This window comes from Haliotis rufescens, unplaced genomic scaffold (genome assembly GCF_023055435.1).
Source record: "Haliotis rufescens isolate VD_foot unplaced genomic scaffold, xgHalRufe1.0.p SCAF_63, whole genome shotgun sequence".
NCBI lineage: Eukaryota > Metazoa > Mollusca > Gastropoda > Lepetellida > Haliotidae > Haliotis > Haliotis rufescens.
The window spans coordinates 2,338,681-2,410,769 of NW_025964354.1; the positions used below are offsets into that span (position 1 = coordinate 2,338,681).

At 40.6% G+C, this 72,089-nt stretch overlaps 3 protein-coding genes across 3 annotated transcripts; all 3 read right to left on the minus strand.

Moving 5' to 3' along the window:
• Positions 1-3,108: 3,108 nt before the first annotated feature.
• Positions 3,109-6,906, minus strand: LOC124150164. The gene is made up of 5 exons (XM_048386987.1): positions 6,561-6,906; positions 5,860-6,171; positions 4,842-5,177; positions 4,038-4,085; positions 3,109-3,280 (listed from the first exon to the last, which is right to left on the minus strand). Exons 1-5 carry the CDS (start codon positions 6,904-6,906, stop codon positions 3,165-3,167), a joined length of 1,158 nt encoding a protein of 385 aa, XP_048242944.1. The 3' UTR covers positions 3,109-3,164.
• Positions 6,907-13,287: 6,381 nt separating this feature from the next.
• Positions 13,288-17,201, minus strand: LOC125375955. The gene is made up of 5 exons (XM_048387026.1): positions 16,644-17,201; positions 15,842-15,889; positions 15,655-15,720; positions 14,971-15,031; positions 13,288-14,425 (listed from the first exon to the last, which is right to left on the minus strand). Exons 1-5 carry the CDS (start codon positions 16,972-16,974, stop codon positions 14,137-14,139), a joined length of 795 nt encoding a protein of 264 aa, XP_048242983.1. The 5' UTR covers positions 16,975-17,201; the 3' UTR covers positions 13,288-14,136.
• Positions 17,202-17,683: 482 nt separating this feature from the next.
• LOC125375959 lies at positions 17,684-21,666 on the minus strand. Its single transcript, XM_048387035.1, has 5 exons — positions 21,349-21,666; positions 20,280-20,615; positions 19,467-19,514; positions 18,423-18,749; positions 17,684-18,031 (listed from the first exon to the last, which is right to left on the minus strand). The coding sequence occupies exons 1-5, from the start codon at positions 21,359-21,361 to the stop codon at positions 17,700-17,702; spliced, it is 1,056 nt and encodes a 351-aa protein (XP_048242992.1). The 5' UTR covers positions 21,362-21,666; the 3' UTR covers positions 17,684-17,699.
• Positions 21,667-72,089: the final 50,423 nt, after the last annotated feature.

The window sequence follows — 72,089 nt, forward strand, 5'->3', positions numbered from 1 at the left end:
AGAAGTTATCACCATGGGGCTGTAGTTATCACCATGGGGCAGGCGTTATCACCAAGGAGCTGTAGTTATCACCATGGGGCTGTAGTTATCACCTTGGGGCAGGAGTTATCACCATGGGGCTGAAGTTATCCCCATGGGGCAGGAGTTAACACCATGGGGCTATAGTTATCACCATGGGGCTGTAGTTATCACCTTGGGGCAGAGGTTATCACCATGGGGCAGGAGTTATCACCATGGGCAGGAGTTATCACCATGGGGCAGGAGTTATCACCATGGGGCTGTAGTTAACACCATGGGGCAGGAGTTATCACCATGGGGCTGTAGTTATCACCATGGGGCAGGAGTTCCCATCATAGGGCAGGAAATATCATCTTAGGGCAGGAGTTCTAATCATAGGGCAGGAGTTATCGCCATGGGGCAGGAGTTATCACCTTGGGACAGGAGGTATCACCATGGGGCTGTAGTTATTATCATAGGGCAGGAGTTATCACCATGGGACAGGAATTATCACCATTGAGCGGGTGTTATCACCATGGGGAAGGAGTTATATATGACTCAGTCTACTCCACTTTCCATCCGGTTTCACATGTGATCTCGCACTTCCCCGTGTTCAGTTACTGTTACTATGAAACTATATGTTTCAACAGTGTGTGTATAATGTAGGTTGGCAGTGTGTGTGTTTCTGTCTTGCGAGGACGACCTCTGCTGTAGGTCACATGCCACTCAGACAAGCAATTAGTTTTTATCTGAGAATCCGTTAGACGCTAACTCGCCACCTATTGATTGCTACCCCGACAGCTAACCGCAGCTACGTTCACACTGTTAAATTTGCTAATTTTCAGGATGACATGAAACAGGACATGTCATAAAACATTTGAATGGGTTACGCAGAACATATTCCAGCTGGGGGTCAATGCTCGAAAATACGTTAATCATATCAATGAATATAAGGCTTCTTTGTACGTGACTTCGAGTCACTCATTTTAACGGCGCATCAGCATGACGTAGAAGGAAATCCCGAGGCGATGCAGGTCTCACACGTTCCCCACTGTGGTGAAACCAACGAGCACGGATGTGGTGCAAACCTTAACAAATATTCATGGAGAACCAAGATTTGTACACAGAATGACAGCATTCTGCCAAGGCTAAGAGACACAACTCTGCATAGGACATTTTGGCGTCTTGGACGAAAGGGCCACCCTGCCCCTGCTGCATAATGAACACGAGAAATTGTTTCAAAGCCATAATTTATTTTAAACTAATTACGCAGCTGTAATGTGAAAAGAAAATTATAGAAAGTTCGTGGAATGCATAACAAAAGCGTTCTCATTTGGGATATGTACATCAGGTCACTGACATGATCTTTATAAGAGATACATACTGCTATTGTGAAATCCAAGTCTAGTAATACTGCTATGGTGAAATCCAAGTCTAGTAATACATTATACATACATACTGCTATGGTGAAATCCAAGTCTAGTAATACATTATACATACATACTGCTATGGTGAAATCCAAGTCTAGTAATACTGCTATGGTGAAATCCAAGCCTAGTAATACTGCTATGGTGAAATCCAAGTCTAGTAATACTGCTATGGTGAAATCCAAGTCTAGTAATACTGCTATGGTGAAATCCAAGTCTAGTAATACTGCTATGGTGAAATCCAAGCCTAGTAATACTGCTATGGTGAAATCCAAGTCTAGTAATACTGCTATGGTGAAATCCAAGTCTAGTAATACTGCTATGGTGAAATCCAAGTCTAGTAATACTGCTATGACGAAATCCAAGTCTAGTAATACTGCTATGGTGAAATCCAAGTCTAGTAATACTGCTATGGTGAAATCCAAGTCTAGTAATACTGCTATGGTGAAATCCAAGTCATGCTTACACCTTACCGACAACGTTCTGTTGTTGTTCGGCATCTGTGTATGGGGTACCACTCCCACACTACTTACATAACATAAGCCATTGTTACACCTTATCGACAGTGTTCTGTTGTTGTTCGGCATTTCTGTATTGGGTACCACTCCTATACTACATAATAACATAAGCCATGGTTACACCTTATCGACAACGTTCTGTTGTTGTTCGGCATCTCTGTATGGGGTACCACTCCCATACTACATACATAACATAAGCCATTGTTACACCTTATCGACAGCGTTCTGTTGTTGTTCGGCATTTCTGTATGGGGTACCACTCCCATACTACATAATAACATAAGCCATGGTTACACCTTATCGACAACGTTCTGTTGTTGTTCGGCATCTCTGTATGGGGGACCACTCCCATACTACATAATAACATATAGGAGCCATAACCTCAATACTATCAATGACTGAGACATACTATTGACCACCTTTTGCTTGGCCAACTCATCATAGTATACTAGATGTGTGACATTGCACGACGGTCACAATTCCGTAGATATGTTCCCCCGTGTCACACGTCCGATCACTGTTCTCGTTCCGAGGCAGAGGCATCATACTACAAGGAACAGCCGCCGAATGTATCCTCTGGACAGTCACACCATCCGGCGCACATTGTCCTGCTCCAGCGCTGTCTGGTTGCCATGGTAGCTCATCTTCTTCTCCACGACACACGTCCGTGTTACTTCCTCCGTCGTCTTCATGCCGTGACCTCTTGCACTGAATACAGAAAGAACGCCTTCAACAGAAATAAGCAGTGATGTACAGACTGGCATTCTGGTGCCAGATAGACAAACAAGGGAAACAGTAAAACATACTGTTCGTGTTACAATTTCAAACACAAAATATATGGGAGTGTGTGTGTGTGTGTGTGTGTGTGTGTGTGTGTGTGTGTGTGTGTGTGTGTGTGTGTGTGTGTGTGTGTGTGTGTGTGTGTGTGTGTGTGTGTGTACTAGTCCGGACTGATGCCGATTTATAGTGCTAGCTCACTGAGATACCATGCCGCATTTCAACATGAATACACCACTGAGACACAGTATACGGACTCCGAGCCGACCAGTCCTTGTTTTAGCCCCTTAATGCTGAGCGCCAGACAGGGTAACAACAAATACCATCTTTTAACGTCTTTTGGTATGACGCGACCGGGGATCGAACCCCGGACCTTCCTCTCTCCGGGCGGATGCTCTACCACTGGACCACGGAAGAGGTCTTTCAGTGTAAGAGTTACAGGTACTTATTCCGAATAGATGATCTCCAAAGAATACACGCGATCAAATTTGGTCTTACCGTTTGTTAACAAATACAATATGAGAACCGCTACCAGGATTCCTATAAGAACGGCATATCCATCTGTAAAATAAAAAAAATATCATTAACTTTACATATATAATTAACTGGTCGTTGAGAAGAGTTCCAGTCGAGTGTTCACCACATGTTTGGCAGGCAGAACGTTTTCATGAGGCCTTATAACCATGGCCTAAACATGTGCACTATAATATTGATATCGATATACCATTGCCAGTAGTTATGATTCTGGATATAAAATCCGACAATGCCATATCCATACTCATAAGAAATCATTCGATTGCAACTATATCATAAGCATTTTTTTTTATATGATCAGCGTGTCAGATAGTGATGGTTGCAGGTATTCGCGAAAAGGTAAGCGCTGGTAGCACCGTCGTGAACACATGCAAAGGAAAGTCAGTTTGGCTTTGCTTGTAACTGATGATGCTCGCCTGTCTGCCATACCAGTTGTAGAAAAGTTCACTTAGGTCTTAAATCACTTCATATAACCAAGTACATACTAAGCACTACACAGTGTATATTACACGTTGAAAAACGTATACTGCCCGAGTATACACTGTATACCGAGTAACTATAGACCTGTTTGCACTGTTACTCCTGTATCTGTACTACATATGACATTGTACACTACACACAAGTCGAGTATGTAGACTTACATGAACTTGTGGATTCTACACGGGCCATGCATGGCACAGTCTACACGATACACAATTTACACTAAATACAGGTGACAGTATAAACTGTGTGCCGAACGATGAATTGCAACTTTTTTCACTCTACACCATTCTTATATACTTACACTTATTCGGCGATGTCATAACTGGCTTTGTTGCTGTGGCGTTATGACCTGAAATGTATTGAATGTTATATACTAAACTACACTATGCATCAATATATTACACTCCTTATTTTTATACATTACAAAAACAAAACTCACAAAACACCTATTACTTGTATATAACTATTACATTCAGAATGCATGCATTCAACAACTCGCAAAAGACAAAAAAAAGTACGTACCTTAACAAAATACAGCCTATCTGCTATTTATATCAATTTTTTCTAAGAGAATACATTCTTATATTCAATATTTTGACATACTTACAGTGACACTATATAGTCACTGCCTAATGAAGAAGCCTACATTATTTTCTATTAACATGAACTGTCTTTGCTGAGGGTGATAACTTTATGTTTACACAAACCTGAAACAATATAATATCAAGTTTATGTCCCGAGGGCTAACTGAAAATTATTTCACTTGGGACACATTACATCACTTGGGAGTGCATTTATAGTCCATTTATTACCACATACGGGTATATACTTTGAAGAGGAATCTGCATACGATAGGGTTTCTTCCATATTATGGCTTTTCACTGCCTAATTTGCTTTTTACGTCCTATAGTATCTGTTTCGTCGAAAACTCGACATTTGTTATTTTTTTGTGTTAACTTTTCATCTTTAAATTTGTGAACTGAATTACCTCTCAGAGTGATTAACGAAATACTCACTCACTCATTTTTAATTTGACAGTTAAGTAGCACAGCTGACGCAATACACATAACACCGGATTACAATTGTGAACGTATGAGATACGTACTTGAGACAAATAGGTCGTGTATACACCGAGTCAGGGAGATCTTGGTTGCACCTTTTTCCTCTCTCCTGCAGGTGTACCTTCCAGCATCAGCTAGTGAAACATTGTAGAGACAAAAGACATAGGTGCTGGTGTTACGGGAGGTAACAACCTCCACCATCCTGGTTCTGAGCCAGTACTTAGGAAGTATGTAGACCTTATTGGCATCCACAGCCATAAACTTATCCCCACTAGGTGTCATGATGTAGAATTCATATCGATAACGAGGCATCTTCCAGGCTACCATGGCATGATCACCTTCACGCACTTGTGTGTAGTTCGGGACTTTTTCCATCTTTGCTGTAAAACATCACAATTACACATACATAATTTAACAGTGTGCATGTATGAGTGAAAGCGTACTGGCATGAGCGCGGGTCCTTGTTTTCATGTTTTTTTGTGAAAGCGTAATGTGCTGAATCCGTTGCAATATAAGTTATATTGGGAGACAATAAATACACATTTCAATTTTGTCATTACTATGGATTTGTACAGACCGCTTCAAAACATATAACTACTCAAATGCGCCTAGAACACTCAATTATTTTCATTCTTTACTTCCTGAGGAGCATATAACCTAACCATTAACAGTCACATTGCCATCTCCTCCAACTTGTTAGGGTGCTGTGTGAACAGGAGTACACTAGACTCTCACGAGTCAACCTGCTGAGCACCTGATCTCCAATCATTGTTTGTATATTTCTAAATGTATGTTTTTCAAATAAAGATATTCTGAGGTAGATAGTGTTCTAATGTAAAGAAATGGCATTCATCTAAAACACGGCAGTTGTATGACATTCGACTGGATATCACATCTATGCATTGTTGTTGATATAATCTGAGAGTTATACTGTGGATTCTGCCCTCAATCACATATTTGCAATTAAGTACATTGCTCATAAATGAATTTTACACAACAACTAACGTCTCATTATACAAGTTGCCAGCCTGCCTTTGATGTTGTAGTGTTTTAATCACTTACAGTTTGTAGACAATTCAGATTCTTCACTCCATTCAGACTGAACATCCCATCCCACCAGTTCAGCTTTACACGTGTATCTGCCTCTGGTACCATCACTGACGGTCAGAGAACCCTTGTGGTAGTAATAGTCTCCATGTAACTTAGAAACTGCCAAAGGAAGTCTTTCTATGTTTGCCACTTCGACTTCATTCCGCCTCCAACCCCAAGTAATTGATGTCTGTAAATACCCTTTCACGGCGACGTAACATGTCAGCGTGACAATTTTATCGGCTTCAACTGTCTGAGGGGCGACGATGTAGGGATCCGCAATATCTGTTCATAAATATAATGTATGGCAATTGGTAGAGGTACAATGCAAGAATCGTTACAGGGACCTAAACTCATATTTGAGTAAAACTACATAAACTCATCATGTATTATAAATGAAAATATACACATGTCACAGAACATTTTTCCAACAAGTAATAAGACAAAAGCGCTTGCAAAATGTATGTTCGATTGAGTATGAGGACGAGTATCCCTCTCGTGGCATGGTATTTGATATATTCTGGAAAAGGTACATTTTGATGATTTTGTGAGTGAATATCAAAAGGAGATGGCCAGTAGTTTTGATTTGAGAGAACTTGTTTCAACTACATTTGTCTCATTTATCTGTTATTTGTGCTTGGTTGATTGTACTCATATTATTAAATCATACTCACATTTTACAAATAGCCGTTGACCACAGTCGTACACTCTTGACCCGGGCGAGCCTGGTGACCCTCTGTGACATCTGTACTCTGCACTGTCTGGCCAGTCCACATTATACAGCTCGAAGCTGAACACCCCAGATCCTGAAGAATTCACTCTCCCGGTGAATGCAGCTCTGGACTTGTATCTGTCAGTGACATTCACTTGATTGTAGTCAGTTATGTGGAACAGAGATTTCGAAGATAACCGTCGCACTGTAAATTCTCCGAGTCCAGGTCGGGGTAATTTCCACGACAGAAAGGCAGTACTCCCGAGGCGGGCGTGTGCAGGCACCGCAGCTGAAATAATACAATGCATGGTAAAACACACCCGAAGAAAACCAGGAAGCAGTAGTTCTGCCTGCGTTGTGTAGCAGATACAACTGAATGTCACGGTGCCAGTCATCACTGATCAGTTGGCCGCTCATTGAAATGTGATTATAAAGATGTGTCCAATAGATACTAAGGTCAATTCATAAGTTGCTGTAGACTGTCACTGTAGTCTAAGCACGGATCGAGTCGAAACTACAATAGTTTGGATGTGCATTTGTTCACAAGGATGGGTCGTAGCGAGGATATTCGTGAACAATCATGCAATAAAACTCTCTGACATTTCTCAATGTATGCGTCAATCCTGAGTTCAAGATTAGGGGGCTTAATGATCAGAATATATCAATAAAGCGGCAAAACGTTTTCCATATCCAAAACAATGCCTGTATAAAGCAGAGTCTACGATTCCGATTATATCACGAGCTTGTGTTTATGAATCACTTTCAAGTAGTAATGATACCAGATCGTCGCGACCGGCGGCACCCTCACAAACACATGCAAAGGAAAGTCAGTTGTTCGCCTAAAACAAAACGGAAACATATGGTACAAGTCAAAATAGGGAATTGTATCGGACATACATTTTGTCAATGGTGGGTCAAATTTGGAAAAGTCCTCCACATATCTACCAAAAAACTTTTTGAAAGCTTTACTGAGGCCTTGAATGCTGTAATCTTGATCAAACAACTTCTGAGCAAGAGTCGCATGACGCTCTTTGAAATCGTGGCACAAAGAACATGCTTTGTTGTATCTCAAATGTTGTGAAATGTAATCGCCAAATGCTGGAGCTGCTGGAATATTACTCGACATTGAAGGGAAGTTGACTATTGGGAAGTGGAAGTCATCCCTCTTGTCATACAGTGTTGTGGAGAGTGTATTGTCACCCTGAATCTTTATGCAGAGATCTAAATATGGAACGGATGAGGTGGTCTCACTGGTCTCCTCTATTTCTTGTTCAAGTGGGTAAATCAGTGGAAGGGAATGGGCTATTTGACTGACATTGTGTATTCGTGCTATCCCCCAGGAATGTGAAAAAAAGTCCGTCAGTGTTTACGTCATTTCAAGAAAACAGTCTCGAGAAACACGTATGAACGTCAGTTTCGCGGTCATGTGACCGACCTCTCGCCCAATGGAAATGCCGTATATCTTTTAAACTTCACATTACAAATCATACAGCTTTAAACTGTCATTTAGTAAAATAGAAAAACGGTACCCATGACTTTTGAATTTCTTTTAAATGGATGGTTGTAACTGAAATCAATTTGTTTACACAGTCCATCATATTAGTTAATGTACATTTCATTTATTTTCAAATCAATCAGATAGCATATCTGTTTGCGCTGAATGAACACACGATTTGCCGTGCTGTGTGTAGTCGCGATGGCACATCTAAGTATTTTGTCATTTCAAAGTGAGGCATGTTGTTTCCTCGTAAAAAATATATGTTTTGATAAAAGTTAGATTCGATTTCCCCAATACTTCAGCGCTCGCTATATTTAGTTCATAGGAATGTTATGGTATGCATCGTGAAGTGATGCGGCGGTGTGTTTACATTCTGTCATTATAGGCATGCATATTACGGGCATATTGCGAACTTACATTGAACATTCTTTAAAAATCATTTATAATAAATAATATAATGTACACAGTAATTATCATAAATACGAGATATTTACCATCCCAAAACACACAAATGTCATAACTTCTCTTGTAGTTAGTTATTTCGAACATCCGATTTTGAAGCCACAAAGATATTCATGTTGCGATTTTAGATTGAAATACTTATATATTATTAGTAATTAATTAGCATTGACTTAATATAAGCTTGAAAGAAGTGTGGAAGATGAAAGCAAATGTCATCCGAAGTTTACAGAGAAAAGAAATTTAAGGAAAGGACATTTAGGCAAGACGTTGGCACCCCCATGAGCACCAATGGTGCTTCACAGTCAGTTTTTTTGTGTTGTTTCAATCAAACCATAGCATTTACTTTGATAAAGGATTTCTTGATCGCAACTTTAGTAAACCTACACAGCATTCAAATTCGAGAAATGGACATTAATTGTTAGGAATAAGCCCCCATCTGTAACAGCTATGATAACATACCTACACGAGGAAGCGAGGTAAGTAGTAATGTAACAAAATCACTCACGTGTAGCCCCCGTCCAGCAGTCTGTCACTATACTGCAGACAATACAAAGTACACACCACAACGAGGGTCGCATTGTGTGAGTGTAATATGTCAAAGCACCGTCCAAACTAAGTCATCTTAGTTTGGTGAATGTGTATTCACTCATGCTTATTTCGACACGTTTTTTTCTGCGTTATGATTCAAAGCAGTTTTCCACCAAGGTTGTTTCAATTACCGTAATATGACTATACAAGCGTGAACAGAATGTTCTTCCTCCCTATAAATTATTAACGACCAAAGTTTCATACATCTGACCTCAATTCAATTTATTGTTTGTCTCTTCGGATGCAGCTAAATGGGATCGGGTGTTCAAGATCGTGGATTGCATGACCCAGCGTCATTGTGCACGACGGCGTTGTTGGACGCTGCTCATGATATCAATCACTGGTTCCTCTGACTATATCTGACCATATCTTATCAACATCGGCCTGACCTACACCAATCAAACACATGTAAAACCCACTCATTCACATTACAATTTTAATGATACCAACAGAACACTGTCTGTGATTATTAGAAACCTTTGCTAAAACAGAGGCACTTGTCCGAATCCGACAATAGCGTAAGCACATGTAATGCAGTCTGAATAAATGACTACTTATCCGGGGATGCGGGGCAGCCTTGTGGATAAAGCGTTCGCTCGTCACGAAGACCTGAGTTCCATTCCCGACGTGGGTACATACAATGTGTGAGTACCATTTCTGGTGTCCAGCGTCGTGATGTTGCTGGAAAACTGCTAAAAGCGGCGTATAACATTACTCACTCAATCACTACTTATCCTCTTAAACCTGACCTTATAAGTGTTGAACATATGCCAACTGATGCTATACTAACTACAAATAATATCTTGTTTAGGAACAATCATCTATGCATTTGTGTAATTACTATTTGTGACTCCCTATTAGAGTTATCACCATGGGGCAGGAGTTATCACCATGGAGCAGGAGTTATCATCTTGGGGCAGGAGTTATCACCATGGGGCAGGAGTGATCACCATGGGGCAGGAGTTCTCATCATAGGGCAGGAGTTATCACCATGGAGCAGGAGTTATCATCTTGGGGCAGGAGTTATCACCATGGGGCAGGAGTGATCACCATGGGGCAGGAGTTCTCATCATAGGGCAGGAGTGATCACCATGGGGCAGGAGTTCTCATCAAAGGGCAGGAGTGATCACCATGGAGCAGGAGTTCTCATCATAGGGCAGGAGTTATCATCTTGGGGCAGGAGTTATCACCATGGGACAGGAGTTATCACCTTGGGGCTGTCGTTATCACCATGGGGTAGCAGTTATCGCCATGGGGCAGGAGTGATCACCATGGGGCTGTAGTTATCACCATGGGGCTGTAGTTATCACCATGGGGCTGTATTTATCACCATGGGGCTGTAGTTATCACCATGGGGCAGACGTTATCACCATGGGGCAGGAGTTATCACCATGGGGCTCTAGTTATCACCATGGGGCTCTAGTTATCACCATGGGGCGGGGGTTATCACCTTGGGGCAGAAGTTATCACCATGGGGCTGTAGTTATCACCATGGGGCAGGAGTTATCACCATGGGGCAGGAGTTATCACCATGGGCCAAGAGTTATCACCATGGGGCAGGAGTTCTGACCATAGGGCAGGAGTTATCATCTTTGTGCAGGAGTTATCACCATGGGGCAGGAGTTATCACCTTTGGGCAGGAGTTATCACCATGGGGCTGTAGTTATCATCATAGGGCAGGAGTTATCACCTTGGGGCAGGAGTTATCACCATCGGGCAGGAGTTATCACCTTGGGAGCAGGAGTTATCACCATGGGACAGGAATTATCACCATTGAGCGGGGGTTATCACCATGGGGAAGGTGTTATGTATGACTCAGTCTACTCCACTTTCCATCCGGTTTCACATGTGATCTCGCACTTCCCCGTGTTCAGTTACTGTTACTATAAAACTATATGTTTCAACGGTGTGTGTATAATGTAGGTTGGCGGTGTGTGTGTTTCTGTCTTGCGAGGACGACCTCTGCTGTAGGTCACATGCCACTCAGACAAGCAATCAGTTTTTTTCTGAGAATCCGTTGGACGCTAGCTAACCGCAGCTACGTTCACACTGTTAAATTTGCTAATTTTCAGGATGACATGAAACAGGACATGTTTTAATGTCATAAAACACTTGAATGGGTTACGCAGATCATATTCGAGCTGGGGTCAATGCTCGAAAATACGTTAATCATATCAATGAATATAAGGCTTCTTTGTACGTGACTTCGAGTGACTCAATTTAACGGCGTATCATCTTGTTGTGGAAGGAAATCACGAGGCGATGCAGGTCTCACACTTTCCTCACTGTGGTGAAACCAACGAGCACGGATGTGGTGCAAACCTTAACAAATATTCATGGAGAACCAAGATTTGTACACAGAATGACAGCATTCTGCCAAGGCTAAGGGACACAACTCTGCATAGGACATTTTGGCGTCTTGGACGAAAGGGCCACCCTGCCCCTGCTGCATAATGAACACGAGAAATTGTTTCGAAGCCATAATTTATTTTAAACTAATTACACAGCTGTAATGTGAAAAGAAAATTAAAAAAAGTTCGTGGAATGCATAACAAAAGCGTTTTCGTTTGGGATATGTACATCAGGTCACTGATATGATCTTTATAAGAGATTCATACTTCTATGGTGAAATCCAAGCCATGGTTACACCTTATCGACAACGTTCTGTTGTTGTTCGGCATCTCTGTATGGGGACAACTCCCATACTACACAATAACATAAGCCATGGTTAGACCTTATCGACAACGTTCTGTCGTTGTTTGGCATCTCTGTATGGGGGACAACTCCCATACTACACAATAACATAAGCCATGGTTACACCTTATCGACAACGTTCTGTCGTTGTTTGGCATCTCGGTATGGGGACAACTCCCATACTACACAATAACATAAGCCATGGTTACACCTTATCGACAACGTTCTGTCGTTGTTTGGCATCTCTGTATGGGGACAACTCCCATACTACACAATAACATAAGCCATGGTTACACCTTATCGACAACGTTCTGTCGTTGTTTGGCATCTCTGTATGGGGACAACTCCCATACTACACAATAACATAAGCCATGGTTACACCTTATCGACAACGTTCTGTTGTTGTGTGGCATCTCTGTATGGGGACAACTCCCATACTACACAATAACATAAGCCATGGTTACACCTTATCGACAACGTTCTGTCGTTGTTTGGCATCTCTGTATGGGGACAACTCCCATACTACACAATAACATAAGCCATGGTTACACCTTATCGACAACGTTCTGTTGTTGTGTGGCATCTCTGTATGGGGTACCACTCCCACACTACATAATAACATAAGCCATGGTTACACCTTATCGACAACGTTCTGTTGTTGTTCGGCATCTCTGTATGGGGGACCACTCCCACACTACATAATAACATAAGCCATGCTTACACCTTATCGACAACGTTCTGTTGTTGCTCGGCATCTCTGTACGGGGTACCACTCCCATACTACACAATAACATAAGCCATGGTTACACCTTATCGACAACGTTCTGTTGTTGGTCGGCATCTCTGTTTGTGGGACCACTCCCACACTACATAATAACATATAGGAACCATAACCTCAATACTATCAATTACTGAGACATACTATTGACCACCTTTTGCTTGGCCAACTCATCATAGTATACTAGATGTGTAGGTCACATGCCACTCAGACAAGCAATCAGTTTTTTTCTGAGAATCCGTTGGACGCTAACTCGCAAGCTATTGATTGCTAGCCCGAAAAGCTAACCGCAGCTACGTTCACACTGTTAAATTTGCTAATTTTCAGGATGACATGGAACAGGACATGTTTTAATGTCATAAAACATTTGAATGGGTTACGCAGAACATATTCCAGCTGGGAGTCAATTCTCGAAAATACGTTAATCATATTAATGAATATAAGGCTTCTTTGTACGTGACTTCGAGTGACTCATTTTAACGGCGCATCAGCATGACGTGGAAGGAAACCACGAGGCGATGCAGGTCTCACACTTTCCTCACTGTGGTGAAACCAACGAGCACGGATGTGGTGCAAACCTTAACAAATATTCATGGCGAGCCAAGATTTGTACACAGAATGACAGCATTCTGCCAAGGCTAAGAGACACAACTCTGCATAGGACATCACATAAGCCATGGTTACACCTTATCGACAGCGTTCTGTTGTTGTTCGGCATCTCTGTATGGGGGACCACTCCCACACTACATACATAACATAAGCCATGGTTACACCTTATCGACAACATTCTGTTGTTGTTCGGCATCTCTGTATGGGGCACCACTCAAATGCAACATACATAACATAAGCCATGGTTACACCTAATCGACAACGTTCTGTTGTTGTTCGGCATCTCTGTATGGGGCACCACTCCCATACTACATAATAACATAAGCCATGGTTACACCTTATCGACAAGGTTCTGTCGTTGTTTGGCATCTCTGTATGGGGGACAACTCCCATACTACATAATAACATAAGCCATGGTTCGACCTTATCGACAACGTTCTGTTGTTGTTCGGCCACTCTGTATGGGGTACCACTCCCATACTACATAATAACATAAGCCATGGTTACACCTTATCGACAACGTTCTGTTGTTGTTCGGCATCTCTGTATGGGGCACCACTCCCATACTACATAATAACATAAGCCATGGTTACACCTTATCGACAAGGTTATGTCATTGTTTGGCATCTCTGTATGGGGGACAACTCCCATACTACATAATAACATAAGCCATGGTTGCACCTTATCGACAACATTCTGTTGTTGTTCGGCACCTCTGTATGGGTACCACTCCCATACTACATAATAACATAAGCCATGGTTACACCTTATCGACAACGTTCTGTTGTTGTTTGGCATCTCTGTATGGGGGACCACTCCCATACTACATACAAAACATATAGGAACCATAACCTCAATACTATCAATTACTGAGACATACTATTGACCACCTTTTGCTTGGCCAACTCATCATAGTATACTAGATGTGTGACATTGCACGACGGTAACAGTTCCGTAGATATGTTCCTCCGTGTCACACGTCCGATCACTGTTCTCGTTCCGAGGCAGAGACATCATACTACAAGGAACAGCCGCCGTATGTATCCTCTGGACGGTCACACCATCCGGCGTATTTTGTCCTGCTCCAGCGCTGTCTGGTTGCCATGGTAGCTCATGTTCTTCTCCACTACACACGTCCGTGTTACTTCCTCCGTCGTCTTCATGCCGTGACCTCTTGCATTGAATACAGAAAGAACGCCTTCAACAGAAATGAGCAGTGATGTACAGACTGGTATTCTGGTACCAGATAGACAAACAAGGGAAACAGTAAAACATATTGTTCGTGTTACAATTTCAAATACAAAATATTTCAGCATAGGTGAGGTGAAATTGGGTTTACCGTCGCGTCCAAGATTTTTCACATATATGGCGACGTTCATGCACGTGTTTGTGTGGCTTCTTGTACTAGTCCGGACTGATACCTATTTATAGTGCTAGCTCACTGAGATACCATGCCGCATTTCAACCTGAATACTACCCGACTCAGACACAGTTTACTGACTCCGAACCAACCAGTCCTTGTTTTAGCCCCTTAATGCCGAGCGCCAGACAGGGTAACAACAAATGCCATCATTTAACGTCTTTTGGTATGACGCTGCCGGGGATCAAACCCCGGACCTTCCGCTCTCCGGACGGCTGCTCTACCACTGGACCACGGAAACGGTCTTTCAGTGTAGGAGTTACAGGTACTTATTCCGAATAGATGATCTCCAAAGAATACATGCGATCAAAGTGTGGTCTTACCGTTTGATAACAAATACAATGAGAACCGCTACCAGGATTCCTATAAGAGCGGCATATCCATCTGTGATATAAAAATATCATTTACTTTACATATACAATTAACTGGTCGTTGAGAAAATTCCAGTCGAGTGTTCACCACATGTTTGGCAGGGAGAACGTTTTCATGAGGCATTATAACCATGGCCTAAGCATATGCACTATAATATTGATATCAATATACCATTGCCAGTAGGTATGATTCTGGATAAAAAAGCGACAATGCCATTTCCATAATCATAAGAAATCATTCGAGTCCAATATACGATTGCGACTATATCATAAGCAAATGTTTATATAATCAGCATGTCAAATAGTGATGGTAGCAGATATTCGCGAAAAGGTAAGCGATGGTAGCACCGTCATAAACACATGCAAAGGAAGTCAGTTTGGCTTTGCTTGTCAATGATGAGACATATTTTGAAAAGTCCTCCACCTGTCTGCCATACCAATTGTAGAAAAGTTCACTTAGGTCTTGAATCACTTCATATAACCAAGTACATACTTAGCACTACGTATACTACCCGAAAAACGTATACTACCCGAGTATACACTGTATACAGAGTGACTATAAACTGCTCCTGTTTGCACTGTTTCTCCTGTTTCTGCACTACATATGACTATACACAAAGTCGAGTCTGTACTTACACAAACTAGGGGATGTCACATGGGCCTTTGAGTGTGGTTCTTGTGATGTCATTGATAGATACGTAGCTGAAAATGAATAGTACAGTCAACACAATACATGATTTACACAAAACACAGGTCACAGTATAAACTATTTGCCGAACGATGAATTGCAACCCCACTCTACACCAGTCACTTATATACTTACACTTACTCGGCGATGTCATAACTGGCTTTGTTGCAGTGGCGTCATGACCTGAAATGTATTGAATGCTATATACTAAGCTACACTATGCATCAATATATTACACTTCATATTTGTATACATTACAAAAACAAAACTCACAAAACACATATTACTAGTATATAACTATAACATTCAGAATGCATGCATTCAACAACTTGCATAAGACAAAAAAGTATGTACCTTAACAAAATACATCTTCTATTTATATCAACTTTTTCTAAGGGAATACATTCTTATGTTAAATATTTTGACATACTTCCATTGACACTATTGTGGTCACTGCCTAATGAAGAAGCCTACGTTATTTTCTATTTACATGATTTGTCTTTGCTGAGGGTGATAACTTTATGTTTACACAAACCTGAAACAATTTAATATCAAGTTTATGTGCCAAGGGCTAATTGAAAATTATTTCACTAGGGACACAAATGTCATATCAAATCGAAGTGAGTGCATTAATAGTCCATTTATTACCACATATATACTTTGAAGAGGAATCTGCATACGATAGGGTTTTCCTTCCATATTATGGCTTTTCACTGCCTAAGTTGCCTCTTACGTCCTACAGTATCTGTTTCGTCGAAAACTCGAAACTTGTTATTTTCTTGCATTAACTTTTCATCTTTATATTTGTGAACTGAATTACCTCTCAGAGTGATTAACGAAATACTCACTCACTCATTTTTATTTTGACAGTTAAGTAGCACAGCTGACGCAATACACATAACACCGGATTACAACTGTGAACGTAAGAGACACGTACGTGAGACAAACAGGTCGTGTATACACCGAGTCATGGAAATCTTGGTTGCACCTTTTTCCTCTCTCCTGCAGGTGTACCTTCCAGCATCAGCTAGTGTAACATTGTAGAGACGAAAGACATAGGTGCTGGTGTTACGGGAGGTAACAACCTCCACCATCCTGGTTCTGAGCCAGTACTCAGGAAGTATGTAGACCTTATTGGAATCCACTGCCATAAACTTATCCCCACTAGGTGTCATGATGTAGAATTCATATCGATAACGAGGCATCTTCCAGGCTACCATGGCATGATCACCTTCACGCACTTGTGTGTAGTTCGGGACTTTTTCCATCTTTGCTGTAAAACATCACAATTACACATACATAAGTTAACAGTGTGCATGTATGAGTGAAAGCGTACTGACATGAGCGCGGGTCTGTGTTTCATGTTCATGTGAAAGCGTAATGTGCATAGTGCTGAATCAGTTGCAATATTAGTGATATTGGGAGGCAATAAATACACATTTCAATTTTGTCATTACTATGGATGTGTACAGAGCTCTTTAAAAAATATAGAATACTTGATTATTATCGTTCTTTACTTCCTGGGGTGTATATAACCCAACCATTAACAGTCACACTACCATCTCCTCCAACTGGTTAGGGTGCTGTATGAACAGGATCACACTAGACTCCCAGGAGTCAACCTGCCGGACACCTGATTTGTATATTAATAAAACAAATTCAAATAAAGATAGTGTAATGTAAATGTTGTGTAAAGAAATGACATTCGTCTGTAACAGGGGGCTAAGATAGAAAGTCTCATCAAGTTAACACATGACTAGCTAGATACTGGCATGACTGTATGGATCATAAGTTGTAACAGAAGACATTTGTATGACCTTCGTCTGGAGATTACATCTATGTCTTGTTGTTATTACAATCTTATACTACTAGGTAAACTGTGGATTCTGCCCTCTGCCCCTAGAAGCATTTGTAATTAGGATGAATGAGTTGGTCATATGAACATGCATATTATACAACTTGACTACCTGCCTTTGATGTTGTAGTGGTTTAGTCACTTACAGTCTGTGGACATTGTAAATTCTTCACTCCAGTCAGTTTGAACATTCCATCTCACTAGTTCAGCTTTACACGTGTATCTCCCTCTGTCATCATCCTGTCCTACATCACTGACTATCAGAGCGCTCTTAAGGTAGAAGTAGTCTCCATGTAACTTCGAAACTGCCAAAGGATGTATTCCTATGTTTACATGTTCGACTTCATTCCGCCTCCAACTCCAAGTTACTAATGTATGTATGTACCCTTTCACGGCGACGTAACATGTCAGCGTGACATTTTTATCGGCTTCAACTGTCTGAGGGGCGACGATGTAGGCAACCGCAATATCTGTTCATAAATATAATGTATGGCTATTGGTAAAGGTACAATGCAAGGGTCGTTACAGGGACCTTAACTCATATTTGAGGACAACTATATAGCATACTCATCATTTCTAAATGAAAATATACACATGTCACAGAACATTTTTCAAACAAGTAATAAGACAAATGCGCTGGCAAATTGTATGTTCGATTGAGCATCAGGACATGAGAATACCTCTCGTGGCATGGTATTTGATAGATTATGGAAAAGGTATATTTTGATAATTTTTTGAGTGAATATCAAAAGCAGATGGCCAGTAGTTTTGATTTCAGAGAGCTTGTTTCAGCAACATTTGTCTCATTTATCTGTTATTTGTGCTTGGTTGATTGTACTCATGTTATTAAATAATACGCACATATTACAAATAGCCATTGACCACAGTCGTACACTCTTGACCCGGTAGAGCGTGGTGACCCTCTGTGACATCTGTACTCTTCATTGTCTGGCCAGTCCACATTATACAGCTGGAAGCTGAACACCCCAGATCCTGAGGAATTCATTCTCCCGGTGAATGTTGCTCTGGACTTGTATCTGTCAGTGACATTCACTTGATTATAGTCAGTTATGTGGAACAGAGATTTCGAAGATATCCGTCGCACTGTAAACTCTCTGAGTCCAGGTCGGGGTAATGTCCACGACAGAAAGGCTGTACTCCCGAGGCGAGCATATGCAGGCGACGCAGCTGAAATAATACAATACATGGTGAACACACATCCAGGAACAGGTAGCAGTAGTTACAGCAGTTCGGCAATGTGTAGCAGACCAAGAGAAGTTTACATGCATACATGCAGTGTGAACATTTGAAGTCTGCAGCAGTATGAACATTTGAAGCATTATACAGTGTACATATTCAAGCAGTATGCAGTGGGATCCTCTGAAGCATCACGCAGTGGGAACCTTTGAAGTATGACGCAGTGGGACCCTCTGAAGCATGGAGCAGCGGGAACCTTTGAAGCATGAAGCAGCGGGAACCTTTGAAGCATGACGCAGTGGGAACCTTTGAAGCATGAAGAAGCGGGAACCTTTCAATCATGAAGCAAGGGGAACTTTTGAAGCATGGAGCAGCGGGAACCTTTGAAGCATGAAGCAGCGAGAACCTTTCAAGCATGAAGCAGCGGGAACCTTTCAAGCATGAAGCAGTGGGAACCTTTCAAGCATGAATCAGTGGGAACCCTTCAAGCATGAAGCAGCGGGAACTGTATCTGCACTACATATGACAAGGTACACTATACACAAAGTCGGGTATGTTGACTTACATGAACTTGTGGATGTTACACGGGCCATGAATAGCACAGTCTACACGATACACGACTTACACTGAATACAGGTGACAGTATAATCTGTGTGCCGAACGATGAATTGCAACTTTTTCCACTCTACACCATTCTTATATACTTACACTTATTCGGCGATGTCATAACTGGCTTTGTTCCTGTGGCGTTATGACCTGAAATGTATTGAATGTTATATACTAAACTACACTATGCATCAATATATTACACTCCTTATTTTTATACATTACAAAAACAAAACTCACAAAACACATATTACTAGTATATAACTATAACATTAAGAATGCATGCATTCAACAACTCGCAAAAGCCAAAAAAATACGTACCTTAACAAAATACAGCCTATCTACTATTTATATCAACTTTTTCTAAGAGAATACATTCTTATGTTAAATATTTTGACATACTTCCATTGACACTATTGTAGTCACTGCCTAATGAATAAGCCTACGTTATTTTCTATTAACATGATTTGTCTTTGCTGAGGGTGATAACGTTATGTTTACACAAACCTGAAACAATTTAATATCAAGGTTTATGTGCCAAGGGCTAATTGAAAATTATTTCACTTGGGACACACATTTCATATCAAATCGAAGTGAGTACATTAATAGTCCATTTATTACCACATACGAGTATATACTTTGAAGAGGAATCTGCATACGATAGGGTTTTCCTTCCATATTTTGGCTTTTCACTGCCTAATTTGCTTTTTCGCCCTATAGTATCTGTTTCGTCGAAAACTCGACACTTGTTATTTTCTTGCGTTAACTTTTCATCTTTAAATTTGTGAACTGAATTACCTCTCAGAGTGATTAACGAAATACTCACTCACTCATTTTTAATTTGACAGTTACGTAGCACAGCTGACGCAATACACATAACACCGGATTACAACTGTGAACGTAAGAGACACGTACGTGAGACAAACAGGTCGTGTATACACCGAGTCATGGAGATCTTGGTTGCACCTTTTCCCTCTCTCCTGCAGGTGTACCTTCCAGCATCAGCTAGTGTAACATTGTAGAGACGAAAGACATAGATGCTGGTGTTACGGGAGGTAACAACCCCCACCATCCTGGTTCTGAGCCAGTACTTCGGAAGTATGTAGACCTTATTGGATTTCACAGCCATCAACTTATCCCCACTAGGTGTCATGATGTAGAATTCATATTGATAACGAGGCATCTTACAGGCTACCGTGGCATGATCACCTTCACGCACTTGTGTGTAGTTTGGGACTTTTTCCATCTTTGCTGTAAAACATCACAATTACACATACATAAGTTAACAGTGTGCATGTATGAGTTAAGGCGTACTGGCATGAGCGCGGGTCTGTGTTTTCATGTTCATGTGAAAGCGTAATGTGCATAGTGCTGAATCAGTTGCAATATTAGTGATATTGGGAGGCAATAAATACACATTTCAATTTTGTCATTACTATGGATTTGTACAGAGCTCTTTAAAAAATATAGAATACTTGATTATTATCGTTCTTTACTTCCTGGGGTGTATATAACCCAACCATTAACAGTCACACTACCATCTCCTCCAACTGGTTAGGGTGCTGTATGAACAGGATCACACTAGACTCCCAGGAGTCAACCTGCCGGACACCTGATTTGTATATTAATATTTGTATGTTTTTCAAATAAAGATAGTGTAATGTAAATGTAGTGTAAAGAAATGACATTCGTCTGTAACAGGGGGCTAAGATAGAAAGTCTCATCAAGTTAACACATGACTAGCTAGATACTGGCATGACTGTATGGATCATAAGTTGCAACAGAAGACATTTGTATGACCTTCGTCTGGAGATTACATCTATGTCTTGTTGTTATTACAATCTTATACTACTAGGTAAACTGTGGATTCTGCCCTCTGCCCTTAGAAGCATTTGTAATTAGGATGAACAAATGTGTCATATGAACATGCATATTATACAACTTGACTACCTGCCTTTGATATTGTAGTGGTTTAGTAACTTACAGTATGTGGACATTGTAAATTCTTCACTCCAGTCAGTTTGAACATTCCATCTCACTAGTTCAGCTTTACACGTGTATCTCCCTCTGTCATCATCCTGTCCTACATCACTGACTGTCAGAGCGCTCTTGTGGTAGAAGTAGTCTCCATGTAACTTGGAGACTGCCAAAGGATGTATTCCTATGTTTACCTGTTCGACTTCATTCCGCCTCCAACTCCAAGTTACTAATGTATGTATATACCCTTTCACGGCGACGTAACATGTCAGCGTGACAATTTTATCGGCTTCAACTGTCTGATGGGCGACGATGTAGGGATCAGCAATATCTGTTCATAAATATAATGTATGGCTATTGGTAAAGGTACAATGCAAGGGTCGTTACAGGGACCTTAACTCATATTTGAGGACAACTATATAGCATACTCATCATTTCTAAATGAAAATATACACATGTCACAGAACATTTTTCAAACAAGTAATAAGACAAATGCGCTGGCAAATTGTATGTTCGATTGAGCATCAGGACATGAGAATACCTCTCGTGGCATGGTATTTGATAGATTATGGAAAAGGTATATTTTGATGATTTTTTGAGTGAATATCAAAAGCAGATGGCCAGTAGTTTTGATTTCAGAGAACTTGTTTAAACTACATTTGTCTCTTTTCATCTACACATTGTTATTTGTGCTTGGTTGATTGTACTCATATTATTAAATCATACGCACATTTAACAACTAGCCGTTGACCACAGTTGTTCACTCTTGACCCGGGCGAGCCTGGTGACCCTCTGTGACATCTGTACTCTGCACTGTCTGGCCAGTCCACATTATACAGCTCGAAGCTGAACACCCCAGATCCTGATGAATTCATTCCCCCGGTGAATGCTGCTCTGGACTTGTATCTGTCAGTGACATTCACTTGATTGTAGTTAGTTATGTGGAACAGAGATTTCGAAGATAACCGTCGCACTGTAAACTCTCTGAGTCCAGGTCGGGGTAATGTCCATGACAGAAAGGCAGTACTCCCAAGGCGAGCATATGCAGGTGACGCAGCTGAAATAATACAATACATAAACAATAAACACACATCCAGGAACAGGTAGCAGTTGTAACAGCAGTTCAGCAATGTGTAGCAGACCAACAGAAGATTACATTCATACATGCAGTGTGAACATTTGAAGTCTGCAGCAGTATGAACATTTGAAGCATCATACAGTGTACATATTCAAGCAGTATGCAGTGGGATCCTCTGAAGCATCACGCCGTGGGAACCTTTGAAGCATGACGCAGTGGGACCATCTGAAGCATGAAGCAGCGGGAACCTTTGAAGCATGAAGCAGCGGGAACCTTTGAAGCATGACGCAGTGGGAACCTTTGAAGCATGAAGGAGCGGGAACCTTTCAATCATGAAGCAGCGGGATCCTTTGAAGCATGGAGCAGCGGGAACCTTTGAAGCATGAAGCAGCGAGAACCTTTCAAGCTTGAAGGAGCGGGAACCTTTCAATCATGAAGCAAGGGGAACCTTTGAAGCATGGAGCAGCGGGAACCTTTCAAGCATGAAGCAGCAAGAACCTTTCAAGCATGAAGCAGCGGGAACTTTTGAAGTATAGAGCAGCGTAACCTTTCAATCATGAAGCAGTGGGAACCCTTCAGGCATGAAGCAGCGAGAACATTTGAAGCATGAAGCAGCAGGGATCTTTCAAACATGAAGCAGAGGGAACCTTTCAAGCATGAAGCAGCGGGAACCTCTCAAGCTTGATGCAGCAGGAACCTTTCAAGCATGGTGCAGCGGGAACCTTTCAAGCATAATAGAGCGGGAACCCTTCAAGCATGAAGCAAGGGGAACCTTTCAAGCATGATGCAGCGGGAACCTTTCAAGCATGATGCAGTGGGAACCTTTCAATCATGAAGCAGTGGGAACCTTTCAATCATGAAGCAGTGGGAACCCTTCAAGCATGATGCAGCGAGAACATTTGAAGCATGAAGCAGCAGGGATCTTTCAAACATGAAGCAGCGAGAACCTTTCAAGCATGAAGCAGCGGGAACTTTTGAAGTATAAAGCAGCGGAACCTTTCAATCATGAAGCAGTGGGAACCTTTCAATCATGAAGCAGTGGGAACCCTTCAAGCATGAAGCAGCGATAACATTTGAAGCATGAAGCAGCAGGGATCTTTCAAACATGAAGCAGCGGGAACCTTTGAAGCATGAACCAGCGAGAACCTTTCAATCATAAAGCAGCGGAAACCTTTCAAGGTGAAGCAGAGGGAACCTTTCAAGCATGAAGCAGCGGGAACCTCTCAAGCTTGATGCAGCAGGAACCTTTCAAGCATGGTGCAGCGGGAACCTTTCAAGCATGATAGAGCGGGAACCCTTCAAGCATGAAGCAAGGGGAACCTTTCAAGCATGATGCAGCGGGAACCTTTCAAGCATGATGCAGCGGGAACCTTTCAAGCATGAAGCAGCGGGAACCTTTCAAGCATGATACAGCAGGAACCTTTCAAGCATGATGCAGCAGGAACCTTTCAAGCATGATGCAGCGGGAACCTTTCAAGCATGGTGCAATAGGAACTATTGAAACATGAAGCATGGGCGTATGTGAAAATGAGTTGATCTGAAAGTAAAGAAGAATTTGCTTTACATTCATTAGTTTTCGGGATATGTTCTTAACAAGTATAAGCTCTAAACTCTGTTAGAGTGAGTGAGTGAGTGAGTGAGTTGGGTTTAACGCCGCTTTTAACAGTTTTCAGGTTATATCACGGCGTGTCAGCTTGATGTGGGAGGAAAGCCCAAAGTGATGCAGGTCTCAGACGTTTACCACTTCGGTGAAACCCGCGAGCACGGGTATGGTGCTGACAAACCTAGAAACACAATCGGGGCGAACCGGGATTCGAACCCACACTCATAGGTTTCTGGCGTGCCCAAGGGACGCAACTCTGCACAGCGAATCGCGGCGCCTTAGTCGACTGGGCCACCCGTGCCCCTAAACTCTGTCAGACACAGCATTAAGCCTCTTTACATGTTAGACACATTGATCTGAGCTTCACACTTCAACACGTTTAAACCCAATAGTGATTATTGTTTGAATGAATATCTTTGTCAGTGCTTCAGGACTCTGTCCTTTGCTGATACATGTTAGAATATTAATATTTGAAAACTATCAAAGATGGTTCAACAACAACAGTCAATTCAATTTGTTTAATCATCTTTATTTAATATCACCACTGGATATAAACTACGCACTTGAGTCGGGTATTTTTGACTTCGAAACAAAATTATTTCCTCGTCGGAACAATGAACAGTGAATGTGTCTTCCTGGTTCATTTCCGTTAACATCTTCTGGTCACTGAAATGAAGTTGATATTCTAAATTGCAGAAAACAGCATACGCGGTGATCATTACTCTTTTAAAGAAAACGTTTACAGGAGTACTGCTGTGAGTGAGTAAGTGAGTATGGTTTTACGCCACTTTTAGCAATTTTCCAGCAATATCACGGCGGGGGCACCAGAAATGGGCTTCACACATTGTACCCATGTCGGGAATCGAACCCGGGTCTTCGGCGTGACGAGCGAACGCTCTAACCACTAGGCTACCCGACCGCCCCGAGTACTGCTGTGAAGACTTTAGGAAACGAACGCTTACTTTTGCGTGAACGTTCTGAGTGGCGGATGCTACAGGTAGAGCAGAAGCAGGACAAGCTTAACCTTGTCACGGACACCTGGCTTCATCGCTGATTTTCAGCGATCGATTCATATCATTTTCACCACTATTTAGCCTTTTGCGCCCAACGGAATCTGTTTCGGAAGAAATCGAGGTTGATTTTTCTCTGGCGTTGACGGTGTACATTTAACGAGATGTTTACTGGAACAAGTGTTTACTTCATTTACATAAACCATATTATTTGTTATTACTTTCAATAGATGAGCTGTCAGATAAGTTACATTGTTTTACTTAACTATATCGTTGACTCCTTAATGAGCAAAACAGCTAACATGACTGCGTGCTCCTTGTAATGACTTTAGAAAGTAGCGCTGTATGAATACAAAATCCTGTCGTGTGCCTGAATCAAGGGGACAGCAGTTTCAGCTTGCCATGCTGTGTGTAGTCACGATGGCCAGTCAGGAAAACAAACAGTGAAAGAGATGTGATAAAGGTTTACCATTAGGTATCATTTCCCAAATAGTTCGGCGCTCTCTATATTGACCTGGCATGGATGCTATGGTAAGCATGCGGAAGTGATGCGGCTCCATGTGTATATTTGTTGATAATTTGATAACAACTGTTCCAGCAATAGAGTATCTTAACTGATGTCTTTGTATGGGATCAGGAAACCCACATTAGTCTTCAGTTTCTTACAAAAACATATGAGTCGGAAATTGCCAAATTAATTCACTTTGGACGAGTAATCCCTGATTCCTCGTTGCTCGTAGGCTCTTCTCTAAGTAGTGGTGACTGTGTAGTCAGGCTATGATTTATCCGAATTTATTTCTCATCAGTAAGCTGTCATACATTAAAGGCATAACTGACTCATGTTACAAAAAGTGAAAATTTTACAATTTTCACTTGTTGACTTGGTTGTGATATGAAAATAAGAGTTCAGTAGCACATATATGCTTCTCAACACTTCACCTCCTCAGCCAAATACCATTGTAAATATATATTGAAAGTCCTTTAAAAAGGACACAAACACTTCATCCGCTAACATTCTTAACCTTGATTAGATTACTGGTAATCAAATTGTGCAAACACAGACACTTTATTTATACACAAATAATGAAATCAGGGATATGTATATTTCATGAACAATCAAGAATGTTTGCTGATAACTTCAAAGGCTCATAGTACATATGTAACGATAAATATTGTTCTCTCACTGGTAAACAAACACAAGAAAGAAAGGACTGAATGTAGGTGTCAGATATTGCTTTACCTATATAGGGGCTGGCTGGAAGGAATCAATTGTAGATAGGAATATATACACAAAACAAAATAAGTGTACTCACTCGCAGCGGTAGTGTTAAGTCCAGGGGTGTGACTATTATTGCACAAGACCAAAAAACACAGTGCAGCACGCCAGAAATACATGTTTAATATTATCCTTGGAATATGCACGACATCTGGTCTATTAGGCTTGGATATACCATCATATCAAACATTAGCCTCGTGGTCCCTTACTCGCGAGACCTCTGTGCAGGTCACACGGTTTATGCATAGTTCGAGAATTAAAGTAAAATAATTTCCGCATACACAACCGCTCGCGGCGACAGTTCAAAGTGTCTGACAATAATATTAAAGATATTATTAAAGGAGACCGGGCTTTTGATTTTAACTTCTTCCTCGTCAGAAATTAGCTATGATTGAGGATTCTATTTCACGTGTCCATCTTTGAAATCATGAATACAAATGTTATATTTGGGATAACACTTTCTTAGTAAAGTACAGATTCTTGTACTTTTTTTTGGTGGGGGGGGGGGGGGGGGGGGGGGGGGGGGAGTCCCGTCCGGGATTCGAACCCACACCTGCCAGGGTGAGGTCACTGGACCCTGACGAGATTAGGGAACCTCTCGCACCTTAGGCGACTTGGCATTCAATGTCCTAAAAATGTAATCTGTATCAATTGGACCTTAGAAGAGGTTTATTTGCAATCGAGATAGATTATTCTCCAGCATCGACGTTATATATTATTCTCTTATTTAGTTCCTGCTTGACATCTAACAACAAGAATGAGATATCAATATAATTTAATGATGTGACAATGTATCCTGCATGCTTAATATCACGACATGACTTGAATACACACTTTAGGTAGAAGAGTTCGAAACTACACTGTATTCTCGTTCCTGTTGAACTTGAAGCCTTTATTATTCGCAAGGGAAATTGCAACTCCAACGAATTACCATACAGATAAAATTTAAATTTGTACACACGACCTGTATTTGTCATAGGCTTGCTGTTAACTAAGTTAGGTTTTGCTTTAAGATCTTTACAGATTGCAACTAACTGGCATCGGTATGAGCAGATTTTAAAGAGATCACCTGCATACATATATTACTGTGAGTCACGCACTGTTTTCTAAGCAGAGAGGAACCATAATTCTTTTCCACAACATTTCATGTTGGATGGCACAACAGGGTTGTTGTTTAACGCTGTACTCAGCAATATTCAAGCTATATGACGGCGGTCCTTAAATAATCGAGTCTGTACCCGACAATCCAGTGATTGATATCATGAGCATCGATCCATGCAATTAGGATCTATGACATGCTTCAACCAAGTCAGCGAGCCTGACCACCCGATCCCGTTAGTCGCCTCTTACGACAAGCATAGTCGCCTTTTACCGCAAGCATGGGTTGCAGAAGACCTATTCTACCCCGGATCTTCACAGGTTGGCACAACAGGAGTGAGTGAGTGAGTAAGTGGGTTTGTTTTTACGCCGCTTTTAGCAATATTACAGCAATATAACGGCGGGGGACACCAGAAATGGGCTTCACACATTGTACCCATGTCGGGAATCGAACCCGGGTCTTCGGAGTGACGAGCGAACGCTTTAACTACTAGGCTATCCGACCGCCCCGGCACAACAGGAAGGAATAACAAAATCAGTTATAACTAAATAATAAATATCAGCTAACCTAAACGAATTTACCCTAATTCAATCTCATCCAAGATATTTACGGGTTTTCGGCATCGACACTTCCTTGCTCAAGTTTCGATTACACAGTCCAAATGCCTTTCTCGGCGAATGGGTCATCCCTGGTCTCCGGACTCAATAACCCAATCTACATGTTACAGTCAAATGTGTAAAGTCAGTCAATGTGTAAAGTGACTGAAATTCTTATTTAGGCACATTTACAAAACGGCAAAATATTTAAGTTATTTTAAAATTACTTTTCTTCCTTTTCATTTGTCAGCTAGAGATACCAAACGTTTACACATTCCGACGTTCACACAGTTTGGCCCTCACTCCATTAAGGGTCAATATATAGTAAGCAGTATAAAATTCTGCCGACGAAGGGCAGTATAAAAACTAGCATATCACAGATTTTCGTAAAACTAGTTTGAGAATATGTTAAAATAGATAACTAACTTAATCATTGGACAACACATTATATAAACGGGCTATAGATTGCCACCAACTGAAGGTTGATCACCGCGCTGGGGACCATTGGGACCGAGGTGACATTAACGTATGTATGCTCCACATGTTCTTGAGGAACAACTTTTGTAGTTTCTTTACAACAAATGTATTTAAATAATATCCTCATTAGATGAGAAATGTCTGTTAAAAACTACCTCAGTAAGTCTGTCACAATGACAGCGCGTCGTAATACATTTAAATCAAGTACAAGACGTCAAATTAGCCGACACGATAAACATGACGGGAAAGATTTTGGAAGTTGTTAATGAACCTTTGGCGGTTACATGTGTTAGTCATCATTAATCAACTGGCCAATCATTGAAAGGTGATTAAAGATGTGTTAATTAGACACTAAGGTAAATTCATAGATTGCTGTAGACTCACTATCAGCCTAGACACGGATCGAGTTGATACTTCGATAGTTTGGATGTGAATTTCTTCGTTTTGTTCACTATAGGTTCGGTCGGAGTGAGGATATTCGTAAACAATCATGCAGTCAAACTCTCTGACGTTGCTCAATGTATACTGAAACGCTGAGTCTAAGATTAAAGTGTCTAAATGATCAGCAAGAATGCTTCTGTATGTATTCGTGCTAGGGAATTCCCAGGGGTTTCCCCAGGAATGTGGAAGTAGTCCGTCAGTGTTTAACTCATTCACGCACACGGTCTCGTGAAAAAGGTATGAACGTCAAATTGTGTCGTTCAATTACGCGGTCATGTGACCGACCTCTCGTCCAATGGAAAAAACCGTATGTCTGTAAACTTCAAATTAAAACAATATAACATTATGACAACGAATTGCAAACGTTTTTATGTTCTATGTTTTAATGTCCTGGACACAATAATCCAAAGTGTACACTTCAGTATCATACTTATATGAGTTACTGTACATAGAGTTCGAGCAAGAGAGCACAGAAAAAAACTATACCTACACGGTTATTCAACGTAAACTATCATTAACACAATCAGAAAAAAACAAACAATATCAATTGCGAATCTAACTGAGACATAGAAGCACAGTGATTTATACTGCACAATGCATTCAACAATGATGGGGGTAGCAAACGTACAATGACGACCGCTAACCCACGGCCATATAACTTACTTCGCGCGAGATACATTCCATATAGTTCATTTTGGTGAGAGGTCTTATCTGTTTTGTACCATATAGATAACTGCACAAATGTCAATACTTATGCGTAATATCTTAACACTACACACACTTTCCCACAGACAGGTGTGAAAGTTCACAATAAAAGAACCTTACCATGAAATAATGTACATAAATATCGGTTGCCCTCTATCATTCCAGGGTTCATTGACCCAACGATAGCAACCCAACGATCTAATCCACTGAGTTACAACATATAAATGCAAATGTACTACCTGAAAATTAAGACAATTAGCATATTGAAACAATATCATTCCAGGATTTTGAAAACATGTTTGCCCACCAGGATATAGCCTCGGTATTCGAGACTGCACAGTATCGTACTGCCGTCATATAGCTGGAATATTGCTGAGTGCGGCGTTAAACAACAAACAAACAAACAAAGCACAGTATCATCTATCTTGCGCCATAATCTTACAATGTTTATATTTGGCTTCAAAAACAAACGGCGGTATCCAGCCCATTTTCCCCCGGACATCCAGCCTTGTTTTTTCTACTGTCAACACCTAGCAAGAACCTAAAGATCCTATTTTGTACTGAGCTAAAACACCTCAGTTGTTTCATATCCCAAATTGTTGATCCATTGGGTAAGATAGGCTGGACAATGTGAGTATACAGTTTATTAAACTTTTTCAGATTTAAATTTCCTGATATTAACAACGAGTGTTCAACTTGCAGATTTAACAATCTCTTTAGCTGTAAAATTTAAATCAAGACTTCATTCCAGCCAGACCCCTACATACTTAGAAGTACTACTAGAGACAATGTTTCGGCTTATAGAATATACGCCAACACTTATTGTCTGTGTTTGACTTTCTCTGAGCTTATGTCTTCTAAATATTTAGAGGTTGTTTCAACTTAATCAACAACCGTTTAGCCCAGAATTCAAGTCATGTCTTGTATTTCGTCGTTGAGGTTGTCTTTGTAATAAAATATTATTAAATTTGTTCAACAGAATGATAACGGACTAGTTGAATATGAAGTGAGAAACGGTACCATAGTTTTGTTTGATTAATAGCTGACATACTTCCCGTCCTAGGTCTGGCCTATTTTACAGAAATACTATACAGTTTCAGTTTTCTGTTTCAACGTTATGAACATGTCCTGGATTAGCTGACGGTTGTTCGTCACGGGGAGGCAACGGTCTAACTTCCTCATAGTCGGAGCTACTGGCACGTGGTGACTGCATGTGATAATAGAGCGAGCTAGAGCCATCTGTGTCCTCAATGACAGCGTATGCTCCGTCAGCTTCGTGTTCAAGTGGTCCATTCATATTCTGGGTAGGTGTGAGATACGATTGACGAAACCTGCGGAGAGAGAAAGAACATTTCTTTTGTACATTTCTATTACGGTGCATTCATTATATATTCTGAGATAAAACTGATGCATTTATGAACACCTTCCAGTGAAGATTATTAGTTTTATCAATAAAGTAATAATGAACAATGTAATCCTCTTTCTTATTACTTAGTGCAGAAAATCTACTTCTTCACTGCACATTCATAGTAATAAGCAAGAATATTACTTACATATATTTGTGTGTAACTAACGGGACTTACCTGAGATTCCAGTATTCTGTAACAAAGGAAGAAACTATATCAATCTAGTAGAGGAATAATAGGACTTATGCAGGTGACTATAAAGTGTATTCACAGGCGGAAACAATTACCTAAAACTCTTGGCAAGCACACATGATACGATCCAAATAGAAACGAAACTACAGTTAACTCATTTCCTGAGTGAGTGAGTGAGTACGCCGCTTTTAGCAATATTCAAGTATTATGAAGGCGAGGAACACCTGAAGTGGTCCTCGCGCCTTCCTATGAGAGGAATCGAATCCGTACCTTCACTGTGACAAGCGAACGCTTTAATCGCGGTGCTACTTCTTATTTCGAAAGTTCTCTCCTCCCACATTCGAAGTCGCGTAAAACACAATAATTTAATATTCCCATTTCAAAGAGGTTTTAATCTCACCTCTGATATGCTCCAGTCGAATGAGAAATATGGTGGCAAGAAGGATCAATGTTATGGCTACTATCGAACACCCAACGACAACAGTCACATCAGGGGAGCTTCTCTCTGAAACTGATAAGTAACATTATCAGACAGTGGGACAGAATCTGATGTGCACATATATAGAAACGTGAAGTGCATGCAACCGATGAAACAGTCATGAGCAACATTTGTCATTGAAGCCAGATAATATAAACTGATTATAAAATTTGTATTCATCAAATATCCATGGAAAATGTCAGAGATAGGAGGATAGAATGTACCTGATGTTCTGTAGGCAAAGGATACTTCCTCTGTTATTCCATGAACGCTTGAAACTCTAAACTTGTACGCACCAAAGTCATTATCAGTAAAATTGTATATGGTCAGTGTATATACAAACAAATTCGGTGTCGTATTCTCCATTGACAGATGGTATTTATTATTCTCTGTGAAGTCTATTTCGTGTCCCGATTTTGTGAACTTCAAATCTCTGGAGACAGGGTGTGGATAAGCACATATCCGAAGTGTTATTTTGCCCATTGGGTGCTTTCCAAGAATGAGAGTAGCAATGTCACTATCCTCTGCGTCTTGTCTCGATGTTAATGCTACAAAACATAAGTGTTCATGTATATTACTCTGTTACCCCTATTGATAGTTTATAGTTACCTTAGTCTTGCAATTATATATCTGAGACACTCACATTATTTGCTTGAACATTGAAAATGAAATTGAATTAGTTTTGATAACTAAGGTAGACATATTACATAGTTGGTGCATTTGCTAGTTAGCCATCGTTTCTGCTTATGAACGATCACCCGACAAATACTCCTAACAACTGACAACTTTACCCAAGGTTCTTTGCGAATGTCATTTTCATTGTCCAGAAGACATCATTACATTGACAACATAGCATTCCCTTATCTATGTATGAAACAGCCTTTAAACTAATAAAGGGTGTTTCATAACCAAACGTGTTCATACAGAGACTGTGGAAACTTGGAGACATCAATGTGGGGAATATATCAGTTTCTTAAACTATACGAATTGATAAGATGATAAGCAGGGATGTACATGTACCTTTTAGAGTAACCTTTCGCCTCTGTCTCTTCCACTCAGTAGTCCCTAATTCATTGCTGGCTTCACAAAAATACGATCCAAGCTGCGAGCAGCTCCTGATGTGCATGGCACGGCTATATATGTTTCTCTGATTTCTGTCCATGATGACTGTCCTGTTGATGTTTCCATCTTGCAGAAGCACTACGTCTGGTGGCGGATAACCGTCAACCTCACACACGAACATGACAGTTTGACCTTCACTCACGGTAATGTCCGATGTTCCATTTACTGTCATCTTTAGGATCTCAGGTTTGACTGTAAGAGAGTGAAATTCTTTATCTTGTTGTCAGTGTATAGCTAATCACTTTTGATTTTAAAGTATGTCACATGTAATGATTCAACGCAGTTCACTTTATTTACCATTGCATGTATCAGTTACATAACTGTTTCACAAATTGATAGACCCGTGGAGATTCCGGGTAAGAACCAACAACCTATGATTGTGGTAAGAGGCAACTAAATGAATCGGGTGGTTAGGCACGATGACTTGGTTGATTGCTTTCTACTGGTATCACAGCTGCGTTGATCGATGATGATCATATCACCCATTGGGTACTCGTGTCCTGATTTACAGACCGCCGTCATAATAGCTCGAATATAGGATGACGTAATATATATATAACACCTTCTCGGTCCTTCAGTACCATATAAACAACGAACCTACTTGACCACTGAATGACAAAAAAATATTATGAACCTTATTGGTCATTCAGTGACATTTAATATACAAAGAAACATACTTGGCCATTCAATGACATAATCCAAACTCCAGTCGGACACCAGCTGTTCCGCCTCTGTCGACTGACATGAATAATCGCCCCTGTCTTCTCTCCTGAGGTATGAGATGGTCAGTATCGACTCGCTCATCTGACATCTCCCTCTACTCTGCAGAAGGGTGCTGTCTCGCGTCCAGGTGTATGTCAAATTGGAAATTTGAGGAAGATTCCTGGAGGTCGAGGAACATGTCAGGGAAATATTTTCACCTACTTCTGACCTCCCGTCTGCTTTTATGCATGGTTGTGTTGGTGTCCCTGGCAACAACATATATATGATATATAATAATGATTGACTGTCTCAGACTTTATCGCTTCAGTTAAAAGGTATACATAAATAAATACATAAATAATTGATTTTCGTCATATGTCGCCGATTCTGGGAAAACTGATTTCAATTGATTATTCCGAAATGATTCGTGCACTCAACTGTTTAAATTGTCACCCATAATTATGAATGTCATAAATTTCTGTCATTTCCAAGAAAGTAGGCACTACATGTGACCCGCAAAACGATATTGCTTTATAGAGGTGAACATCGTATCAAGTCCGTGTTAAATGACATCAAAGTAACTGCACTATCGGTGCTACTTCCACATTACCTTATGTGTGGAAATACATATCCATAGGCAGTGATGGTGTCATTTACATCACCTATTGCATTTCAACGTGTTTTTCTTATATTTGAAAACGTGTGTTCGATTTTTTCTTTGTATCCTTGTTTAAGTTTTTGACTATTCATAGGTTAGACATTTAAACAGCGATTTATTGAAACGATATTTTTTCTAATGGAGCTACATGGTAAAACTCCACAAACATAATAATTAGGGACATATATCTGAATGTCCTTCCTCGTTATGATTAATATCTGATGCGTCATTGCACGCACGTGGATGATACTCACTTAGAACATACAGGTCATGTTGACAGATGGACTGGTTCGATCCCAGACAATAGTATCTGCCCGCATCGGCTACAGTAACATTGTGGAGTAAAAACCGGAGGACCAAATCATCAGACACAATGCTAACTCCTGAGACTTTCAGCCTTGGTCGGTAGTTAGGCTGAATGTAGATGTAGAAGCTATCCACCGTTATTGGGGAGCTACCATTTGGGAATATAACATGAAACCAGCTTGCACTGATTGGAATCGTCAACGCGATAAGCACGAACTTCTGTGTAGTGGTTGTGACCCCCGATCCTGGCTGAAACATGTTAAGTAGTGTATGGAAGGACATCGATGTCTTTAAATCCATCTTTCAAATTTCATCACAACAACCACTTCCACCTCACACCCTGTAAATACATTTCCGATATTAAGCTGGTGTTTCAAGTATAGGAACATACCAGTGACAGTACCAACAACAAACGTTTCATCATTGAGTGAGTGAGTGAGTGAGTGAGTTGGGTTTAACACCGCTTTTAACTGTATTCCAGTTATATCACGGCGTGTCAGCTTAATGTGGGAGGAAAGCCCGAAGTGATGCTGGCCTCAGACGTTTACCACTTCGGTGAAACCCACCAGCACGGGTATGAGGCTGACAAACCTAGAAACAATTTGGGTGAACCGGGATTCCAACCTACAATCATAGGTTTCTGGCTTGCCCAAGGGATTTCATCAATGATAAACAGATAATTAGAAACACTAAAAACAGGTAAGAATCATATGTTCTTAAAAACTACCATGTTCATTTAATATGTAAATAAACCAAATGCCTGATTGATATATAAACATGTTTGCTTCACTGAATATTCGCTATATAAAACGGGAACATATATACCAGTTTGTTGTCAATTAAATTATTGGTTTAACCGCAATGAGATAATGACACTTACTGCCAATGACATATTCCTCGCTCAAGTCAGACAGGAATCCCGGGACCACTTCCGTCTGACACGTGTATGTATCTCCGTTCTCGTCAGCTCTCACGTCCCTAATAGACAAGGAACTGATGTGGAATAATGACCAGCCTGCGACACTGGTTGATATATTGTACCTCCCTCCTTTCTCCAGCTGCTTGCCATTCCTCCTCCAGGTGATGGTCACTGTGCCAGAACGGAGGAAGGGAGGGATGCTGGTGATGGCGTAGCATGCCAGATTGATACCTCTGCTCGGCTGAGGTGCTGGGACCAAGATGTAAGGGTCTTGGATATTTGTTCAAATTGACATAATGTTTCATTATGTTACAGGTGAGATGAGGTGAAAACGGATTTAACGTCGCGTCAACGATTATTGCACTTATATAGCGATGTGCATGCACTTGTGTATGTGTATGTAGCTGTTTGTACTAGTCTGGACTGATGCATAGTGCTAGCCCCCTGAGATGAGTTTAACATGAATACCCCACTCAGACACAGTATACTCCGCGCCGACCAGTACTTGTTTTAGCGCCTTAATGTCGAGCGGGGACAGGGTAACAAGTACCATCTTTTAACGTATTTTGGTATGACGCGACCGGGGATCGTACCATGGACCTTCCGCTCTCCGGGCTCTATCTCAAGACCATGGAGGTGATCTCAGAATAACATATATTTAACACCCATATACGTCTATAGACAGATTACCTCATTTCTCTTTTTGATAAAAGGCGTTGGGGTAGCCTAGTTGTTAAAGCGTTGGCTTGTCACTCTGAAGAACGGGCTTGAATTCCCCTCATTGGCACAATGTGTGAAGCCCATTTTCAGGTGTCCCCCGATTGTTGGAATATTGCCAAAAGCGGCGTAAAACCATACACTCACTCTCTCATTCTTTTTAATTATATTCCTGGTCCTCATGAACAATTTAGAGTGTCTGCCAGGAGAATGGAAGGTGGGTGGTTTGATCCCCGGCCGCGTCATAACAACATACCTTAGAATATGGTACTTGCCCGGAGCTCGGAATTAAAAGGATAAAACAAGGACTGGTCGGTTTGGAGTCAGTACACTGTGTCTGAGTGGGGAATTCATGTTAATCTGTCGTTTGGTATCTAAGGAGGCTAGCAGCATGAAACCACCATTAGCCCGGAATAGTACACGCAGCCAGTGTTCTCAGTATTCTAGAACGAGACGTTAAACCCATTTTCCTTTATCTCATGAACAAATAGTCCATATGGCTTATGATATAATAGTCTAATAATGATTCATTTATCACTTATTAGCAATATTCGAGCTATATGACGGCGGTCTGTAAATAATCGTGTCTGGACCAGACAATCCAGTGGTTGATATCATGAGCATCGATCCACGCAATTGGGATACACTAGCTTGTAAAGTCGAGATTTATATTGTAGTGCTTTTCCGAAACAACAGTGACGAGATTTGACTCTCTTGAACTACACTTCCTGTGGGACAAACCAAGTATTTAGTAAAGTGACATTTGTCAAGTTTTGGGATAAATAACATATACTGTTGAAAAGAGTGTTGGGTTATGTTGTGTTAATTATTTAAATGAACCCCAACCCAATTTCAATAGTATTACCATCTTCCGTATCAAACATTTACCAGTGAGTGTGAGCGAAGAAATAACGTCCTTGTTTCGGTTTTGCTCGGAATTAATACTTTCAAGTCAGGTGCTAACGGTTTCCGCTTTATGTTGCAGTGATCGGTCATGCATATCTCATGAATTTCTAAATTGCACGGTCTTGTTTTCAATTAGCTTTTGAAAACTAAAAACACGAATGTAACAGGGATGTACTTTTGTTAACTAGTGTAATGATACACATCTATCACTACGGCGGTTGAAAACCGCCTAAGTGTATGACAGAATTATCAGAATTCTTTTCAATCATGAAAGTGTGATGTGTCATAAGCAAATTTCCCAATGTATTTCCACTTGCACACGATGCTGAATTTCTACTATTTTCTCATGTAATGTTGAAGGGGGTGACGAACATATTAAACATAATTGCATTAGTATAAACGACCACCAATGGTATTTGGGGACTTATTGTAATCCGTGTCCCTACGCATACGCATAAAATGTATGTTTTGTTTGAATCAACTTAAAGATTAACTACTCACATTCTGTAGTTCCTCCAACTGGAATACCGCACAACAGTCCCACATAGAGTATGCCAGGCCAAAGATGGAAGGAATAGTACCATCATGGACACAGGTCGTTACCTAATGTACTGGACGTTAGAATATCGGAGTCACCTTCGGCCGTATGGTGTTAATCCACACAAGTTCAGTGGTCTTATGGAACGAAATGTTTCCTCCTCATGCCGTTTTTGGGAATGTGTGTGAATGACCCACTGTCATTGCACTGGACTGCCTCCGTGGTCTAGTGGTAGTGCGTCTGCCCGGAGAGCGGGAGATCCGGGGTTCGATCCCAGGCAGCGTCATACCAAAAGACGTTAAATGATGGTACTTGTTGTCACCCTGTCTGGCGCTCGGCATTAAGGGGCTTAAACAAGGACTAGTGGGCTCGGAGTCAGTATTCTGTGCCTGATTGGGGTATTCATATTAAACTCATCTCAGTGGGCTAGCACTATGCATCAGTCTGGACTAGAACAAGCAGCTACACACACAAGCAAAAGTGCATGCACGTCGCTATATAAGTTCAATAATCTTGGACGCGACGTTAAACCCCATTTTACCTCACCACCTCATGTCAGTGTGTCACAGCTGACACCTCGTGCCTTGTCACATTTGATCTAACTTGGTAATAAAATTGAGGCATGCGATTTCCACTGTTTCCAACAAATGTACAGCATACATTTTTCACAGTACTGTAGATGCCACCTACTGCGAAAGTGATAAACTGTGACTTATAATATGCATCCTATTGCCACTGATTCCTCGTGCACTACCTGCAATACGCATCTAAATGGCACTCTTGATGGGGGAATAACCGTCGATTACCGTCTACAATGCCCCCAAATGTCACTGACACCTGTTTCTATAGGGGTATGTGTCTATTTTGTCACATTCATCCAAATGCCAAAGATCATACCTGTTGCTGTGAGTGAGTGAGTGAGTTAAGTTTTAAGTCACATCGGCAATATTGCAGCCATACCGTGACTATCAAGACTAAAGATTATAAATACTTTGAAACGTATAAAAACCTGCCAACAAAAGGCAGTAAAAGAACTAGACATATCACAGAGAAATATTTAAAACTAGTATTGAATCATAAAATGGATACTACGATACATAACAATACATTATAAAATCAGGCTATTGATCTCCAACAACTGAAGGTAGATCACCATACTGGGGTCCATGGGGACTTATAGTACTTTCTGGCCTGTTGGAAGATATATGTGTACTTTTATCCACTTGCAACCTAGCGTCTCCGTCATCTCTTTTGGCACCCACCCACTGTCCTTATTCACTAACGAATTGAACACCACACACACATACTTCCAAATAAATAAGACAGCAGTCATAAAACAAATATGTATGTTTTCTGTCCAATCAATACTAAACATCTCTAATAGTTGTCAGTCAGCTGATGAAGAATACTATAAACATGTTGATGTAAACGACCACTAAATACTTCCAACACAACATAATTATGCTAACAGGGATATTACGATATTTAGATATAAGTTTCGGGAAGTTTAATGTTTCGTCAGGGTAGCTTATAACCACAGGATATACGAGCAACAAATAACCACAATCAAAAACCCGGAAATAGAAACCACTCCAAATGGAAAAGCCACACATCGTTGATCAACACAACTATGCTTTTTGTATCTTTTTGACTACTTTTATACATTTGACGACAGCAAGCGATAAATTAGTCGATTTATACAAAGTGATAAATACTTCAAACGTGTGTCGGATACATATTTCCTATATAGCGTACGGAATACATAAGTATTTCCTATATAGCATATGGATTACATAAGTATTTCCTTTATAGTGAGTGAGTTAGAGTTTAACGTCACATCGGCAATATTTCAGCCATATCGTGACGAAATTTCCTATATAGCATACGGATTGCATAAGTATTTCCTAAAAGGCATACGGGTTACATAAGTATTTCCAAAATTGCATACGGATTGCATAAATGTTCCCAAAATAGCATACGGATTGCATAAATGTTCCCAAAATAGCATACGGATTGCATTAGGATAACTTCATCCTCTTATTCAGCACATACATCCTGATTCATCTTCCATTCGAGTTACTGAATGAAAGAACTGACGGCTGATGATATAAAGATAGTTTTTATTTTATTTGTATATGATATGGTAATCAGCAATAATGTACATCGTTATTGAAATGAAGCATTTGAGCTAAACGTTAAAGCTGAGCATAAATATAACACCATTGAGAATTGTGTTGAGAATGTACTACGTCATTATATCTGATCAGACACAGGTCTCGTATATCTATCAAAGGTGAGGTGAGGTGAAATTGGGTTTAACGTCGCGTCCAAGATTATTGCACTTATATAGCGACGTGCATGCACGTGTGTGTGTTTGCGTGGCTGCTTGCACTAGTCCGGACTGATGCCGATTTATAGTGCTAGCTCACTGAGATACCATGCCGCAGTTTAACATGAATACCCCACTCAGACACAGTATACTGACTCCGAGCCGACCAGTCCTTGTTTTAGCCCCTTAATGTCGAGCGCCAGACAGGGTAACAACAAGTACAATCTTTTAACGTCTTTTTGTATGACGCGGCCGGGGATCGAACCCCGGACCTTCCGCTCTCCGGGCGGTGCTCTACCACAAGACCACGGAGGCGGTCATATCTATCAAGGAAGATAGCATACAACCACGATGGATGCACATTGTAACCTAATCTTTTACAGCAAGTATGTCACAGATTGATTGAAACATTATATTTCTTTCGTGAAGATAAAGTTTCCCTGATGTTTGTAAGAACAATTTCACCACTATCTTACACTCAACTGAATATGTTTCGACAGGGTATTGAGGCTGATTATTGTCTGATAACGTTCGTATTATATATATATATATATAAACAACGAGTCTGGACCAGACAATCCAGTGATTAATATCATGAACATCGATCCACGCAATTGGGATTGATGACATGCATCAACCAAGTCAGCGAGCCTGACCACCCGATCCCGTTAGTCGCCTTTTACCGCAAGCAAAGTCACCTTTTACGGCAAGCATGGGCCTCTGAAGACCTTTTCTACCCCGGAATCTTCACGGGTCGCGATAACAAAGAGAGGTGTTCTCACAAAGGGAGGTCAGGAATGTCAGGAATGTGTGGAACGTCTGGTCTATTCTGGAATGTTGTAGAATGTATGGAATCTCTGAAAATGTGTACCTTTAGGTGTCAGAGCGGGTTATAGCGAAAACGGCACATCAGCAAAACGTCACCGGGCGAAAACGGCACGTCGCCTCAAGAGAAAACGGCACCTTATTTTTTTTTACCTTGGTCAAATAAATGATATGTGGTAACTTGCAAACACCAATAATTTAGAGTGAGTGAGTAAGTTAAGATTTAACGTCACATCGGCACCAATAATTTAGAGATGTTAAAACAAGTCTAAATTAGATATTAGCCTATACTCCAACTATATTTCAACTTAGCCTATACGCAACTCAACTTATTGTGAAAATATAACATGCTTTGAAGTAAAATAAATGGAATTTAACTCACATCGTCTCTTACAAAAACAAACAAGCATGAAATACTCACATCCCCCGCCAATATGACATGTCCGGTTGTGTGCAATGCATTAGCTCCTGTGAACTATGTTCACTGGGCCTTTTTGTAACTAAAAAAAGTTATTACTGGTGTTGTTTTGCAGTTTATGATAGAATATGTAACTGAATTTGTAATAAGTAAGGATGAGACATATGGAAGAACAACTTCTTTATTACAATTAGGAGCGATGGTTTCGGTGTAGGTTCTAACACCCTTATCTAGCAAGTGAAGTACAGAGTATGGTTGACAAGAATATATAGTGTTTAAACAGCTGAGTAGGTTTAAGGTCAGTTACACTGTTGTATTTGTAATGAGTTGTGTTTCTGCATGAAGTTAGTCAGTGAATGCAACAACTGTGTCCATGACACTTTTGGAGGAACATACACTCAAGCAATGCAGAACTTACCAACAAGAAAAGATATGTATTCAATACTGTGAGATGACATTATGTGCCAAGTTTGGTGAAGAAATATGGTACGGTTTTTAAAATCTGCTCCGGAAACGAGGACTACCGCCATTTTCAGTCTAAATCAAAGTCGTTGCCATGGAAACTCAAAAAAAATATTTGTTTAAAACCCCAAACTATCAAAAGGCACCAGTTCACCACTAAATCTATCTATGTGCCAAGTTCTGTGAAGAAATATGGTACAGTTTTCAAGATCTGCTCCGGAAACGAGGATTACCGCCATTTTCAGTCTAAATCAAAGTTGTTGCCTTCGAAACTCAAAATATTTATTTTTTTTAAATCCCAAACTATCAAAAGGCACCAGTTCACCTGTGTCCATGACACTTTTGGAGGAACATACACTCAAGCAATGCAGAACTTACCAACAAGAAAGGAAATGTATTCAATACTGTGAGATGACATTATGTGCCAAGTTTGGTGAAGAAATATGGGACGGGTTCCAAGATGTACTCCGGAAACGAAATGTGACGGACGGACGGACGGCACCCATTCCTATATCCCCCTTCCACTTCGTGACGGGGGATAATAATTGTTAAATTGTGTAATGTTAAAACAAGTCAGAAATTAGACCCTACTTCAAATTACTCGCCGACTCTGATTGGGAGGCGCAGTTAACTTATTGTGAAAACACTACACGCTTTGAAGTTTTAAGTACCTTTACTCAATTTAACTCTATGTCAATCTGAAACTGTATTTAAGAGGCCTGACGTGGTGCTGTCACATCACAATTATTCACAATGGCCTTTCGATGTGTTGCATGCGAGAAGAATGTCAGAAAAAAAGCAACATGCTGTATCATGTGACAACTGTGACCAGAGGACCCATCGTGTATGGGGTACCGGACTTTCTGTAGCTCGTTATAGAGAAAAGACTTCCCTTTCCGCTGTTTGAGATGCGTAGTTGAAGAGATGACCGCTAATTATACCCCCGACAAAATGTCGGTGGTATATAGTTATACCAAGGTTCCGTCCGTCCGTCCGTCCGAAAACTTTGTCCGCGCGATTTCTCCTAAACTATTCAGGGGATCTATCTCAAACTTAGTACATATAATCTGTGTCATATGGAGGGGTGCAGTCAAAAAAAAAAAAATGTTTTTATTAATTTTCCATTTTTTTATGAATTTTTCAAACCCTAACATCCGTCCGAAAACCTTGTCGGCGCGATTTCTCTTAAACTATTCAGTTGATTCATCTCAAACTTAGTACATATAATCCGTGTCATATGAAGGGGTGCACGGCAAAATATATGTATTCATCAAAGTGAACGTAACTCTCACACTCCGTGTGGCTTCGATGACAGCACGTGATATAAACAAAGGAAAACTCCGCAAATGGACAAAGTTTTTCACGATTCGGCATATTTTCTTATTAAAAGTTTACCAGGACATATGTTTATCTAGATGTGTAGACTCGTAAAAAATGAAACAGAAGAAAATATTATCATTGTTGCGGTGAATAATGTGATTTGGCGCGGTCACAGTATGTGGTTAAGCGGAACCTATGGAACGGGGTAAACGGAAGTTGTAAGAATCGGAGGGACACATGTTTTTGCCGAAATTTATGTAAACATTATTGTATGAAATTTTAAATAAAATTAATAAAATAGATGACAAACATAAGGTCAGATATACAGAGAACACATTTTTTTTACCAGAGAGTGTAACAACAGGATCAACTTGCGTAATTCAATTCGGATATTTCCGATGACAGCCTGAAATGAGAAGAAAAGTCTGTGCGTATTATACACGAGAGATATTTTTTTTCAGGATTTAATTGCCCATAATTAGGAGTGCGTATTATACGAGAGTGTGTATTATACACTAATAAATATGGTATATACAAAATGTAAAGCTTTGGGCGTTTTTGCTGTTGCTTATAAACTGTATTCAACCAGAAAATATTACGAGTGTTCACAATTCTTCAGTTCAACTTCACTGTTGATAATAGATAATACACGATAACTAGATAAAAGATGTAAATGAGTAAGTGGTATTAAATTATAATCTGACATGAAATGTTTTTTAATATCCATCCATGATTAAAAATTATGTCTCACAGTTGAGACGGATGTTATTTATTCATCATGTATTAGTGTCACTGTAAATTGTTTCATGAGCTTTGAAGTAATTAAAGATTGAGAAAAATAAAATCAACAAACTTTGTTTTTCCTTCATATCGTCTTTACTTCTCTGTAGTACAATCAGCTGAGAACATTAATTAGCACTTGTTAACTTAAACTAGGGACATATAATATTTAAAAAGATACTTAACTTTAAGTGTAACATTAACAGTGAACACTTTAAATTTCATTGATCATACAATAAAACATTTGATTCTCAAAAAATAGTTTTAACTCCCAAAAATTCATAGGCTGAGTCAATGGTGACTCTCAGATATTGGAGTCTAGGGGACCCCTGCCTCACCCTATCCTAGCTATTTAATTTGTAACTACTGACACACTAGGCGGGTCGGGGGTATTAGTGAGCCACGCGCACTTTTGCACTTGTTTTGATGTCAGTTTACAATCAGAAGATGCAGAAGAAATGAGAGTACCCGACCTATCGATCGGAAATCCAAATTACGGCTTCAGATATATTCTTACAAGACGAAGAAGAAATATAAAAAAAGATTAACTGAAAAATATTCAGTACTTGTGAGTTAGGTGTTCAGGAATTCAACAAACACTGCTGATTAGCCTGATACAGACATCTGCTAGAGGCTGTTGTACAGCTACTTACCGTTATCCAGTCCAAACTTCTAAATAAATACGTACCATTTTCATGTTTTTATGGGGTGCAGCTATACATTAAATAATAGTGGATGGAAATTATTATTATTTATATTTTTTTTTACTAACATCCCAACATCATGTGCACAATGAAATTAGATAATTGATATCCATAAACCTGACATTCAGTTTGAAACAAGTTCGGAAAGCCCTGATGCCAACATAACATACACTTGGGTTTTGTTTAAAACTGAAATTGCAAACTTTTCTTTTCAGAACTCTGTTGAGCCTCCAGAGAGGACTTGTAAAGGGGGACACGGTTGGCCCAGTCGTCTAAGGCGCCGCGATTCGCTGTGTTGAGTTGCGTCCCTTGGGCACGCCAGATACCTATGGTTGTGGGTTCGAATCCCGGTTCGCCCCAATTATGTTTCTAGGTTTGTCAGCACCATACCCGTGCTCGTGGGTTTCACCAAAGTGGTAAACGTCTGAGACCTGCATCACTTCGGGCTTTCCTACCACATCAAGCTGACACGCCGTGATATAACTGGAATACTGTTAAAAGCGTCGTTAAACCCAACTCACTCACTCACTCACTCACTTGTCGTAAGAGGCGATCGGGTGGTCAGGCGCGTTGACTTGGTTGATGCATGTCATCGTATCCCAATTGTGTGGATTGATGCTCATGATATCAATCACTGCATTGTCTGGTCCAGACTCGATTATTTACAGACAGCCGTCATATAGCTGGAATATTGCTGAGTGCGGCGTTAAGCAACAAACAAACAAACCGACGACTGCAGAGAATTTGCAAGGGATATTTGTTGACACAAGTATGAACAATTCAGATGAACACCCGAGAGACGATGGATGAAAACATTGAACATACAGGGGAGAGGACATCTGAGAGTATCATGGATCACAGCATCTCCTTTTTCGATACAATTAGCACACAATGTAAGTGATGCAGCCTTGATTATGTTGTTTCTTCTGTTGAATCAAATATGTTGTGTTCTTTCACCGCTTTCTGCTGTGATATCAGCAATAGCAAAGATGCTTCACAAAACTTTGTACATGGCAAAGACAATTTTGAATGTTCAGAAAAATGGATTTTCAATCATGTTGTGTGCCCTAGCTGTTACTCTTTGTATGATTTTATTAAGTAGTCAAGGATGGTCAGTGGAAAAGATGTAACGACATGGTTTTAAGTAGTCGTTCAGCAACAACAATCAAAGAGTAGACAAAAAGGTTCTGTCAAAAGTGACATTTCTTGTGGATGAAGTGGTAAATTCAGACGGTAAACAGAGTATTTCCCCAAGAAAAGTCTTCTGTTACCAGGATTGGTTGGTTTGTTGTTTAACGCCACACGCAGCAATATTCCAGCAATATGACGGCGGTCTGTTAATAATCGAGTCTGGACCAGATAATCCGGTGATTGACGGTTACCAGGGAGTTTTGAGAGCCCGCAGAGATTCCTGAATTGTAGTGATTTCTTGAATAAATGCAATGCTTGGCGTCACAGAAGCATCACTCCAAACCTATCTGCAGATGTTTATGATGGTGAAATCTGGAAGAAATTCTGTGAATATAATTGTTCAGATTTCCTCACTCCCTCCCATCATTTTGGAGTGATGCTCAATGTGGACTATTTCCAACCTTAGATCAGTGGGATCATTGTACATGGTGTTCATGAATCGTCCGCGTTTAAGAGCGGTTTAAGAAAGAAAATTGTATTTTGATTGGAGTTATTCCTTATTTCTTGGTCATGGACCTAATCGGGGATGCTCGTCATGCACCCAACCACTCTGGTCAAACAGAAAGCGTGATTATGGCATCCCTGATTTGGGAACATGGCCCAGTCGTTGTAGGTCATAGCATTTAAAAAACGTTAAAAGGATGGAAAATGCAGAATGTCTTTCCAGAGCTAAGGAAATCGAATAGGAAGTGTGGATACAGGTTTCGAACCATCACAAATGACGGCAATAGACCATATGCATAATTTGTTTCTAGGTACAGCTATAAAGATGTTAAACTTTTGGGTCGGAAAAGAACTCTTGACTAAAAGCAGCCTTGCTTCGCTTTCTTCAAAAAATAAATCGTTTAATGTTCCTTCCAATACTGGCGGTATATTCCTTTCAATATATCTTCAAAATTGTCGTCAGGTGACCGCCAAAGAATTGAAAAAATCGGTCCTTGTCTTTTCTTTTTCATGTCTTGATGGATTGTAAGCCACTATATAAGGAGCTTATATATATAAAGGACTTTTTTACTTGCATGCGACCACTTTTGACAGCCCTACATTGATAAGGTTAATGCAGAAATTGCTAAGGATCTCATGATCAAATTGTGTACCCAACTTACTAAGCTGTATGGTGCCCAGTTCATTACACCCCAAATGCATTTGCATTGCCATTTGCATGAATCTGTTAGAAACGTTGGCAGCATGTATGGTTTTATTTTTTTTAGTTTTGAAGGATACAATGGAATCATGTCTGATTTTCACACAAATCAGAAAAAATATTAAAGAGCAGTTGATGACAAAGTTATTTACGTTCTCAACTACGACAGAGGAAAACTTGGATACAGAATTTCATTCACATTTGAAACGTCTTTGCTTCTCATATAATTCTCCTATTCATCTGACCAGTTCTGGTTATCTCACACTTCCAACTTCTATGATTACTGACATTAAGACAGATTGTTGGAGTGAATTGTCACTCATTACTTTCAGACATATTGTAGGCTCACCAGAACGTGGAGTTTGGAAAGAATTCCATAACAACTTCTTTCATGTATCGAGGGGGTACCTGTGGATAATGTTTCTGGTGTGTGTACCAAGTACACATCAGTTCATTTCAACAATGAATCTTTGGGTAGTGTATCGAACAAACGACCTGACAGGAATAGCCATGAAATGTCAATGACAGTCGTTCTCCTCGTCTTGAAAAAATCGGACATTTTGTGCACAATGTTGTAGAACTGGCTGCAGGAGGGCCTGTAAAACATGGTTTTGCTTACGTTGGTTCAAAACCTCTTCAGACCAATTTGGATATCTTAATCCTGTATCAGTGCGGTCGACAAAACTGCAGAATGATGGGCCTGCTTCGTTTCGTCCACTTCAAAGGCTAGTAAAGCAACCTGGCGTCGTTAAATACACAATTCTCAGAGATTCATTGTTGCAATGTCTGTGCCAAAGACCTTGTTTATGTAGGATTGACATTTCTTGCTCAATGAGTATCATTAGTACGTCAGCTAGACGTCTGGCTTCTGGCTATCCTTTATGGCAGCCTTACTTGATCTTTGTTTTGTGATCTGTAAGGTTTACAAACTGAAATGGCGGACAATCAGGGAACCAGTGATACATTTCTGGAAGAACAATGGGTGGCTTTCAACCGCAAACAATCATTTGTGCACCGAATGTGCAAATTGTGTTGAAGTGAACCATCTGGCAAATAAATCGGATAACACCCTTCCCACACTTGTCTGTCTATGTTGCCCGTTACATTGAATACGGTGTCTACACCAGTGACAATTTGTGTATAATTGCTGTCGCACTTGGTTTAGACTCAACAGCAGCAAGAAGAGGAAACAAGAAATTAAAAACGGAATCATATGCACATTCTCAGATCTTTTCAAAGGCCTACACATGACCCAGTACCAAGAACTCACTGTTCGGAAGCATACTGTTAGGAGCTCTAGTCCACCAGAGGTATTTTTTTGTCCTTCAGGAAAATATTTCAGGGGTGAAGGGGGTAATTTGGTTTTAGAGGCAAAAAATAGATGCATACAGATGTGGATGCCTCCATAACTTCCCACGGAACTGCACTGGCAGAGAATATGCCGCAAAATAGTGAGTGAGTGGGTTGGGTTTAACGCCGCTTTTAACAGTATTCCAGTTATATCACGGCGTGTCAGCTTAATGTGGGGGGAAAGCCCGAAGTAATGCAGGTCTAAGACGTTCACCACTTCGGTGAAACCCACGAGCATGGGTATGGTGCTGACAAACCTAGAAACATAATCGGGGCGAACCGGGATTCGAATCCACAATCATAGGTTCCTGGCGTGCCTAAGGGACGCAACTCTGCACAGGGAAACGCGGCGCCTTAGACGACTGGGCCACCCTACTCCCACCTCCCCTCTAACACTCAATCTGGAATATGCAACTGTTAAACAACCTATATTCAAACTGAAAAACAAGCAAAACGCACAATCTGAGGAAGAAAACGCTGAAAGTTGCTTAGTGTGAAATATTTTGCAGCATTACACCTGATTGTCATTATAAACCTATTCTTAGATGTTATATCAGAGATTTCATGCAGAAGAAGTGGGACACCAAAGTGGGTATCAATTAATTACGTACAATAAAACCAAATATTAGGTACACCACCCACTTGGGTTGTCCGTCCAGATTTGAAGAGGTCATAATACGACGACGTCTTATTGGTCATTCTCGTTATACTCATGAATATTTGTTAAAAGGTGAGGATCCTCCATTCTGCATCCATTGTGATGACAGAATCACAGTCAAGCATGCCCTGCTTGACTGTATTGATTTTTCCTTCACAAGGGATAAATAGTATTGTGTAAAAACAGTCAAGGACATTTTAAGTCATGTAAATTGTCATTTAATATTGTGCTTTTTATAGCAAATTGAATTAATACATTCTGAAGTACACTTGATGTAGCTCAGATTGTTAGTGGTTCTACCCTCGAGGTAGGTTGTAGTATGTTATGTATAGTGTTATCCATTTTATGATTCCATACTAGTTTGAAGTATATTTCTGTGATAAGTCTAGTTATTTTACTGTCCTTCGTTGGCAGGTTTTTATGTAATCCATTTATTATGTTGAACTCTTGATAGCCACGATATCGCTGAAATATTGCCAATGTGACTTACAATTCACTCACACTGAACTGCGTCAGGCATTCCTCAGAGTGTGGGCTCAAGTGCCTATGGCCTTCATCAACCGCCTCATCCATCCCATGCATCGACGTTGCATCAAACATCAATGCAATTGGCGGACACGCGAGATACTGCCTTGGGATGCCATTTTCTAAGAGACGAATGTGTTGTATTTCACTTTAAGAACATTTGACACTTTCATTTCAACCTTGATGATCAGTTTTGCCAAGTTGCATCTTTTTAATTTGTGCCAAAGTATGTTTACAGTGTTTAGACAAATAAGGTTTCTCATAACATCAAACGGCACTCGTGAAGAGCAACCGCCCCGTGATGAGTGCTTGGTAACGCTAATAGCTCGTCCCCCGGCTGGAACTTGGGCAGAATGTGTCCTCAGACAATTGCTTGTCGTAAGAGGTGACAAAATTGGGCAACCTGTTTGCCGTGGGTTGCGCCCCTGTGTCGGTGGAGGAAGGGGGTCTGGTGGTTGAGGGCACTGGAACCAGGAACCGGTGTTCCTTTTGCACAACACACAACTTTGACCCTAACTTTACCTAGCCGGGTGGTAGAATTGGTCCGATTCTATCAATCGGCTGGTCACGTCATGCCCTGTGCATGGAAAAGTGCCACTTTAGATATAAATCATATTAAACAATTTTCATGATGGAAATAACTTTTGCCTAGAGTCCTATGCCAGAAGGCGGTGACTCAATCTGGTGATTTCAACCTCCGAGTTCTATATGTCTCCAATGTTATGTCATAGGCCAAACCAGCTGGACCTTTCTTTTGGTAGACAAAAGTAGCTATTCGCGTTGTATTTGCTGGAGTATAACACCCCTGTAGCCCTGGTGTTTGCATGTTGGAGATCCGATGCAACTAAACACCGTCCTTGTTGACACTCGATGGTGGGTGGGTGGGTGGGTAGCAGGGATACAGAACCACATTTTCTTCATTATGGCTAAAAAACATTCTGGTTCGAAAAGACGACATCTGGATGCAAGCTCATCTGATGAAGATCATGATGTTAATTTAGATTCCTGGGCTCGATTCATAGTAATCGAAGCTTCAGACCATTCTCCAATCAAATTGAACCCGTTTGCCATTTCTAAGGCTATCAATGGCTGTTGTGGTGAATTGAATAACGTAACTCGCCTCCGTTCTGACTCCTTACTTGTTGAATGCTCAAGAAAACAACAGTCTCTGAACCTTTAATCCATCACTAAATTTGCAAATGTTGAAGTTACTGTTTCAGAACACAAAACTCTGAACTCTTGCAGGTGTATCGTACGAAATCGTGCTCGTTGTCTATCCGACATGAGTGAAGACGAAATCGTAGCTGAAATGAAAAATTAAGGTGTGACAGCTGTAAAGCGTTTCACAAGAAAACAAGATGACGCTATCATAACAACAAACACTTATCTTTTCACTTTCTCTCTTTCTAAACTTCAACCATGTGTTAAAGCAGGTTACTTCAATACCGGAGTGAAGGTATATGTACTTAACCCACTCCGATGTTACAAATGTCAAAAGTTTGGCCATGGAGCCAAGAACTGCAATCGCAACACAGTATGTTCCCTTTGCAGTGGTGCTCATGAGCGCTCTCTGTGCTCTAATGCTTCTCTGAAGTGTGCCAACTGCCACGGAGAACATCTAGCCTCCTCAAAATCCTGTCCCTTTTTCAATTATGAAACAAAAATTCTCAAAATCAAGTGTACTAACAATATATCATGATGCCAAACTGTTAGTACCATCCATAACTCCATCTTCCTCAACCAGAACATATTCAGCTGCAATCACGTCTCCACCTTTAACTCCAGTTCCAATCAAAATGTCTGTTTCTTGTCAAACAACGACATCGTGTAACGACCAGCAAATTACTCTTGATGCAAGTGCTCCAGTTTCTCAGAGTGAGCCTAGAACATAAACATCAGCCTCTCAAATCAAAGTTATTCAGATACAGCCTGCATCAGACATATCATACGCATCTTTTAAAAAAAAATCTGAAACAGTTTAGGATGACGTCCATTTATCGAAAAACGCAAACAAAAAAAAATTTAAAAAAAAGACCAGGGGCGGTATTCATAAAAGAACTTAAGTCTGAAAAGTTTTAAGTTTTGACTTAAGTCATATTCATGAAGTGATTTAGGCTTAAGTTTTACCAATTCTGACATAAATCTTAAGACTGGGTAGGGGTTGGCTTAACTACAAGGTGTTTGACTTAAGTCAGTAAACAAAATGGCTGCCGTACCGCTAGGTCGTCGTTCGTTTCATCAAAGAAGACAAAGTCTTGTTGAATACAACGATGATGAGTTGATACGGCGATATCGTTTAGATGGAAATGGTATTAGGTACGTAGCTAATTTAATAGCAGCTGACGTGGAGCCTGCAACCAACCGAAAACCACGCACTTGACGAGATACAAAAGACGCTGATCACATTAAGGTACTTTGCAACGGGAAAGTTTCAGTTGTGTAATGCAGATGATCAAGGTGTCACCCAGCCCACCATTTCCAGAGTTGTAAATCAGTGCATCGCCAGTTTGTCATCTGACAGGATTGTGAAACAGTTTGTCCGCTTCCCGCTGCAACTCAGGGACATTAGGCGTCACCAAACCAACTTTTATCACATTGCGAACTTTCCCGGAGTTGTTGGGGGGATCGATGGAACCCACGTACAAATCCAGGCAACAACAGTAAACAAAAATGAATATGTAAACCGACATTACTATCACAGTATAAATACGCAGATCGCTTTTGACAGCAGCGGGAGAGTCATTGACGTTGTTGCTCGGTGGCCGGGATCAACACGATTCACGCATGTTGACAAACAGCGGGCTCTACCAGCTATTTGAGCGCAATGTTGTCCCCATTGGCTGTCACCTTCTCGGTGACAGTGGTTATCCCTGCAAGAAGTGGCTACGGACCCCTTTCCTAAGACCATTGCCGGGATCACAAACAAACTACAACAGGTATGTAAAGTTTTGTGTTTCGTTGCCAATCGTAATCAACAACTTGTTTCTTGTTTTTACCCTGATTACATATTTGCCCCTCTTTCTTTCATAGAGCACAAACTCAATATTTGGTCTGGATAGTCGAGTTTTGTTCTAAATGTACAAGTAATCATGTGCTGTTTTGGTAAACATGTTGAATGTTTGTGGTAATTAGGAATATTTTTTTAAACATTACCAGTATGAATTTCCTAAATAATCTAAAGTTTAAATTATTGTTTTCACATGATCAAAATTTGTTCTTCAATAAGTGACATTTATCAATAAAAAGATAAACAAAAAAGAAAGAATCTTGACATAGATGTAAAACCACTTTTTGCCAAATATCTAAAATAATTACATTAAATGAAAACTAAATAAGTCAAACAGAAAGATGATGTGTCTATAATTCGCGAAAACATACGCAAAACACATAAACTTAGCGTTTGGGGATCCATTTTACAGCTTCATCCAAACGCAACCACCTGTAAAAAAACGTGCAGTCACGTTGTCCTGGCCTAAGATATCAATGACTGCATTGGTCACTGGGCTGATTGGTGCTGGTGCTCGTCCTGGTCCACCTCCTGTATAAACATTTAATTACAAACTTGGAAATAATATTCTTCACAAATACACAAAACATTATGATTGGTAATTGATCTATTGGAAATAACGTATTTATAATGACCATTGATAGAAGAGTTGTTATGCAATAACCCCGACTTGTATACAGTATGTATGAAGGGAAGAAAAATACTTGCCAGTTCCTTTTGTCAGTTTCCCGAATTCGGAGGACTTGTGTTTTGCCTGGCATTTCACGTTCTTCCATTTTTTTCCACCTCTTCCTTTGTTCTCGGGTGTGAACCAGAGGAATTGAGGGTAGCTGTAATACCCTGTAGAGTTAAGGGAAAGTAGTAAGTGTCTTACAATTGTGGAAATATTAAGGGGGCCGAACATATAAAGTAATCTGATCCCAAATTTATATAAAAAATATTTTTCTAGAGTTAATTTATTCAGCCAACAATTAAGATGTTAATATTTTGGATATCACTTCAATATTTCATATTTAGCCCAAAGTCTGCTGCAAAGGCAGTCAGTAAAAAAACTCAAATTGGAAATAACAAATGCCCCAATTTATGATAGTAATATAATATGTTATGGCTATAGCAGAGGACTTAAATTCCAATGATAACAGGACCAATCGCCAATAGTGATGATTTCATGCTCAGTGGTAGAATGTTGCATTAAATCTATATGCAGGGGTAAATACTAGTAAAAATATTGTTACTGAAAATCAGCAAGTTGGCTACAGGCACCGGTGATTTGTTATAGGGGTGTGTGGGATTTTTTATACTAATATTTAAATAATGTTCGATTTAATCAATTTAAAACAATATTATTTTCTCCACCAGGCTCCCTCTCCACTCAACACCACCCAAAAATAAATTGCAAGTCCCTTAAGCATGCATTTATAGTCGCTTGATTGGCGTACTAATATATCTCGGATAAGTTTGAAATATTGTATGTACACTGTTTAAATATAACTTTATAAAACTCATGTCTGGTGTAAATACTACATTTGTGTACAACGACTGCCAGACAGACAACGACAAGTGTCACTGTACCTGCCACGCCTCTTGACGCCTCGCCGATGTCACGCCCAGACCAAACTTTCCTTCCAAAACATGTACATTTGCTTTCACTAGTTCCGTCAACAGCAAAACCTCCTCTATCGTCCAGTTAGGCTTCCTCCTCTTCATATCTGCCTCTGACATGACGTTGGCAATGTGGACAAAGTTTCGCTGTGTGGGTTGTCTGCCGTAAATAGCAACCGGGAAATCCCAACGAAAAAGACGTTCACACCTTTTGTATTTAAAAAGTTCCACCGGAAGTTTAAAGATAGCTGGGATTCCCCCTAGGGATCACGTGGGTAAGTACTACGAAACTGACTTAGTTTTTTTTCTTTTGAGCCTTAGCTCAGTTTCGGACTTAGCATCTTCATGAATATCAACTAAAGTATCATCATCCAATGGAATTGCAGAGGGCTGCAGAATAATTTGAGCACTATTTCCGTCGCCATCCCATGGTACATAATTTGAATATATTTAAATTGTTAAATGCTAAAGCCAGACGTACGTTTAAACAAAATAAACGCCATCTTGGCAACATTATGTTTCCAAGATAAATTCTCGTACGTCCAAGGTATGGAACATGATCCAGAAGGTAAGGGTTCTAAATCTAGCATACATCACCTTACAAATGGAGACGAACTATTGACTGATCAATCGGAAATTGCAAATAAACTTGGAGAAACATTAGCAAAATATTCTTCTTCCTATGTACCTAAATTCCAAAAATACCCAAAACTGCAAGAAAACGAAATATTTTCAATCCATGACCTTCAAACTTTGCAGTGATCAAATCTTTTGAAATCTTTTGGAAACCTTGAAAGGGTTACATTAGCTATCCTACCATGTTAAAATAACCACGATGGTGTTGCGCATGCGCGTGCTGTGGCACCCCAACACAGGCCTCTGACGTCAACTTGGACACCTTCAAACGGTTGTATTTCCCTAACGACCCATTATATGTCCGTCAGCTTAAGTATCAAAGGTCTCAGAATTTCACGAGCTTTCCAACAAGCCATCATGCACTAAAATCGCATAATATTTAAGAAAGATGTGTTTTTCACTTGTCCAGCCAAAGGGCTTCCTTTCAAGGAAGGAAACGGACAAGACATTGTTCTGCCGTGTGTGTTTGAGAAACGTGCCAATTTTCGTTTTTAGAGTAAATATGCAGGTCTTTTGAAACACTTTGCAGAGACTAATTCTCTTGAAATCTTTTCGAAACCTTGAAAGGGTTACATTGGCTATCCAACTATGTTAAAATAACCACGATGGTGTCGCGCATGCGCGTGCGGTAGCACCCTAACAGAGGCCTCTGACATCAATTTGGACACCTTCAAACGGTTGTCTTTCCCTAACGACCCATTATATGTCGGTCGGATGTGGTATCAAACGTCTCAGAATTTCAAGAGCTTTCCAACGAGCCATCATGCTGTAAAATCGCATAATATTTAAGAAAAATGTGTTTTTCACCTGTCCAGAAAAAGACTTCCACCCAGCAAATGGACAAGACATTGTTCTGCCTTGTGTGTTTGAGAAACGCGCCAATTTTCGTTTTTGGAGTAAATGTGCAGGTCTTTTTAAACACTTTGCAGAGACTAATTCTCTTGCAATCTTTTGGAAACCTTGAAAGGGTTACATTGGCTATCCAACTATGTTAAAATAAGCACGATGGTGTCGCGCATGCGCGTGCGGTAGCACCCTAACAGAGGCCTCTGACATCAATTTGGACACCTTCAAACGGTTGTATTTCCCTAACGACCCATTATATGTCTGTCGGATTTGATATCAAACGTCTCAGAATTTCAAGAGCTTTCCAACGAGCCATCATGCACTAAAATCGCTTAATATTTAAGAAAAATGTGTTTTTCACCTGTCCAGAAAACGACTTCCAAGCCAGCAAACGGACAAGACATTGTTCTGCCTTGTGTGTTTGAGAAACGCGCCAATTTTCGTTTTTTTAGTAAATGTGCAGGTCTTTTAAAACACTTTGCAGTGACTAATTCTCTTGCAAGCTTTTGGAAACCTTGAAAGGGTTACATTGGCTATCCAACTATGTTAAAATAAGCACGATGGTGTCGCGCATGCGCGTGCGGTAGCACCCTAACAGAGGCCTCTGACATCAATTTGGACACCTTCAAACGGTTGTATTTCCCTAACGACCTATTATATGTCCGTCGGATGTGGTATCAAACGTCTCAGAATTTCAAGAGCTTTCCAACGAGCCATCATGCACTAAAATCGCTTAATATTTAAGAAAAATGTCTTTTTCACCTGTCCAGAAAAAGACTTCCAAGCCAGCAAACGGACAAGACATTGTTCTGCCTTGTGTGTTTGAGAAACGCGCCAATTTTCGTTTTTGGAGTAAATGTGCAGGTCTTTTAAAACACTTTGCAGTGACTAATTCTCTTGAAATCTTTTGGAAACCTTGAAAGGGTTACATTGGCTATCCAACTATGTTAAAATAAGCACGATGGTGTCGCGCATGTGCGTGCGGTAGCACCCTAACAGAGGCCTCTGACGTCAATTTGGACACCTTCAAACGGTTGTATTTCCCTAACGACCCATTATATGTGTGTCGGATTTGGTATCAAACGTCTCAGAATTTCAAGAGCTTTGTAACGAGCCATCATGCACTAAAATCGCTTAATATTTAAGAAAAATGTGTTTTTCACCTGTCCAGAAAAAGACTTCCAAGCCAGCAAATGGACAAGACATTGTTCTGCCTTGTGTGTTTGAGAAACGCGCCAATTTTCGTTTTTGGAGTAAATGTGCAGGTCTTTTTAAACACTTTGCAGAGACTAATTCTCTTGAAATCTTTTGGAAACCTTGAAAGGGTTACATTGGCTATCCAACTATGTTAAAATAAGCACGATGGTGTCGCGCATGCGCGTGCGGTAGCACCCTAACAGAGGCCTCTGACATCAATTTGGACACCTTCAAACGGTTGTATTTCCCTAACGACCCATTATATGTCTGTCGGATTTGATATCAAACGTCTCAGAATTTCAAGAGCTTTCCAACGAGCCATCATGCACTAAAATCGCTTAATATTTAAGAAAAATGTGTTTTTCACCTGTCCAGAAAACGACTTCCAAGCCAGCAAACGGACAAGACATTGTTCTGCCTTGTGTGTTTGAGAAACGCGCCAATTTTCGTTTTTGGAGTAAATGTGCAGGTCTTTTAAAACACTTTGCAGTGACTAATTCTCTTGGACTTTTGGAAACCTTGAAAGGGTTACATTGGCTATCCAACTATGTTAAAATAAGCACGATGGTGTCGCGCATGCGCGTGCGGTAGCACCCTAACAGAGGCCTCTGACATCAATTTGGACACCTTCAAACGGTTGTATTCCCCTAACGACCCATTAAATGTCCGTCGGATGTGGTATCAAACGTCTCAGAATTTCAAGAGCTTTCCAACGAGCCATCATGCACTAAAATCGCTTAATATTTAAGAAAAATGTGTTTTTCACCTGTCCAGAAAAAGACTTCCAAGCCAGCAAACGGACAAGACATTGTTCTGCCTTGTGTGTTTGAGAAACGCGCCAATTTTCGTTTTTGGAGTAAATGTGCAGGTCTTTTAAAACACTTTGCAGTGACTAATTCTCTTGAAATCTTTTGGAAACCTTGAAAGGGTTACATTGGCTATCCAACTATGTTAAAATAAGCACGATGGTGTCGCGCATGCGCGTGCGGTAGCACCCTAACAGAGGCCTCTGACATCAATTTGGACACCTTCAAACGGTTGTATTCCCCTAACGACCCATTATATGTCCGTCGGATGTGGTATCAAACGTCTCAGAATTTAAGAGCTTTCCAACGAGCCATCATGCACTAAAATCGCTTAATATTTAAGAAAAATGTGTTTTTCACCTGTCCAGAAAACGACTTCCAAGCCAGCAAACGGACAAGACATTGTTCTGCCTTGTGTGTTTTAGAAACGCGCCAATTTTCGTTTTTGGAGTAAATGTGCAGGTCTTTTAAAACACTTTGCATTGACTAATTCTCTTGAAATCTTTTGGAAACCTTGAAAGGGTTACATTGGCTATCCAACTATGTTAAAATAAGCACGATGGTGTCGCGCATGCGCGTGCGGTAGCACCCTAACAGAGGCCTCTGACATCAATTTGGACACCTTCAAACGGTTGTATTTCCCTAACGACCCATTATATGTCCGTCGGATGTGGTATCAAACGTCTCAGAATTTCAAGAGCTTTCCAACGAGCCATCATGCACTAAAATCGCTTAATATTTAAGAAAAATGTGTTTTTCACCTGTCCAGAAAAAGACTTCCAAGCCAGCAAACGGACAAGACATTGTTCTGCCTTGTGTGTTTGAGAAACGCGCCAATTTTCGTTTTTGGAGTAAATGTGCAGGTCTTTTAAAACACTTTGCAGTGACTAATTCTCTTGAAATCTTTTGGAAACCTTGAAAGGGTTACATTGGCTATCCAACTATGTTAAAATAAGCACGATGGTGTCTCGCATGCGCGTGCGGTAGCACCCTAACAGAGGCCTCTGACGTCAATTTGGACACCTTCAAACGGTTGTATTTCCCTAACGACCCATTATATGTGTGTCGGATTTGGTATCAAACGTCTCAGAATTTCAAGAGCTTTGTAACGAGCCATCATGCACTAAAATCGCTTAATATTTAAGAAAAATGTGTTTTTCACCTGTCCAGAAAAGACTTCCAAGCCAGCAAATGGACAAGACATTGTTCTGCCTTGTGTGTTTGAGAAACGCGCCAATTTTCGTTTTTGGAGTAAATGTGCAGGTCTTTTTAAACACTTTGCAGAGACTAATTCTCTTGAAATCTTTTGGAAACCTTGAAAGGGTTACATTGGCTATCCAACTATGTTAAAATAAGCACGATGGTGTCGCGCATGCGCGTGCGGTAGCACCCTAACAGAGGCCTCTGACATCAATTTGGACACCTTCAAACGGTTGTATTTCCCTAACGACCCATTATATGTCTGTCGGATGTGGTATCAAACGTCTCGGAATTTCAAGAGCTTTCCAACGAGCCATCATGCACTAAAATCGCTTAATATTTAAGAAAAATGTCTTTTTCACCTGTCCAGAAAACGACTTCCAAGCCAGCAAACGGACAAGACATTGTTCTGCCTTGTGTGTTTTAGAAACGCGCCAATTTTCGTTTTTGGAGTAAATGTGCAGGTCTTTTAAAACACTTTGCAGAGACTAATTCTCTTGAAATCTTTTGGAAACCTTGAAAGGGTTACATTGGCTATCCAACTATGTTAAAATAAGCACGATGGTGTCGCGCATGCGCGTGCGGTAGCACCCTAACAGAGGCCTCTGACATCAATTTGGACACCTTCAAACGGTTGTATTTCCCTAACGACCCATTATATGTCCGTCGGATGTGGTATCAAACGTCTCAGAATTTCAAGAGCTTTCCAACGAGCCATCATGCACTAAAATCGCTTAATATTTAAGAAAAATGTGTTTTTCACCTGTCCAGAAAAAGACTTCCAAGCCAGCAAACGGACAAGACATTGTTCTGCCTTGTGTGTTTGAGAAACGCGCCAATTTTCGTTTTTGGAGTAAATGTGCAGGTCTTTTAAAACACTTTGCAGTGACTAATTCTCTTGAAATCTTTTGGAAACCTTGAAAGGGTTACATTGGCTATCCAACTATGTTAAAATAAGCACGATGGTGTCTCGCATGCGCGTGCGGTAGCACCCTAACAGAGGCCTCTGACGTCAATTTGGACACCTTCAAACGGTTGTATTTCCCTAACGACCCATTATATGTGTGTCGGATTTGGTATCAAACGTCTCAGAATTTCAAGAGCTTTGTAACGAGCCATCATGCACTAAAATCGCTTAATATTTAAGAAAAATGTGTTTTTCACCTGTCCAGAAAAGACTTCCAAGCCAGCAAATGGACAAGACATTGTTCTGCCTTGTGTGTTTGAGAAACGCGCCAATTTTCGTTTTTGGAGTAAATGTGCAGGTCTTTTTAAACACTTTGCAGAGACTAATTCTCTTGAAATCTTTTGGAAACCTTGAAAGGGTTACATTGGCTATCCAACTATGTTAAAATAAGCACGATGGTGTCGCGCATGCGCGTGCGGTAGCACCCTAACAGAGGCCTCTGACATCAATTTGGACACCTTCAAACGGTTGTATTTCCCTAACGACCCATTATATGTCTGTCGGATTTGATATCAAACGTCTCAGAATTTCAAGAGCTTTCCAACGAGCCATCATGCACTAAAATCGCTTAATATTTAAGAAAAATGTGTTTTTCACCTGTCCAGAAAAGACTTCCAAGCCAGCAAATGGACAAGACATTGTTCTGCCTTGTGTGTTTGAGAAACGCGCCAATTTTCGTTTTTGGAGTAAATGTGCAGGTCTTTTAAAACACTTTGCAGTGACTAATTCTCTTGCAAGCTTTTGGAAACCTTGAAAGGGTTACATTGGCTATCCAACTATGTTAAAATAAGCACGATGGTGTCGCGCATGCGCGTGCGGTAGCACCCTAACAGAGGCCTCTGACATCAATTTGGACACCTTCAAACGGTTGTATTTCCCTAACGACCCATTATATGTCCGTCGGATGTGGTATCAAACGTCTCAGAATTTCAAGAGCTTTCCAACGAGCCATCATGCACTAAAATCGCTTAATATTTAAGAAAAATGTGTTTTTCACCTGTCCAGAAAAAGACTTCCAAGCCAGCAAACGGACAAGACATTGTTCTGCCTTGTGTGTTTGAGAAACGCGCCAATTTTCGTTTTTGGAGTAAATGTGCAGGTCTTTTAAAACACTTTGCAGTGACTAATTCTCTTGCAAGCTTTTGGAAACCTTGAAAGGGTTACATTGGCTATCCAACTATGTTAAAATAAGCACGATGGTGTCTCGCATGCGCGTGCGGTAGCACCCTAACAGAGGCCTCTGACGTCAATTTGGACACCTTCAAACGGTTGTATTTCCCTAACGACCCATTATATGTGTGTCGGATTTGGTATCAAACGTCTCAGAATTTCAAGAGCTTTGTAACGAGCCATCATGCACTAAAATCGCTTAATATTTAAGAAAAATGTGTTTTTCACCTGTCCAGAAAACGACTTCCAAGCCAGCAAACGGACAAGACATTGTTCTGCCTTGTGTGTTTGAGAAACGCGCCAATTTTCGTTTTTGGAGTAAATGTGCAGGTCTTTTAAAACACTTTGCAGTGACTAATTCTCTTGAAATCTTTTGGAAACCTTGAAAGGGTTACATTGGCTATCCAACTATGTTAAAATAAGCACGATGGTGTCGCGCATGTGCGTGCGGTAGCACCCTAACAGAGGCCTCTGACATCAATTTGGACACCTTCAAACGGTTGTATTTCCCTAACGACCCATTATATGTGTGTCGGATTTGGTATCAAACGTCTCAGAATTTCAAGAGCTTTGTAACGAGCCATCATGCACTAAAATCGCTTAATATTTAAGAAAAATGTGTTTTTCACCTGTCCAGAAAAAGACTTCCAAGCCAGCAAATGGACAAGACATTGTTCTGCCTTGTGTGTTTGAGAAACGCGCCAATTTTCGTTTTTGGAGTAAATGTGCAGGTCTTTTTAAACACTTTGCAGAGACTAATTCTCTTGAAATCTTTTGGAAACCTTGAAAGGGTTACATTGGCTATCCAACTATGTTAAAATAAGCACGATGGTGTCGCGCATGCGCGTGCGGTAGCACCCTAACAGAGGCCTCTGACATCAATTTGGACACCTTCAAACGGTTGTATTTCCCTAACGACCCATTATATGTCTGTCGGATTTGATATCAAACGTCTCAGAATTTCAAGAGCTTTCCAACGAGCCATCATGCACTAAAATCGCTTAATATTTAAGAAAAATGTGTTTTTCACCTGTCCAGAAAACGACTTCCAAGCCAGCAAACGGACAAGACATTGTTCTGCCTTGTGTGTTTGAGAAACGCGCCAATTTTCGTTTTTGGAGTAAATGTGCAGGTCTTTTAAAACACTTTGCAGTGACTAATTCTCTTGGACTTTTGGAAACCTTGAAAGGGTTACATTGGCTATCCAACTATGTTAAAATAAGCACGATGGTGTCGCGCATGCGCGTGCGGTAGCACCCTAACAGAGGCCTCTGACATCAATTTGGACACCTTCAAACGGTTGTATTCCCCTAACGACCCATTAAATGTCCGTCGGATGTGGTATCAAACGTCTCAGAATTTCAAGAGCTTTCCAACGAGCCATCATGCACTAAAATCGCTTAATATTTAAGAAAAATGTGTTTTTCACCTGTCCAGAAAAAGACTTCCAAGCCAGCAAACGGACAAGACATTGTTCTGCCTTGTGTGTTTGAGAAACGCGCCAATTTTCGTTTTTGGAGTAAATGTGCAGGTCTTTTAAAACACTTTGCAGTGACTAATTCTCTTGAAATCTTTTGGAAACCTTGAAAGGGTTACATTGGCTATCCAACTATGTTAAAATAAGCACGATGGTGTCGCGCATGCGCGTGCGGTAGCACCCTAACAGAGGCCTCTGACATCAATTTGGACACCTTCAAACGGTTGTATTCCCCTAACGACCCATTATATGTCCGTCGGATGTGGTATCAAACGTCTCAGAATTTAAGAGCTTTCCAACGAGCCATCATGCACTAAAATCGCTTAATATTTAAGAAAAATGTGTTTTTCACCTGTCCAGAAAAAGACTTCCAAGCCAGCAAACGGACAAGACATTGTTCTGCCTTGTGTGTTTGAGAAACGCGCCAATTTTCGTTTTTGGAGTAAATGTGCAGGTCTTTTAAAACACTTTGCAGTGACTAATTCTCTTGAAATCTTTTGGAAACCTTGAAAGGGTTACATTGGCTATCCAACTATGTTAAAATAAGCACGATGGTGTCGCGCATGCGCGTGCGGTAGCACCCTAACAGAGGCCTCTGACATCAATTTGGACACCTTCAAACGGTTGTATTTCCCTAACGACCCATTATATGTCTGTCGGATGTGGTATCAAACGTCTCGGAATTTCAAGAGCTTTCCAACGAGCCATCATGCACTAAAATCGCTTAATATTTAAGAAAAATGTCTTTTTCACCTGTCCAGAAAACGACTTCCAAGCCAGCAAACGGACAAGACATTGTTCTGCCTTGTGTGTTTTAGAAACGCGCCAATTTTCGTTTTTGGAGTAAATGTGCAGGTCTTTTAAAACACTTTGCATTGACTAATTCTCTTGAAATCTTTTGGAAACCTTGAAAGGGTTACATTGGCTATCCAACTATGTTAAAATAAGCACGATGGTGTCGCGCATGCGCGTGCGGTAGCACCCTAACAGAGGCCTCTGACATCAATTTGGACACCTTCAAACGGTTGTATTTCCCTAACGACCCATTATATGTCCGTCGGATGTGGTATCAAACGTCTCAGAATTTCAAGAGCTTTCCAACGAGCCATCATGCACTAAAATCGCTTAATATTTAAGAAAAATGTGTTTTTCACCTGTCCAGAAAAAGACTTCCAAGCCAGCAAACGGACAAGACATTGTTCTGCCTTGTGTGTTTGAGAAACGCGCCAATTTTCGTTTTTGGAGTAAATGTGCAGGTCTTTTAAAACACTTTGCAGTGACTAATTCTCTTGAAATCTTTTGGAAACCTTGAAAGGGTTACATTGGCTATCCAACTATGTTAAAATAAGCACGATGGTGTCGCGCATGCGCGTGCGGTAGCACCCTAACAGAGGCCTCTGACATCAATTTGGACACCTTCAAACGGTTGTATTTCCCTAACGACCCATTATATGTCTGTCGGATTTGATATCAAACGTCTCAGAATTTCAAGAGCTTTCCAACGAGCCATCATGCACTAAAATCGCTTAATATTTAAGAAAAATGTGTTTTTCACCTGTCCAGAAAACGACTTCCAAGCCAGCAAACGGACAAGACATTGTTCTGCCTTGTGTGTTTGAGAAACGCGCCAATTTTCGTTTTTGGAGTAAATGTGCAGGTCTTTTAAAACACTTTGCAGTGACTAATTCTCTTGCAAGCTTTTGGAAACCTTGAAAGGGTTACATTGGCTATCCAACTATGTTAAAATAAGCACGATGGTGTCGCGCATGCGCGTGCGGTAGCACCCTAACAGAGGCCTCTGACATCAATTTGGACACCTTCAAACGGTTGTATTTCCCTAACGACCCATTATATGTCTGTCGGATGTGGTATCAAACGTCTCAGAATTTCAAGAGCTTTCCAACGAGCCATCATGCACTAAAATCGCTTAATATTTAAGAAAAATGTGTTTTTCACCTGTCCAGAAAAAGACTTCCAAGCCAGCAAACGGACAAGACATTGTTCTGCCTTGTGTGTTTGAGAAACGCGCCAATTTTCGTTTTTGGAGTAAATGTGCAGGTCTTTTAAAACACTTTGCAGTGACTAATTCTCTTGAAATCTTTTGGAAACCTTGAAAGGGTTACATTGGCTATCCAACTATGTTAAAATAAGCACGATGGTGTCGCGCATGCGCGTGCGGTAGCACCCTAACAGAGGCCTCTGACGTCAATTTGGACACCTTCAAACGGTTGTATTTCCCTAACGACCCATTATATGTGTGTCGGATTTGGTATCAAACGTCTCAGAATTTCAAGAGCTTTGTAACGAGCCATCATGCACTAAAATCGCTTAATATTTAAGAACAATGTGTTTTTCACCTGTCCAGAAAAGACTTCCAAGCCAGCAAATGGACAAGACATTGTTCTGCCTTGTGTGTTTGAGAAACGCGCCAATTTTCGTTTTTGGAGTAAATGTGCAGGTCTTTTTAAACACTTTGCAGAGACTAATTCTCTTGAAATCTTTTGGAAACCTTGAAAGGGTTACATTGGCTATCCAACTATGTTAAAATAAGCACGATGGTGTCGCGCATGCGCGTGCGGTAGCACCCTAACAGAGGCCTCTGACATCAATTTGGACACCTTCAAACGGTTGTATTTCCCTAACGACCCATTATATGTCTGTCGGATTTGATATCAAACGTCTCAGAATTTCAAGAGCTTTCCAACGAGCCATCATGCACTAAAATCGCTTAATATTTAAGAAAAATGTGTTTTTCACCTGTCCAGAAAACGACTTCCAAGCCAGCAAACGGACAAGACATTGTTCTGCCTTGTGTGTTTGAGAAACGCGCCAATTTTCGTTTTTGGAGTAAATGTGCAGGTCTTTTAAAACACTTTGCAGTGACTAATTCTCTTGCAAGCTTTTGGAAACCTTGAAAGGGTTACATTGGCTATCCAACTATGTTAAAATAAGCACGATGGTGTCGCGCATGCGCGTGCGGTAGCACCCTAACAGAGGCCTCTGACATCAATTTGGACACCTTCAAACGGTTGTATTTCCCTAACGACCCATTATATGTCCGTCGGATGTGGTATCAAACGTCTCAGAATTTCAAGAGCTTTCTAACGAGCCATCATGCACTAAAATCGCTTAATATTTAAGAAAAATGTGTTTTTCACCTGTCCAGAAAAAGACTTCCAAGCCAGCAAACGGACAAGACATTGTTCTGCCTTGTGTGTTTGAGAAACGCGCCAATTTTCGTTTTTGGAGTAAATGTGCAGGTCTTTTAAAACACTTTGCAGTGACTAATTCTCTTGAAATCTTTTGGAAACCTTGAAAGGGTTACATTGGCTATCCAACTATGTTAAAATAAGCACGATGGTGTCGCGCATGCGCGTGCGGTAGCACCCTAACAGAGGCCTCTGACATCAATTTGGACACCTTCAAACGGTTGTATTTCCCTAACGACCCATTATATGTCCGTCGGATGTGGTATCAAACGTCTCAGAATTTCAAGAGCTTTCCAACGAGCCATCATGCACTAAAATCGCTTAATATTTAAGAAAAATGTCTTTTTCACCTGTCCAGAAAAAGACTTCCAAGCCAGCAAACGGACAAGACATTGTTCTGCCTTGTGTGTTTGAGAAACGCGCCAATTTTCGTTTTTGGAGTAAATGTGCAGGTCTTTTAAAACACTTTGCAGTGACTAATTCTCTTGAAATCTTTTGGAAACCTTGAAAGGGTTACATTGGCTATCCAACTATGTTAAAATAACCACGATGGTGTCGCGCATGCGCGTGCGGTAGCACCCTAACAGAGGCCTCTGACATCAATTTGGACACCTTCAAACGGTTGTATTTCCCTAACGACCCATTATATGTGTGTCGGATTTGGTATCAAACGTCTCAGAATTTCAAGAGCTTTGTAACGAGCCATCATGCACTAAAATCGCTTAATATTTAAGAAAAATGTGTTTTTCACCTGTCCAGAAAAGACTTCCAAGCCAGCAAATGGACAAAACATTGTTCTGCCTTGTGTGTTTGAGAAACGCGCCAATTTTCGTTTTTGGAGTAAATGTGCAGGTCTTTTTAAACACTTTGCAGAGACTATATCTCTTGAAATCTTTTGGAAACCTTGAAAGGGTTACATTGGCTATCCAACTATGTTAAAATAAGCACGATGGTGTCGCGCATGCGCGTGCGGTAGCACCCTAACAGAGGCCTCTGACATCAATTTGGACACCTTCAAACGGTTGTATTTCCCTAACGACCCATTATATGTCTGTCGGATGTGATATCAAACGTCTCAGAATTTCAAGAGCTTTCCAACGAGCCATCATGCACTAAAATCGCTTAATATTTAAGAAAAATGTGTTTTTCACCTGTCCAGAAAACGACTTCCAAGCCAGCAAACGGACAAGACATTGTTCTGCCTTGTGTGTTTGAGAAACGCGCCAATTTTCGTTTTTGGAGTAAATGTGCAGGTCTTTTAAAACACTTTGCAGTGACTAATTCTCTTGCAAGCTTTTGGAAACCTTGAAAGGGTTACATTGGCTATCTAACTATGTTAAAATAAGTACGATGGTGTCGCGCATGCGCGTGCGGTAGCACCCTAACAGAGGCCTCTGACATCAATTTGGACACCTTCAAACGGTTGTATTTCCCTAACGACCCATTATATGTCCGTCGGATGTGGTATCAAACGTCTCAGAATTTCAAGAGCTTTCCAACGAGCCATCATGCACTAAAATCGCTTAATATTTAAGAAAAATGTGTTTTTCACCTGTCCAGAAAAAGACTTCCAAGCCAGCAAACGGACAAGACATTGTTCTGCCTTGTGTGTTTGAGAAACGCGCCAATTTTCGTTTTTGGAGTAAATGTGCAGGTCTTTTAAAACACTTTGCAGTGACTAATTCTCTTGAAATCTTTTGGAAACCTTGAAAGGGTTACATTGGCTATCCAACTATGTTAAAATAAGCACGATGGTGTCGCGCATGCGCGTGCGGTAGCACCCTAACAGAGGCCTCTGACGTCAATTTGGACACCTTCAAACGGTTGTATTTCCCTAACGACCCATTATATGTGTGTCGGATTTGGTATCAAACGTCTCAGAATTTCAAGAGCTTTGTAACGAGCCATCATGTACTAAAATCGCTTAATATTTAAGAAAAATGTGTTTTTCACCTGTCCAGAAAAGACTTCCAAGCCAGCAAATGGACAAGACATTGTTCTGCCTTGTGTGTTTGAGAAACGCGCCAATTTTCGTTTTTGGAGTAAATGTGCAGGTCTTTTTAAACACTTTGCAGAGACTAATTCTCTTGAAATCTTTTGGAAACCTTGAAAGGGTTACATTGGCTATCCAACTATGTTAAAATAAGCACGATGGTGTCGCGCATGCGCGTGCGGTAGCACCCTAACAGAGGCCTCTGACATCAATTTGGACACCTTCAAACGGTTGTATTTCCCTAACGACCCATTATATGTCTGTCGGATTTGATATCAAACGTCTCAGAATTTCAAGAGCTTTCCAACGAGCCATCATGCACTAAAATCGCTTAATATTTAAGAAAAATGTGTTTTTCACCTGTCCAGAAAAAGACTTCCAAGCCAGCAAACGGACAAGACATTGTTCTGCCTTGTGTGTTTGAGAAACGCGCCAATTTTCGTTTTTGGAGTAAATGTGCAGGTCTTTTAAAACACTTTGCAGTGACTAATTCTCTTGAAATCTTTTGGAAACCTTGAAAGGGTTACATTGGCTATCCAACTATGTTAAAATAAGCACGATGGTGTCGCGCATGCGCGTGCGGTAGCACCCTAACAGAGGCCTCTGACATCAATTTGGACACCTTCAAACGGTTGTATTTCCCTAACGACCCATTATATGTCCGTCGGATGTGGTATCAAACGTCTCAGAATTTCAAGAGCTTTCCAACGAGCCATCATGCACTAAAATCGCTTAATATTTAAGAAAAATGTCTTTTTCACCTGTCCAGAAAAAGACTTCCAAGCCATCAAACGGACAAGACATTGTTCTGCCTTGTGTGTTTGAGAAACGCGCCAATTTTCGTTTTTGGAGTAAATGTGCAGGTCTTTTAAAACACTTTGCAGTGACTAATTCTCTTGAAATCTTTTGGAAACCTTGAAAGGGTTACATTGGCTATCCAACTATGTTAAAATAACCACGATGGTGTCGCGCATGCGCGTGCGGTAGCACCCTAACAGAGGCCTCTGACGTCAATTTGGACACCTTCAAACGGTTGTATTTCCCTAACGACCCATTATATGTGTGTCGGATTTGGTATCAAACGTCTCAGAATTTCAAGAGCTTTGTAACGAGCCATCATGCACTAAAATCGCTTAATATTTAAGAAAAATGTGTTTTTCACCTGTCCAGAAAAGACTTCCAAGCCAGCAAATGGACAAGACATTGTTCTGCCTTGTGTGTTTGAGAAACGCGCCAATTTTCGTTTTTGGAGTAAATGTGCAGGTCTTTTTAAACACTTTGCAGAGACTAATTCTCTTGAAATCTTTTGGAAACCTTGAAAGGGTTACATTGGCTATCCAACTATGTTAAAATAAGCACGATGGTGTCGCGCATGCGCGTGCGGTAGCACCCTAACAGAGGCCTCTGACATCAATTTGGACACCTTCAAACGGTTGTATTTCCCTAACGACCCATTATATGTCTGTCGGATTTGATATCAAACGTCTCAGAATTTCAAGAGCTTTCCAACGAGCCATCATGCACTAAAATCGCTTAATATTTAAGAAAAATGTGTTTTTCACCTGTCCAGAAAACGACTTCCAAGCCAGCAAACGGACAAGACATTGTTCTGCCTTGTGTGTTTGAGAAACGCGCCAATTTTCGTTTTTGGAGTAAATGTGCAGGTCTTTTAAAACACTTTGCAGTGACTAATTCTCTTGAAATCTTTTGGAAACCTTGAAAGGGTTACATTGGCTATCCAACTATGTTAAAATAACCACGATGGTGTCGCGCATGCGCGTGCGGTAGCACCCTAACAGAGGCCTCTGACGTCAATTTGGACACCTTCAAACGGTTGTATTTCCCTAACGACCCATTATATGTGTGTCGGATTTGGTATCAAACGTCTCAGAATTTCAAGAGCTTTGTAACGAGCCATCATGCACTAAAATCGCTTAATATGTAAGAAAAATGTGTTTTTCACCTGTCCAGAAAAGACTTCCAAGCCAGCAAATGGACAAGACATTGTTCTGCCTTGTGTGTGGTTGAGAAACGCGCCAATTTTCGTTTTTGGAGTAAATGTGCAGGTCTTTTTAAACACTTTGCAGAGACTAATTCTCTTGAAATCTTTTGGAAACCTTGAAAGGGTTACATTGGCTATCCAACTATGTTAAAATAAGCACGATGGTGTCGCGCATGCGCGTGCGGTAGCACCCTAACAGAGGCCTCTGACATCAATTTGGACACCTTCAAACGGTTGTATTTCCCTAACGACCCATTATATGTCTGTCGGATTTGATATCAAACGTCTCAGAATTTCAAGAGCTTTCCAACGAGCCATCATGCACTAAAATCGCTTAATATTTAAGAAAAATGTGTTTTTCACCTGTCCAGAAAACGACTTCCAAGCCAGCAAACGGACAAGACATTGTTCTGCCTTGTGTGTTTGAGAAACGCGCCAATTTTCGTTTTTGGAGTAAATGTGCAGGTCTTTTAAAACACTTTGCAGTGACTAATTCTCTTGCAAGCTTTTGGAAACCTTGAAAGGGTTACATTGGCTATCTAACTATGTTAAAATAAGCACGATGGTGTCGCGCATGCGCGTGCGGTAGCACCCTAACAGAGGCCTCTGACATCAATTTGGACACCTTCAAACGGTTGTATTTCCCTAACGACCCATTATATGTCGGTCGGATGTGGTATCAAACGTCTCAGAATTTCAAGAGCTTTCCAACGAGCCATCATGCACTAAAATCGCTTAATATTTAAGAAAAATGTCTTTTTCACCTGTCCAGAAAAAGACTTCCAAGCCTGCAAACGGAGAAGACATTAATCTGCCTTGTGTGTTTGAGAAACGCGCCAATTTTCGTTTTTGGAGTAAATGTGCAGGTCTTTTAAAACACTTTGCATTGACTAATTCTCTTGAAATCTTTTGGAAACCTTGAAAGGGTTACATTGGCTATCCAACTATGTTAAAATAAGCACGATGGTGTCGCGCATGCGCGTGCGGTAGCACCCTAACAGAGGCCTCTGACATCAATTTGGACACCTTCAAACGGTTGTATTTCCCTAACGACCCATTATATGTCCGTCGGATGTGGTATCAAACGTCTCAGAATTTCAAGAGCTTTCTAACAAGCCATCATGCACTAAAATCGCTTAATATTTAAGAAAAATGTGTTTTTCACCTGTCTAGAAAAAGACTTCCAAGCCTGCAAACGGACAAGACATTGTTCTGCCTTGTGTGTATGAGAAACGCGCCAATTTTCGTTTTTGGAGTAAATGTGCAGGTCTTTTAAAACACTTTGCAGTGACTAATTCTCTTGAAATCTTTTGGAAACCTTGAAAGGGTTACATTGGCTATCCAACTATGTTAAAATAAGCACGATGGTGTCGCGCATGCGCGTGCGGTAGCACCCTAACAGAGGCCTCTGACGTCAATTTGGACACCTTCAAACGGTTGTATTTCCCTAACGACCATTATATGTCCGTCGGATTTCTATCAAACGTCTCAGAATTTCAAGAGCTTTCCAACGAGCCATCATGCACTAAAATCGCTTAATATTTAAGAAAAATGTGTTTTTCACCTGTCCAGAAAAAGACTTCCAAGCCAGCAAACGGACAAGACATTGTTCTGCCTTGTGTGTTTGAGAAACGCGCCAATTTTCGTTTTTGGAGTAAATGTGCAGGTCTTTTAAAACACTTTGCAGTGACTAATTCTCTTGAAATCTTTTGGAAACCTTGAAAGGGTTACATTGGCTATCCAACTATGTTAAAATAAGCACGATGGTGTCGCGCATGCGCGTGCGGTAGCACCCTAACAGAGGCTTCTGACATCAATTTGGACACCTTCAAACGGTTGTATTTCCCTAACGACCATTATATGTCCGTCGGATTTCTATCAAACGTCTCAGAATTTCAAGAGCTTTCCAACGAGCCATCATGCACTAAAATCGCTTAATATTTAAGAAAAATGTGTTTTTCACCTGTCCAGAAAAAGACTTCCAAGCCAGCAAACGGACAAGACATTGTTCTGCCTTGTGTGTTTGAGAAACGCGCCAATTTTCGTTTTTGGAGTAAATGTGCAGGTCTTTTAAAACACTTTGCAGTGACTAATTCTCTTGAAATCTTTTGGAAACCTTGACAGGGTTACATTGGCTATCCAACTATGTTAAAATAAGCACGATGGTGTCGCGCATGCGCGTGCGGTAGCACCCTAACAGAGGCCTCTGACGTCAATTTGGACACCTTCAAACGGTTGTATTTCCCTAACGACCCATTATATGTCGGTCGGATTTGGTATCAAACGTCTCAGAATTTCAAGAGCTTTCTAACGAGCCATCATGCACTAAAATCGCTTAATATGTAAGAAAAATGTGTTTTTCACCTGTCCAGAAAAGACTTCCAAGCCAGCAAATGGACAAGACATTGTTCTGCCTTGTGTGTTTGAGAAACGCGCCAATTTTCGTTTTTGGAGTAAATGTGCAGGTCTTTTTAAACACTTTGCAGAGACTAATTCTGTTGAAATCTTTTGGAAACCTTGAAAGGGTTACATTGGCTATCCAACTATGTTAAAATAAGCACGATGGTGTCGCGCATGCGCGTGCGGTAGCACCCTAACAGAGGCCTCTGACATCAATTTGGACACCTTCAAACGGTTGTATTTCCCTAACGACCCATTATATGTCTGTCGGATTTGATATCAAACGTCTCAGAATTTCAAG

What these genes read in the sequence shown, in the direction of transcription:
- LOC125375959 (XM_048387035.1), bottom strand. An exon ending in TATGACATCGCCGAATAAGT is followed by an intron (nt 18,750 to 19,466) that starts GTAAGTATATAA and finishes GTATTATTTCAG; the next exon opens with CTGCGTCGCCTGCATATGCT. An exon ending in TCAATGGCTATTTGTAATAT is followed by an intron (nt 18,032 to 18,422) that starts GTGCGTATTATT and finishes ATTTATGAACAG; the next exon opens with ATATTGCGGTTGCCTACATC.
- LOC124150164 (XM_048386987.1), bottom strand. Translation starts at nt 6,906, where the DNA reads ATGCATTGTATTATTTCAGCTGCGGTGCCTGCACACGCCCGCCTCGGG. An exon ending in ACACGACCTATTTGTCTCAA is followed by an intron (nt 4,086 to 4,841) that starts GTACGTATCTCA and finishes AATACATTTCAG; the next exon opens with GTCATAACGCCACAGCAACA. An exon ending in TATGACATCGCCGAATAAGT is followed by an intron (nt 3,281 to 4,037) that starts GTAAGTATATAA and finishes TTTATTTTACAG; the next exon opens with ATGGATATGCCGTTCTTATA.
- LOC125375955 (XM_048387026.1), bottom strand. Translation starts at nt 16,974, where the DNA reads ATGGAAAAAGTCCCGAACTACACACAAGTGCGTGAAGGTGATCATGCC. An exon ending in ACACGACCTGTTTGTCTCAC is followed by an intron (nt 15,890 to 16,643) that starts GTACGTGTCTCT and finishes AATACATTTCAG; the next exon opens with GTCATGACGCCACTGCAACA. An exon ending in TATGACATCGCCGAGTAAGT is followed by an intron (nt 15,721 to 15,841) that starts GTAAGTATATAA and finishes ATTCATTTTCAG; the next exon opens with CTACGTATCTATCAATGACA.